General features: G+C 44.9%; 1 protein-coding gene across 1 annotated transcript; it reads right to left on the bottom strand.

Moving 5' to 3' along the window:
* Positions 1-48,464: 48,464 nt before the first annotated feature.
* LOC140475952 (intelectin-1a-like) lies at positions 48,465-70,787 on the bottom strand. Its single transcript, XM_072567866.1, has 8 exons — positions 70,637-70,787; positions 63,850-63,952; positions 62,667-62,819; positions 54,417-54,664; positions 52,400-52,558; positions 50,951-51,071; positions 49,533-49,636; positions 48,465-48,894 (listed from the first exon to the last, which is right to left on the bottom strand). The coding sequence occupies exons 2-8, from the start codon at positions 63,914-63,916 to the stop codon at positions 48,742-48,744; spliced, it is 1,005 nt and encodes a 334-aa protein (XP_072423967.1). The 5' UTR covers positions 63,917-63,952; positions 70,637-70,787; the 3' UTR covers positions 48,465-48,741.
* Positions 70,788-72,089: the final 1,302 nt, after the last annotated feature.

Raw genomic sequence — 72,089 nt, 5'->3', positions numbered from 1 at the left:
CTCTGTTCTTTTACCCTAAGTAACTTTGTATGGTATGATCTGCCTGTACTATTCACAAAATGAAGCTTTTCAATGTACCTAGGTACATGTGACAATAATAAACAAATCAAAGTACAAGTGTGTGTTTGTGTGATTGTGTGCATCTCTATTCAATGGGCTGTCTGTTGCTTTGGGGTCTATTGAAATTGGGTTAAACCATCTCCCTCTCTTTCTCTATATCTTTCTTCTTGTTGTGTTTAACGTGTTACAACACCATCATCTGGTGGCCTCCAATGCCACTGCACAAGGAGGAGGTTTGTTTTCTTTGCAGAGAGCACCAACTCTTGTGAGTCCCTCAGGTTGCACAGTTGTTTCTTCGAAGAATGACTTTGGAGAAACAGAGCAGGTCTGTCTGATTCCTTGTGACGTTGCCCCTGAGGTATAAGCAGAAAGAGATGAACATATGGTCTTACCCCCTTGACTTTGTGCACGTGTGTGTGTGTGTTGATGGTGCTGTGAGCTTCTACCTCCCTCTCTTTGACTAATCCCTGATGGGGTTTTTTCACCCACCACCACCCTGTGCAGTGGAGTGGGGAGGCCAGCAGAAGGTGCTTTAAACAGCAAGGAGCAAATAGGAGAGACCCTGGGCCTTTCCTTCTCTTTCCCTCTCTCTCTCTCTCTCTCTCACACACACACACACACATGCACACTTTCTGTCCCCATCTCTCTCTCTCTCCCTATTTCCCTCTCCCTCTCTCTTCCTCCCGCTCTTTCGTTTTATTGCTCTATTTCTACATCTCTCTTTCCATCTCATTTCCTGTTGCCCTTCAGTCGCCCCCTGCCCCTTCAAATCAGGCTCCTGTTTCTCCCCCAACACCCTCTGCCCACATTCTTAAAGACTGATCTTACTTCTATCTCAAAACTCTCTTTTAAAACTTTCTGTTTGTAATTTTATTAACTTTATAATTCTTACTGAAAGAACTTGCAGCAACGATTGTGCAAAAAACTAATCGTTATCTTGTTTAAAAATTAAGTTTTGTTGCCGATTATTTTTAAATTAAACACTCAAAAACTAAAAAGGGGCAAAATGAGCAATACACATTCATTATTCATAAATCACTGTGAGGACTCAGAGGGCCCTATTCAATGAGAATTCCCATGTGATATCTCACCTTATGATGCAGAAGGCAACAGTTAATTATACCTCCCTCCCAACAAGTCAGTTTTCCTATGACTATACTTGTTTCTTCAATTGAATGTAATGAGTATTAATAATGATATAACTGACATCTCACCATAGAATTCCCTCCTGTATAAATACAAGGCTCCTCTCAATTATAACCCCCTATTCTGAGATTATACCCTCTGGCTCTAAATTGACATAATATTCTGCAACTGATGAAACTTGGGAGAGGGAAAGCACTAATTTATAAACATATATAAATATATTAACATATAAATACAGATAAATACATTCGTTGTCAGGATGTTAGTAAAGTCAATGCTTCTGGTCAGAGTGAACACCACAAACAATTTCAGCCAGAGAGAGCCAGGACAAATCTGAAAACTTTGATTGAATGAGATCGTGGTCACAGAAATGTATTGGGTATTATTTCTGCAAACTCCAGGAGGGCACCTGAGAGACAATTAATTCGAATTTAAGCTCTTGGGAACTGAGGGAAAATTACTGACCGCATTAGGAAATTGACTGAATGGGATAATGACAAGGATCTTTCTAACAGTGGCTCAGTGGTTAACACTGCTCCCTCACAACAGCAGGGACATGGTTCGATTCCATCCTCGGGTGACTGTCTGTGTGGAGTTTGCACATTCTCCCTGTGTCTGCATGGGTTTCCTTTGGGTGCTCCAGTCTCCTCCCACAATCCCTCGGTGTGCAGGTTCGGTGATTTGGCCATAGGAAGTTGCCTGTAGTGTTCTGGGATGGAAAGGTTGTGCATTAGTCAGGATAAGTGGAGTGTAAAACAGTAGGGGAATGGGTCGGTGTGGACTTTTTGTTGCAAATGGCTTGTTTCCACACTGTAGGGATTTCTATTTCATTTTTCTTCAAACATATGCCAAACCTCATGTCTGGTGTATAACAGGGATAGTTGATTTCCAGGTCCAAAATTGGCCAGCAGCAAACCCTCCCTCAGTGCCTTTATAGTGATGTATCCAACCTATTCAGACATGTTATGAAACACATCCTGTTCAGGTAGAACTTGAATCCAGACCTTCTTCCCCAGAGGCAGGAGCTGATCATCCATTAATGCCGTGGTGTCCTTTTACAATGTGGAGACCACAATTATACAAAACCCACCAATTGTGATCTCTACCTTCTCCAAGAGTTGTATCCTTGTTCTTCTTTTTCTGTCTCTATTTACATAAATCTGAGTCAAATGATTCACAGATTACAGATAATACAACAGAGTGAATCTTAACATGGAAATGGAGAAACTGAAATCTCAAGACATTTGAAGTTCTGCTGCTTTCAATCAGAAGTGGAAGACCTCAAGGCATTGGAGAGGGACCAAGAGCTGTCTCTGAGCCTGTACCCTTATACCAAGAAGAAAGATCCAGCGTGTACCCAGAAGGTCACTGGCCTCCTTTAATAGCTGTTATTTATGACCTCAGTAAGGTTTTCTGAGTCACTGCACTAGACTGTCTCTTGTTACTTTATTGAGTAAAGCCCCAAATTAGGAAATTAATTTTGGGATTTTGAGTTTAAGTTATACAAGACTCCTGGAACCTCCAGTACAATTCTAAAGTAATAGCTGCAGAAACATCAGCACGTTGAATGCCTGGAAATGATAACAAAGAAACAAACCATTCAGACTAACTGGTGAATGCTTCACAAGTGTCTCCTGCCTTGCAGCCTCATCTGACACAGCCATTCCTTTTCTCACTCTTGTGTTGCTGCTTTTGGTGATCAATAAGGAACTGCTTCAAAAATCCCCACGCATCACAATCAGCAACTACTCAATATAAACAGGGGAAAAACAAACAGGAAATAAAGCAATTGTCTCTCAATTTAGTCCAGTCTACAATGTCTTTATTTCACTTCAACCTCCATTATGTATTGACCTTGATAGACTGTGTACTAGCAATAATATTTCACCATCTAAATCTATTTGGTGCTTTTCTTTATATTGCATCCAGTTAGAGATTGAATTGACAACATCTCTTAACATTCCTGGATTACATCATCTACAAAGCCATCACGTGACCTGGAGTCACGTCACTGTGCTGTTTCCACTGGAATAGAAAAGAAATTAAAGTTAACAAACTCATTTTAACTGCAGCGATAAAAGCTGGTCAGTGAGCAAAAGAGCTGAACTCCAGAGGTGAGGTGAGAGTGACAGCCCTTAACAACCAGGTAAAATTCAACGAGTGTGGCATCAAGGAGCCCTAGCAAAACAGGAGCCAATGGGAATCGGGGAAAACTTGTTGCTGGTTGGAGTCATGCCTGGAACATAGGAAGATGGTTGTGATTGTTGGTGGTCAGTTAACTCAGCTTCAGGACATGTCTGCAGGACAGTGTTCTAGGCCCAACTATGTTCAGCTGCTTCATCAATGACCTTCCCTTCATCATAAGGTCAGACGTGGGGCAGATCATTGCACAGTGTTCAGCACCATTCGTGACTTGTCAAATATCGAAGTAGTCCGTGCTCAAATACAAAAGATCTAGACAATGTCTGGGTTTAGATTGACAAGTGACAAATAACATTCGTCGCGAGTGTGAAGCTGGAAAAGCGCAGCAGGTCAGGCAGCATCCGAGGAGCAGGAGAATTGATGTTTCGGAAATAAGCCCTTCATCAGGATTCAGGGTTTATGCCCAAAGCTTTCATTCTCCTGCTCTTCAGATGCTGCCTGCCCTGCTGTGCTTTTCCAGCTCCACATTCTCGACTCTGATGTACAGCATTTGTAATCCTCACTTTTTCCTCAATAACATTCGTGCCATACAAGTGCAAAGCTATAAAAATCTCAAAAACGGAGAATCTAACCAACTGTCCCTGACACTCAATGCATGATTATTCCTAAACACATACTATCAGTAGCCTGAGGGCAACCAGAGACTAGATCAGCTATGTAAACTCTGTGAGTGCTTTTACAGGAAAGGTTATGAACCGCGGTGATTCTCCAATATTTGTATTGGGCCTTTGCTGATACACAAGTCAAGCATGCCTTTTATACTGGCAGAAAGCAGACTTACATGGGATATTTTCTGCTTTTCCTGAAACTGGCAAGCTCTGTGATTCCATGCATGAGAAGTAAGTGCAATTATGGTTCACCTTTTAGTTGATTCTTAAAGCTTACTTCCAAAGCAATCAATGTTCGGCATGGCTCCATTTTTATTGCCCTAACTAGTGGGTCTAAGTCAGGTGGATCGTAAAAATGTTGAAGACCTGATAGAGTTTGGTTCTAATTTTAATGGAAAGTGTCAAGACAGGCACACAATGTGTTCACAGGAGGCAGGTTGATGATTTAAATGTCATTGTGTTATAATGAAGTGGGATATCTCAGAATTATGTCACGATTTCAAACTCAACCTTATCCAAAGTTGATTCCCAGACTCCGGCGTTATCGGAGAACTACCTGTGGACCCATTCGGTCACAAACTCAATTTCACTCTGGAGGATTTTCTGCCTTAAAGGCCAAAGTGTTGCTAAATGTGGCCAGCGGACAAAAAAATAGATCAACAGACAGAAATGCAAATGGACAGGTCACATAAAAGTAAACAGACTTTTAAAACAAAGCAATATTTACCCTGTCAAATGCAGTGTAAAGGTGACCTTCAGTGTGATCAGGTTGGTGCATACTGTAGGGCTTCATCAATGTTTAATACAAGAGCATGTAGCATTGATTCTCGGAGTACAGGAGGCCATTCTGCCCACACGTCCTGAGCCAGCTGCTTACAAAGCTATCCCAATTAGTTAGAGTGTTGGTCTCTGCCTGATGTTATGATTACAATCTTAACCTTCTTGATATTTTCACCAATCTCTCAGAATCCACTACCTCTGACTCATGGACTGGAAACTGTGCTACTTCTGGCTTGTGTCTTTTTCACTGGTGTGGGAGATCCCAGCTCCTGGGAACAATAATGAAGGTGATCATTACAAAGTCCATGTTTGTCTTTTACTGAAATGCAGTTTGATCCAACAGCCCCAGTTTGAGGTGATAATATTTAACTCATGTAATCTTGGACATTAGAATAATGTGAATAGTTCAAAGCTAGAATTCATGTGAACTGAGGAATCGAAATTGAGGAATCTTAATTTGAAATATCTCAGCTGGACTTCTAGCATCTTCAGCATGTGGAGACATCAGCAGGATTTAATGTTGTTGCAATTGTTTTCTTGCGTTACCGTGTCTGGGATGGATAACATTGTAAAACATTATTGAGTAGCGACTGGTTATAGTGTGGAAGTATCTAGGACAATGAAGGAAGCTGATTCAATGATAACCATCAAACTGAAATGAGTATAGACGTGAAAAGGACAGGGCATCTGAGGATAGAGCCGAGAACTAAGACAACTGTAATAGAATTGCTCTTTCAAAGAGCGAGCACAGATATAAGGGGCTTGATGGCCTTTTACTGAGCTGTCTCACTTTCTAAGACATAAATCTGAATACTAAGATTAATCTCTAGACCTGCTTTCATATAGAAATAAAAAACATAGTGTAAATGTAAGACGTAAACTCCACCTGTTGCATGGCATCAGCAACCAGTTAATGCAGTTCGCATATCCAGTCCTTTTCTAACTTTCCGACTAAATGCTCTTCGACAAGACAGTGGTCAATTATTCCCAGATGTAGCCTCTCAAGAAACATAGAGTCATGGAGATGTACAGCACGGAAACAGACTCCTTGGTCCAACTCGTTCATGCTGACCAGATATCCTAATCTAATCCAGTCCCACTAGCCAGCATTTGGCCCATATCCCTCTAAACATTCCTATTCTTGTACACATCCAGATGCCTTTTTAATGTTGCAATTGTACCAACCTTCAACAATTTCTCGGCAAGAAAATGTTGCCCCTTAGGTCCTTTTTAAATTTTTCCCCTCTCACCCTAAATTTATGCCCCATAGTTTTAGATCCTCCATCCTAGGAAAAAGACCTTAGCTACTCACTCTGTTCATGACCCTCACAGTTTAAGAAACCTCTAAAAGGTCATCCTTAGCCTCCAAAGCTGTAGGGAAAATAGCCCAAGCTGATCCAGCGTCTCTCTACTGCTCAATCACTCTAAACCCTTGTAAATCTTTCCTGCCCCTTTCAAGTTTAACAACAACTTTGAGATTAAATGTTAAGGGAAAGTACACAATTAAATGGCAGGACCATTGATGCACACAGGGAACTTTGGGTCCCAGTCGATAGCTCCCTGAAAGTGGCCACACAAGTAGACAGGGTGGGAAAGAAGGATAATGATAGATACACTTGATTCAGTTGGTCAGGGCATTGAGTGCAATCGTCAGAAAGTCATATTTCAGCTTTATAAGACTTTGGTTAGGCCGCATTAGAGTATTAGGTTCAATTCTGTTCACCACATTACAGGAAGGTTGTGGAGGCTTTGGATAGGGTGCAGAAGAGGTTTACCAGGACGCTGCCTGGATTAGACGGTATGAGCTATGAGGAGAGGCTGGACAAACTAGGATTATTTTCCCTGGAGCGGCAGAGGCTGAGGGGAGACTTGACAGAGGTCTATAAAATTATGAGATGCATAGATAGGGTTTGCAGTCAGAACCTTTCTCACAGAGTTGAAATGTTAATACTCCGGTCAGTGCACTTAAGGTAAGAGGGGGACTGCTCAAAAGAGATGTGAGAGGCAAGAGTGGGAGGTGCCTGGAATGCATTGCTGGGGCGGGTGGTGAGACAGATGCGACGGGGCATTTAAGGGGCTTTAAGATAAGCACATGAATAAGCACAGAATGGAAGGACATGGACTATGGGCAGGCAGAAGGAATTGTTTTAATATGCTGTCATGTTCGTCACAACATGGTAGGCTGAAGAGACTGAGCTGTACCGTACTGTTCTATGTTCTATCTTTCCTATAACAGGGAGACCAGAACTGAATCCAGTATTTCAAAAGTGTCCTAACCATTGTCCTGTAGAGCCCATAATATGACCTCCCACTCCCATACTCGACTCACTGACCAATAAGGGCAAGCGTACCAAATGCCTTCTTCACTATTCTGTCTACCTGCGACTCCATCTTTTAAGGAACTATGAACCTGAATCCCAAGGTCTCTTTGATTGGCAACACTCACCAGGACCCAACCATTCAGTGTATAAGTCCTTCCCTGCTTTACCTTACCAAAATGCAACACCTCACATTTATCTAAATTAAACTCCATCTGCCAATCCTTGGCCCATCTGATTAATGTCCCATTGTACTCTGAGATAACCTTGTTCACTTTCCACGACACTATCAATTATGATGTCTTCTGCAAACTTACTAACCATTCCTCGTAAATAAATCATTTATATAAATGGCAAAAAACTGTGGACACAGCATTGAGCCTTGCTTCACACCACTGGTCACAGGCCTCCAGTCTGAAAAACAATCTCCCACCATCACCTCTGTGTCCTATCTTCAAACCAATTTTGTCTCCAAATGGCTAGCTGTCCCTGGATTCCACATGATCTAACTTGCTAAACAGTCTATCATGTGGAACCTTGTTGAGCTCCTTGCTGAAGTCCATTTAAACAACATCCACTGCTCTGCCTTCATTAATCCTCTTTGTCATTTCTTCAAAATGTGAAGACTTTCGAACACGCGTGAATAGAATTGGCTGACGAACTCAGGCACCTCGTTGTTTTGATTTACTTCATTGTTTCAATTTAAGAATGGCTCATTCTCTGAAAATAGTCAGCTTCAGGTGGAAATACTTTCAGAACAGTCTTATGTGGAAATTTGAATTACAGAGAATCTAACCATCCCTTGAGTTTCTGCAATCTTTATGCACTGATTCAGCCAAATTCACCTGGCTTATACAAATGAAATTAATACAAATCTAATCCTGTGATAGCCCTTAAATATTTTAGGAGTTTCTTTGGACAGAGAGTTTTAGGATTGTGCTACATGTTGCTCTCAGAAAGGAGTGAGGTCAATCACATTTAAATAGGGAGACATGATGCACAGAGAAGAGTATGCAGGGATAAGGTGTAAAGAGCTGATCAGTAAGATAGAAGGTACACCTGGTGTGTAAACATTGGTCTAGGCCTGTAGGCAGGATGATATGGAGCTCTGCTACAGATTCTCAGTCCATTATGTTCACCCACAGTATGTATCTCCCAATAAACACACTTTGAAATCTCGCAACTGCTTGGGAGAACAGAGTTACAACTTACTTTGGAATGCAGTTGCCTGGAGGAATCCACAGTAAACTAACCTACTGTGCATACTGTCCTTTCTCACCCCTAGTTGCAACCATAAAGCCACATTGTCAACCATTGCTCTGATTCCCAACCTAACAAGTCAAACTCGTAGTGAGGTGGACCTAACATATCAGCAGATTAGCACAACGAGTGCCAACAGTGGTTTTAGACATAATTGTTTGTGATATATTTAGTTCAATGACCATAATCCATTTAATTGGCTAATGACAGTTCTGCATGGATTCAGATTTGGCTTGCCTATAGAAGACAGAGGATAGCAGTGGAAGGGTGTTTTTCAGGCTGGAGGTCTGTGACTAGTGATGTTCCAGAGGGATCCATACTGGGGCCTCTGCTGTTTGTTGTAAATGACTTGGATGAAATTGTAAATGGGTGGGTTAGCAAGTTTTGTAGACAATACGAAGATAGGTGGGATTGTGGATAGTGTAGAAGGTTGTCAAATTATACAATGGGACGTAGATTACTTGTAGATATGGGCAGAGAAATGGCAGACAGAGTTTAACCTGGGTAAGTATGAGGTGCTGCACTTTGGGAGAGCAAATGTTAAAGAAAAGTATAACAGGGCCCTTAACAGCATTGATGTCCAGAGGGATCTTGGGGTTCAAGTCCATCGCTCCCTGAAATTGGCCATAAAAGTAGATTGGATGGTCAAGAAGGTGTAAGGCATGTTTGTCTTTCTGGGTCGGGGAACTGTATACAAGAGTCAGGATGTCATTTTGCAGCTTTATAAGACTTTGATGAGGCCACACTTAGAGTATTGCATTCAGTTCTGGTCAGCACAATACAGGAAGGATGGTGAGGCTTTGGAGAGGGTGCAGAAGAGATTTACTAGGATGCTGCCTGGATGAGACAGGATGAGCTTTAAGGAGAGGCAAGAAAACTTGGGTTGTTTTCTCTGGAGGAACAGAGGTTGAAGAGAGACTTGATGGAAGTCTATAAAATTATGAGATGCATTAGATAGAGTTGATGGTCAGAATCCTTTTTTCCAGAGGTGAAGTGTCTAATACAAGGGGCATATATTTAAGGTGAGATGGGCTACGTTCAAAGGAGATGGGAGGGGCATTCCTTTTTTACACAGAGCACAGTAGGTGCCTGGAACGCATTGCCAGGGCTGGTGGTTAGGGCAGACACGGTAAAGAATCATAGACTCATAGAATCACTGCAGTGTGAAATCAGGCCCTTTGGTCCAACAATGACCGTCTGAACAGTAATCCAGCCAGACCCATTCCCCTACCCTAGTATCCTATATTTACTCCTGACTAATGCATCTAACCTACACATCTCAGAACGCTGTGGGCAATTTAGCATGGCCAGTTCACCTAACCTGCATATCTTTGAATTTATGGGACTTTTGGTTAAGCATATGAATGTGCAAGGAATGGAGGGATTTGGACTAATGATAGGCAGAAAGGATTTGTTTCATTTGGCGTCACATTTGTTCCAATACTATGGGCCGAAGGGCCTGTTCCTGTGCTGTACTGTTCCATGTTCTGTGTTCACAATATGACACTGTTAACAAGTGTACCTTGAGGGTTGTACTTATAGCCCATTATTTATTTCAGCATCATGTGATAAACCATGGTTATGAAATAAATGCCCACTGCATGTAGGATCCTGATGATTATGTGGGACGCTGCAGTCGTTTAAAATATAATTTTCTTCATCAGGAGTTCCAGACAATTTCCGATTCATTTTTGAACACAGTAACAACATTGAAGATTCAAACGGCTGGTGGAAGAACAAAAGTGAGTAGTCAACAGTATTTGCATCTTGCACAACCTGGTTTCAAATCCATTCCCACACATAATAGAAAGAATTTTGGCAAGTTGGCTGATCTATCGAACAAAGCAGGGGTATGTATGTGCATGCATCCTTACCTGCCCAGGATGGAGATAAGTGACAGTGAGAGTATGGGCCAGTGCTCATGTTATTATGGTTGAATGTCAGTCACAGAGTCATACAGCAGAGAAACAGAAAGATCGGCCCAACTCATCTGTGCCGACCAGATATCCTAAACTGATCTCGTCCCATTTGCCAGCATTTGGTCCATATCTCTCTAAACCCTTCCAATTCATATAGCCATCCAAACAGCTTTTTGAAGTTGTAATGGTAACAGCCTCCTCCACTTCTTCTGGCAGCACATTCCATGCAGAACTCACCCTCTGCATGTAAAAATTGCCACTCAGGTCCTTTAAGTTCTTTCCCCTCTCACCTTAAGCTGTGCCCCCTAGATTTGGACTCCTCTATCCTGGAGCAAAGACCTTGGCTATTCACCTTATCTATGCTCCTGATGATTTTATAAATCTCTATGAGATTACCCCTCAGCCTCCAGACGCTCTGTGGAAAGCGTCACAGTTGCATTGAGATGATTGGAGGAATTTCACACCACCCCTTGACCTACCCTCAATCCTGCAGTGTCCCTCTCACCCAAACATGGCCCCATCTTATCACTTGATATTCCCAGAAGAACTTGCCACTCATCAGGTGCCCGTTCCAATGGTTGACATTCCGGCAGCTAAGGTCACTGTGTTCCTGGACGGGCACTGGCATTCCGAAGATGCCCAGCATGTCAAAGGACAGTTTTCCTGAAGATGTCTAAGAAGAGGAAGATGGGATTGTGATTCTCTGACAGGGACCTGAATTCAGCCTGGTCTAAGTTCATCATCCCACCAAGGCTTATACTATCCTACACTCAATGCTGCATGCAGCATCTTCCGCAACTCACCTCTGGTTTGACCCCTCAAATACCCAACATCACTGACCCCATGTGGTCCCTGTGATGCCTACTTAGTTGCTAGGGACACCTCACCAGCAGCACTATTAGTGGTTTTCCTCAGCCATTTACAGCTTTCATCTCAGTTGGCCCCATCCCTCTCTCCCCACTGCACATAGCTATAGAAACGATGTTGTGAAATGTGAAAGGGTTCAGCAATGATTTACAAGGATGTTGCCAGGCTTGGAGGGTTTGAGCTATAGGGAGAGGCTAAATAGGCTGGGGTTGTTTTCCCTGGAGCATCAAAGGCTGAGGGGTGATTTTATCAAGGTTTATAAAGGGAGGCATGGATAGGGTAAATCGCCAAGGTCTTTTCCACAGGGCTGGGGAGCCCAGAACTAGAAGGCATTGGTTGAATGTGGGAGGGGAAAGATTTAAAAGAGACCTAAAAAGACCTAAAAGAGACCTTTTTCATGCAAAGGATGTGGAGGAAGTGGAGGAGACTGGTACAATTACATTTAAAAGGCATCTGGATGAGTATATGAATAGGAAGGGTTTAGAGGGATAATGACCAAATGCTGGCAATGCTGAACTGTAATTTATTTTGAATATCTGGTCAGCATGGATAAGTTAGAACAAAGGTTCTGTTTCTGTGCTGTACATCTCTATGACTCCCTGAGAACGTGCTTTGAGGTCCTTTTTGCCTGCCCAAAGCTATTCTCCCCAACTCCCCCACACCCCCCCCTCCCCCAAAAAGGTTATATTCCCCGTTCAACCCTCCCCAAACCCTGGTCTCTCAAGATTGGTCCTACACCTCCCTGGTGACCAGGAAGATGGTTCCCTCTTTTTACAGCTCCAGTTGGTGTATTGAGATCAATAATTAAAGGTATTAGTGGTGTCAGTGGGTAGGTGCAGAGATTTTTCCTCATCTCACTCCTAAATACAAGGTCCATCCTGTCTCCTTAGTGACTTATCAACCCCCAACCCCCACCCCACTCCCAACCACCCATTCAGGACCCTTCTGTCATTGGGAACATCCTTTCTACATCCACGCTGTCTAGTCCTTTTAGAATTTTATAGGTTTCTATCAGGTCCCTCTTCATCTTCTGAACTCCAGTGAATATAATCCTAACTCATTCAATCTCTTTTCATATGTCAGTTCCACCATCCCAAGAACCAGTTTTGAAAAGTGTGGTGCTGGAAATTCTCCTTGGATGCTGCCTGACTGGCTGTGCTTTTCCAGGGCCACACTTTTCAACTCTAATCTCCAGCATCTGCAATCCTCACTTCCTCCATCTCGGGAACCAGTCTTGTAAAACTTTGCTGCACTGCTTCTTCGCCAAGGACACCTGAGAGGGAGACCAAGACAGCACAACATATTCCAGGTCTTGTCCTTACTAAGGCCCTGTGTAATTTCAGCAAGGCTTTCCTCCTATACTCAAACCCCCTTACAATGAAGAACAACTTACCATTTGCCTTCTTCACTGCCTGCTGCACCTGAACGTTTACCTTCCCTGAAGGGTGTATGAGAACACCCAGGTCCAATTACATATGCCCCTCTCTCCATTTATAGCCAGTTAAATAATAATCCACCATCCTGATTTTGTTCCCAAAGTGAATAACCTCATATTTGTCCACATTATACTGCAGTTGCTGCCCATTTGCCCACTCACTCAACTTGTCCAAATCACACTGAAGCATCTCTGTATCCTCCTCAAAGCTCACCCTCTCACCTAGTTTGGAGATTTGGAGATAATACATTTATTTCCCTGATCTAAATCATCAATATATATTGTGAAGTCTGGGATTCCAGTGCTGATCCCTGCGGTACCCCACTAGTCACTGTCTGCCATTCAGAAAAAGAACCATTTACTCCTTCTCTTCACTTCCTCTTTGCCAATCAGTTTTCTTTCCATCTCGACACACCACCGCAAAACCAATTTTACGTACTAATCTCTTACGTGGGATTTTGTCTAAAGCCTTCAGAAAACTCAAATAAGTGCACATCCATTGGCACCCCCTCTTCAACTTTACTAGTTACATCCTCAAAGAATTCCAGTCGACTTGTCAAGCATGACTTCCCTTTCATAAATCTATGCTGATTCTGTATGTATGTCAGTGTGCATTTTGTCATCAAAATTGGGATAATGAATAGGAAGGTTTTAGAGGGATATGGTCTGAACACAGGCAAGTGCAGAGACTAGTTCAATTGAGGATATCTGGTCAGCATAGATGAGTTGGATCGCAGGGTGTGTTTCTGTGCTGTATGACTCTATGTGGAGTGAATTGCCATGGCTGTATGACAAAATAAAGAACTGCAGATGCTGGAAATCTGAAACAAAAACAGAAACTGCTGGAGAAACTCAGCAAGTCTAGCAGCATTGGTGCTTTCTCTCCACTGATGTCATTGGATTACTATACCCTGCGGAGATTTCACAGCAACGCATTTGAAACATTCCATTATTAAATACATTGCTGGCTATTTTCTTTAATCGCATGGACCATCTACCAAGTGCAGTATGCAACACAAATGAGAACATATGAGAACGAATTCGGCGTGCTCAAGGCATGAGCTGTTTAACTTGGGTAACACTATTGATGAGAATAAAATTGAATATGCACCCATCAATTGAGTTAGAATAACTAAGTTGAGATACGTACTGGTGTATATGTTGTACAGAAGACCACAAAAGCTAGTGTTCAATCCGCATGTTTGTGCTCAGTGATAAAGCTATTAATTAAAATGATTTTCATATAATGAAACATAGACAGAAATATTTTTTTTTAATCTAACTTGCCATTTTTCTTAATAGGAGCCAAGTGTTTGATTCATGGAGACAATCTGTTGAACTCAGTCACTCTTGGTGAATTCTCCAAGCCTTTTTCATCTATCTTTTCCATTTCACACTATATTAATATTGTTGATATTTAATGCACAGACTATGAAAGTTATTTTGTTTACTGCGATTCAGAGAACAGAACAGAAGCTACCTGAAATGGTATCCTGTCATGTGGCTCCCTATCCAAATATATTAGGGCCGAAATGCTTCAATACAGATAAAGGAGTCAACAAATCCATTGAATCCCAAACATTGAGGGATATACAGATTGGTAAAAAGGGAGGCTTATGGCAACTACCAAAGATTCAAAACAATAGAAGCAACAGAAGAGAAAATAATGTGATAGGGGAAATTTAAAAAGGAAATCCGGAGAGCAAAAATGGGAGAATGAAAGAATATAGGAAAAATATAGGAAAATCCTAAATTATTTCACACATTGACCAAGCGCATAGATTTTACAGAAGGGGAAGGAAGTTTAGAGTAGATGTGAGGAAAAGTCTTTTCTCATCCAGAGGGTGGTGGGAATCTGGAACACAATGCTTTCACAGGATGGTCGAATCAAAAACCTTCACAATATAAAAAAAAGCATTTCAACATACGCTTGCAATGCCAAGTACTGGAAAATGGGATTAGAACAGTTAGATGGTTATATATGGTCGGCATATACTTGATGGGCCAAAAGGCCTGTTTACTGTGCTAGAGGTCTCTATGATTTTGTACTGAATGGCGTGAGGATTGCTGTTGCTCCTCGTAGACCTGAATGAATCGCAATAGCGAAAAATAGGGATTGTCTGTTCCAGTCTAAGTACCTTGTTATGGACCAGGCTGACCCCCCCCCCCCCCTCAAAGCACGTCAAGAAGATAGCCCAGAGTCTAACTTTTCTGGTTGCTATAAGCAGGTGTGAAGTGGATGTATCTGTATGTGCGTGAGTGCGTGTGTGAGAGTGTGTAGTGTAGTGGGTCACCTTTAATGTAACATGAACCCAGGGTCCCAGTTGAGGCTATGCTCATGGGTACCAAACTTGGCTATTAGCATCTGCTCAAACATTTAACATCAACATCACGGAATCTATCATATCAGTTGCATGCATGACACTATGACCTTGTGCTATATACATTCTGTATCTTATGATCCTGCTCCACAGTTACCTGATGAAAAAGCAGCGCTCCAAAACCTAGTACTTCCAGATAAACCTGTTGGACTATAACTTGGTGTTGTGTGATTTTTAATCCTTTTCATTTTACAAGTTTTTTTTTACTTGAAAGCATTTTGGCTGAGGCCGTATCTGTTAGCTTTAATCAACTTGCCCCTACACCCCAAGAAAACCAGACACATCAGGATCTATGTATTTATGACTCCTCTGAGAAAAAAACCAAGGACAGCTTAACCTTGCGAAAGGAGCAGCATCGTCACACGCTCCCCTTTTTAAACAAAATGAACCATCAATATCCAAAGATGGCTTTGTTTCCCACAATCCAAAGATGTGCAGGTTAGGTGAATTGCCCATGCTAAATTGACCACAGTGGTCAGGGATATCTAGTCTAAGGGCATTAGTCAGGGGTAACTGTTGAGTAAGAAGGTAGGGGAATGGGTCTGGGAGGGTTACTCTTCAGAGGGTCAGTGTGGATTTTTTGGGCCATTGGCCTGTTTCCACACTTTAGGGATTCCATGACTCTACACTGTCAGTAGCCTGCAAAACCCCATATACATTACATTGACCATAAATATGTAAACATGTAAACGGACTGAAACATTCTATTTCAGTCCGTTTAGTCCTACCACCAAACGCCTCCGTTTCTCATCTGAGTCTCGACAACACATCGGCAGTCACGTTTTCCCATCCTGCCACATGCACAATTTTCACAATGAATGGCTATAACAACAAGCTCCATCTAAACAGGCTAGAATTTTGTCGTTAAATTTCTCCACAAGCTTCAATGGGTTATGGTCAGTGCATATGATTACCTCAGATACATTACTGATAACATAAACATTGAAATCTTGTAAAGCCAACACCAAGCTTACAGTTTTCTGTCAAATATTTCTGTTGATGAATGTTCAATTTCCTGGAGAAATATCTGATAGGTCTTTCTATCTTTTCATCATCTTCCTGTAAGAGCACAGCACCGACACCAACATCACTTGTATCGGTAGCCACTTTGAATGGCTTTCCGTAATTAGATGTGGCTAATACAGGGGCAGTGGTTAACATGGTTTTCAGTCTATCAAATGCCTTCTGACAGTCCAATATCTACTGAAACCTCTTACCTTTCTTTAGCAATTCAATGAGTGGAGCAACTACACTGCTAAAATTTGGTGTGGATTTCCAATAAAATCCATCCAATCCCAGGAATCTTTTCGGTGATGGAATGGGAAACTCCCCAGTTACCTTTGTTTTTGCAATCCATGGGGCCATTTGTTCATAACCAATAACATGGCCCAGGAAGGTGACTTGGACTTTGGCAAATTCACTTTTAGCCAGGTTTAACACCAAGCCTGCCTCCCATAGTTGATCGAACAATTCTGATAAGTGTTGCAAATGTTCCTTCCATGTGTGAGTAAAAATCACCAGGTTAACTATGTTTACAACAAAATTCGGTAATCCGGAACTGACCTTATTGGTTAGTCTTTGAAATGTGGTTGACACGTTTTCCATTTCAAACAGCATGACTTTAAACTGATACAGTCTATTTGGCGTTATGAAAGCTGAAATTGTCTTCACTCTTTCGGACAAAGGTACCTGCTGGTATTCTCTGAGCAAGTCCAATTTAGAAATATAAATTGCTTTCCCACCTTTTCAACACAGTCTTCCAAACATGGAATTGGATATGTAATAGTCTTTGTAACTGCATCGATTTTGTGATAGCCCACACATAACCATTGGCTTCCATGTGGTTTTGGTTTAGTATGTGTCAGCTCCAGTCATGGGAACTCACTTTGTTTATGTCATTTTGGAGCATGCGTTCAATCTCCTTATGAACCTGTACCAACTTTAGGGGATATACCGATAAGAATGTTGCTTAATCTGAACAGCAACTCCTATATCTGCATCATACTTAATCAGGTTAGTACTTCCCAGCTTATTTTCACATATCTCCCCATGAAATGACAATAACTTTTTCAGTCATTTTGATTTTCCTCTGGAAGGTAGCTCAATAATTTATCCCAATTTCTGAAAACTTCCTCATTGTCCAATTCAATTTGAGGAATGTCCAATTCAGAATCCTCTGAATTTGGTTCTTCTTTCTGTGTTGTAACTAGTAACACAGTTTCCTTTTGCTTTATTTCCCTGTCAAAATGTTGTTTGAGCATATACACATGACACATTCAATCAGATTTCTTTCTGTCTGGAGTCTTTATTAAATAGTTGACCTAACCCATCCTCGTTTCAACTTGATAAGGTGCACTAAGCCTTGCTCTTAAAGGTTCATCTATCACTGGAAGTAACACAAACTCCTTATCTCTGACACCAAAATTGCAAGTTTTTGATTTTTTTGTCTGCTTCCTGTTTTATTGAATACCGTGATATTTTTAATGCTGTCTTGCCAATTCTCTCATCCTATTTAATGATTCCCTCAAATTTGACACAAAGTCCAAATATATGGTCTCTGAATTATGACTTACCAATTTCTCCTTAATCAATTTTAGTGGTCCCCTCACTTCATGCCCAAAAACTAATTCAACTGGACTGAATTGAGTAGATTCAGTGGGTGGCATGGTGGCACAGTGGTTAGCAGTGCTGCCTCATAGCACTAGAGACCCGCGTTCAATTCCTAACTCAGGCAACTGTCTGTGTGGAGTTTGCACATTCTCCCCATGTCTGTGTGGGTTTCCTCTGGGTGCTCTGGCTTCCTCCCACAATCCAAAGATGTGTAGGTGAGGTGAATTGGCCATGGTAAATTGCCTGTAGTGTTAGGTGTAGGGGTATAAGTGGATTGCAGGTCGGTGTGGACTTGTTGGGCCGAAGGGCCTGTTTCCACACTGTAAGTAATCTAATCTAATCTAGATTCAGTTGGTGGCAAAAAGTACAAACGGAATTCCTTTATCCCTATCATCTGGATAATCTTGACTATAAGCCCTCAACATGATCTTTAATATCTGATGCTCCCTTTCTAACACTCCCTGTGACTCTGGATGGTGTACAGTAGATTTGAATTGTTTTATTCCTAAACTGTCCATAACTTCCTTGAATAATGTTGATGTGAAGTTTGATCCTTGATCTGATTGTATCTCTATGGATAGGCTGCAATGAGTGAAAAAATTGAGTAACTCCTCGACAGTTCTTTCAGCTGTGAGATTGTATAATGGCCTCTGGAAATCAAGTGGACACATCCATTATTGCTAACAAATACTGATTCCCACTTTTTGTTTTAGGTAGGGTTCCTACGCAATCAATTAGGACTCTTGTAAAAGCTTGGTAAAATGCAGGAATAGGGTTTCAAAGATGTAGATTTTATTACTGCCTGTGGTTTTCCAATTACCTGACATGTATGACATGCCTGGCACAATGTGCAGTCCAGGCCAATAAAAATGTTTTTGCATTTTAGCTTGAGTTTTTCTTACCCCTAAATGATCGCCTGCAGATAGTTCATCTGCTACCCACAACACCTCCTTTATATGACCCACTGGCAATACAACTTGATGAAAGTCTGCCCATTTCTCATCTGCCTGAATATCTGATGGTCTCCATTTCCTCATTAAGAATTCATTTTTAAGATGGTAGTACACCAAGATACATCAAGATTCATCTTCCATGTATGCCTTTTGATACAATTGGTTTAGTTTCTCATCTTTCTGCTGTAACTCAGTTGATTTCTCTGAACTAAAGATGTCAGTTTTGTCATCAATCTGCTCCTGGTTTGTCTGCACCATCTGATCAAGCTGGGTCTCTGTTAATTCCTCTTTCGCATTCTTATCTATTCTCTTTGATCTTTCCTGTTTCAGTGCAAGGGGCCTAACAGGGAAGGCAGATGAACTTAGGGCATGGTTAGGAACATGGGACTGGGGTATCATAGCAATTACAGAAACATGGCTCAGGGAGGGGCAGGACTGGCAGCTTCATGTTCTACAATACAAATGCTACAGGAAGGATAGAAAGGGAGGAAAGAGAGGAGGAGGAGTGGCATTTTTGACAAGGGATAGCATTACAGATGTTCTGAGGGAGGATATTCCTGGAAATACATCCTGGAAAGTTATTTGGGTGGAACTGAGAAATAAGAAAAGGATGATCACCTTATTGGGATTGTATTATAGACCCCCAAAGAGTCAGAGGGAAATTGAGAAACAAACTTGTAAGGCAACCTCAGCTATCTGTAAGAATAATGATACAAATATTCGGGAGATTTTAACTTTCCAAACATCGACTGGGACTGCCATAGTGTTAAAGGTTTAGATGGAGAGGAATTTCTGACGTGTGCACAAGACGACTTTCTGATTCAGTATGTGGATGTACCTACTAACAGAGGTGCAAAACTTGACCTACTCTTGGGAAATAAGACAGAGCAGGTGACTGAGGTGTCAGTGGGGGAGCACTTTGGGGCCAGCGACCACAGTTCTATTAGATTTTAAATAGTCATGGAAAAGGATAGACCAGATCTAAGAGTTGAAGTTCTAAATTGAAGAAAGGCCAATTTTGACGGTATTAAGCAAGAACTTTCAAAAGCTGATTGGGGGCAGATATTTGCAGGTAAAGGGATGACTGGAAAATGGAAATCCTTCAGAAATGAGATTTTAAAAATTCAGAGAAAGTATATTCCTGTCAGGGTAAAAGGGAAGGCTGGTAGGTAGAGGGAATAATGGATGACTAAAGAAACTGAGGGTTTGGTTTAGAAAAAGAAGGAAGCATATGTCTGGTATAGACAGGATAGATCGAGTGAATCCTTAGAAGAGGATAAAGAAAGTAGGAGTATACTTAAGAGGGAAATCAGGAAGGCAAAAAGGGGACATGAGATAGCTTTGGAAAATAGAATTAAGGAGAATCCAAAGGTTTTTACAAATACATTAAGGACAAAAGGGTAACTGGGGAGAGAATAGGGCCCCTCAAATATCAGCAAGGCAGCCTTTGTGTGGAGCCGCAGAAAATGTGGGAGATACTAAATGAGCATTTTGTATCAGTATTTACTGTGGAAAAGGATATGGAAGATATAGATTGTAGGGAAATAGATGGTGACATCTTGCAAAATGTCCAGATTACAGAGGTGGAAGTGCTGGATGTCTTGAAAGGGGTAAAGATGGATAAATCCCCAGGACCTGATCAGGTGTACCCAAGAACTCTGTGGGAAGCTAGGGAAGTGATTGCTGGGACTCTGAGATATTTGTATCATCGATAGTCACAGATGAGGTGCCGGAAGACTGGAGGTTGGCAAACATGCTGCCACTGTTTAAGAAGGGGGGGTAAGGACAAGCCAGGGAACTATAGACCAGTGAGCCTGATGTCGGTGGTGGGCAAGTTGTTGGAGGGAATCCTGAGGGATAGGATATCCATGTATTTTGAAAGGCAAGGTGTGATTAGGGATAGTCAACATGGCTTTGTGCGTGGGAAATCATGTCTCACAAACTTGATTGAGTTTTCTGAAGAAGTAACAAAGAGGATTGATGAGAGCAGAGCAGTAGATATGATCTATATGGTCTTCAGTAAGGCATTCGACAAGGTTCCCCATTAGAGACGGGTTAGCAAGGTTATATCTCATGGAATGCAGGGAGAACTAGCCATTTGGATACAGAACTGGCTCAAAGGTAGAAGAGGGTGGTGGTGGAGAGTTGTTTTTCAGACTGAAGGCCTGTGACCAGTGGAGTGCAACAAGGATCGGTGCTGGGTCCTCTATTTTTTGTCATTTACATAAATGATTTGGATGCGAGCATAAGAGGTACAGTTAGTAAGTTTGCAGATGACACCAAAATTGGAGGTGTAGTGGACAGCGAAGAGGGTTACCTCAGATTACAACAGGATCTTGACCAGATGTGCCAATGGGCTGAGAAGTGGCAGATGGAGTTTAATTCAGATAAATGCGAGGTGCTGCACTTTAGGAAAGCAAACCTTAGCAGGACTTAAACATTTAATGGTAAAGTCCGAGGGAGTGTTGCTGAACCAGGAGACCTTGGAGTGCAGCTTCATAGCTCCTTGAAAGTGGAGTCGCAGGTCGATAGGATAATGAAGAAGGCATTTGGTATGCTTTCCTTTATTGGTCAGAGTATTGAGTACAGGGGTTGGGAGGTCATGTTGCGGCTGTACAGGACATTGGTTAGGCCACTGTTGAAATTTTACGTGCAATTCTGGTCTCCTTCCTATTGGAAAGATGTTGTGAAACTTGAAAGGGCTCAGAAAAGATTTACAAGAATGTTGCCAGGGTTGGAGGATTTGAGCTATGGGGAGAGGCTGAACAGGCTGGGGCTGTTTTCCCTGGAGCGTCGGAGGCTGAGGGGTGACCTGATAGAGGTTTACAAAATTATGAGGGGCATGGATAGGATAAATAGGCAAAGTCTTTTCTCTCATTTCGGGGAGTCCAGGACTAGAACTTTAGAGTGAGAGGGGAAAGATATAAAAGAGACAACTTTATCACACAGAGGGTGGTACAGGTATGGAATGAGCTGCCAGAGGATGTGGTGGAGGTTAGTACAATTGCAACATTTAAGAGGCATTTGGATGGGTATATGAACAGGAAGCATTTGGAGGGATATGGGCCAGGCGCTGGCAGGTGGGACTAGATTGGTTTGGGATATCTGGTCAGCATGGACGGGTTGGTTCGAAGGGTCTGTTTCCATGCTGTACATCTCTATGACTCTATAACTGGTGACTTTGTGACCTCCTTACCACACAGCCAGGAGAAATCCCTGGATATGTGCCCTGCAATAGTTCAGTTGACTGATTCCTACTGGCTTTTCAACCACCATAGGCAGCACTCCTATCTGTGAACCAGCTATAGAACATAGAACATAGAACAATACAGCACAGAACAGGCCCTTCGGCCCACGATGTTGTGCCGAACTTCTAACCTAAATTAAGCACCCATCCATGTACCTATCCAAATGCCGCTTAAAGGTCGCCAATGATTCTGAATCTACCACTCCCACGGGAAGCGCATTGCATGCCCCCACCACTCTCTGGGTAAAGAACCCACGCCTGACATCTCCCCTATACCTTCCACCCTTCACCTTAAATTTATGTCCCCTTGTAACACTCTGTTGTACCCAGCCCATTAGCACAACACTGATACTCTATCATTCAATCTGCTCTCATGTTCAGAGAGGAAGGATATATTAAGACCCTAATTTGAAACACACACACAGACATGGTCATTCTTGAAGTGTGTAAACATAGCTCACGTGATTTGGAAATCATTATTATTGGAAATCATTTGATCATTTATTGAATCAATTCTGAAGAATTGAAACTTTGCCAACACAATGGTCACCTTATTCAACTGCAGACACATCCTTGATGTAGAGATAAAATGGAAGTTGTCAGTGGAGTGGATCTACTTTGCTTATATAAAATCAGAAATGCTATAAAACGATTTGAAAAATTCTTTCCATCAGGAGGCTTTGGGACACAAACACAACAAAGACACAGATAGATACAGACTAAGAGAGACCCTCCACAGTTTCCTAAACAGCCATTCCCCAGAGCCAGGCAAACACCAAACAGCAGGAGATCCTCCCACATGCTGCTCCCCTCAATTCATTGATCAGACTTCATTTGGATTGTGTGTGTGTGTGTGTATATAGGGGGAGAAAGGGGGGGGGGAAGGACTTGGATGACATGATGCCAGTGCCAGCTGAGGTAAAACACAGACTGGAAGTTAGCTACTCCATTCAATACACTGTTAGGTCATTTACACTCTAGATTATTCCATAGACTCTCCCTATTTGTTTGTATACCCCGACCCCCAACTCCAGGTAAACAACAACAATTTCCAGGAAGTTGGAGAAGAGATCGATGGCTCCTTCCCAGACGGTAAGGATCACACAGTGATCCTCAGGATGGAATCTGATCAGATTGTGCAAGATGCAGCCGATTGGATCTACAACAAACCGAAAATCCAGGCCGGGGAATACAGGACCCTGCTAGAGTGGAACAGACGAGGCTTCACTTATCTGAAATCGACATCCCAGGGGAGTGTCCCCGAGGTGACCAGCCGCTCAAAGCTGGTGGTCGTTGGCCATGGCTCAAGCCAAGAGGCCACCTTGGGAGAGCTGACCACCCAGCAGCTCTCTGAGGCAATCCTCGCTCTCCGTGGAGCTGAATCACCGCTCTCCTTCCCCAGCAAATCGGTGCAGTCTCTCAGCCTGGTGGCCTGCAATGTTGGAGCGGGCTCTGAAGGTGAGCTCTTCGTCCGGGATCTTCTGATTGACCTACGGAACCATGGACTGGAGGTGGGCTCCCTGTCGGCCTGGACCACCAAGGTCAGCGTCCTCCCAGACGGCACCAAAGTCACAAGAGATTTCGGTGAAGATTGGCTCTGGCATGAAGCCAGTCACTGACGTCGGGTGAGGCTGGGTGAAGATAACCAGCTTGAAGACCTTGGTGATGAGGATCTGTACTGGGCACACACACTCGACCCAGATGAAGAGATCCACCCTCTGGGAGGCAAACAGAAATATTTAATTTGGTCCCATGATGGGGAACGATACCTGATGCCGGACACAAAATTGGATGAGGTCATTCAGGAGAAAAACATTGAAATATTTGAAATGGCCAAGGATGTGGAGGTGGAGCAAGTTGCGAAGACAAGAGGGTCTGGTCAGAATGAAGAAACTGTTGAAGTGAGAGTATTCCGGAACTTTCCACAGTATCTGGCCAATGTGAAAAAACTGATCGAGGAAAGTCAAGACCTGAGATTTAGGCTTCTCGAATCAGAATGGAATAAGGTGGAAGTGAGGAGGGCATGGGAAAGGCTAGGGATCCCTCACCTGGACAAAAACAATATGATTGAAATATGGGGCAAGATTTTCGAAAACAGTGTTCCAAAACCTACGGAGGCACTGAAGAAAATAATACACAGGGCATACTGGAATGTTATGACCAGAATGAGGAATGAAAACCGATTCATACAGTTTGGTGAATTCACTTTGAAGATCAATCTCGAGAACTTTTACATTGAGCCGTACATCCTCCCGGGAGGTGAATTCCCGAGGGGAGAATTTGACCCAACCTACAGGGGTCTTTTACAGAACATGAATGCAGCCAAGAGTTTCAAGCAGAATGCCATAGCCTGGGTGACTGGAGAGATGGATAAGATCAGTCAGAATGTCAATGAACATGATGCAGTGATAGTGGCGGCAACTCACTTAGCGGAGGTGGTGAGGGATCCCAGGATGGTGCTGATGAACTCTCTGCTTGGTGATCTGCTCCGAAATGGCCGTGTTTTCCGCAACCCCATGGCCGTTGGCGACACCTGGGGGCACAACCATACCAACATCGGCCTGGAGGCAGTCCTATTGGACATGGTGAGGGATCGATCCCGGGGAGTCTTGAGAAAGTGGATGGTGGGAAAGTCAGCACATTTCAGTCTGACACAGGACAGCCACAACCTGCCACCAGAGTCTGATCAGAATATTTTGGACAACTTCCTCGGGGACCAGGTTTCCGACCACCTACCGAAAACTCCAACAATGCAGAGTCAACTCCGGCAAAGTCTGAGCCGGGATATGATCAACGACATGAGCCAATTGGAAGACTCGGTGCTGGGGAAGAGCCTCCGACCAAGACTGGCTTTGAAAATGGCTGAGGATAGACGGTATTTAGAGAGGGAGGTAATGCAGAGCGTGAAATCGCAAGAGGAGCTGGACAGGGTGGAGTATGAGGTTGTGCAAGACTCGGCCCACTTCGAAAAGGGCAGTTTAACTGTCGAAATCCAGAGCAAAAGTGACCCTTCTATCATGAAGGAGCTTCAAATCCCAACCAAGGTGGAGAAGCTGGCATCGGAGGAGCTGCTGGATGACCATTTCCGGAAGCTGGACCAGGTCTCAGAGGGTGAGAGTCAGGCCATGGAGAGAGTTAACCATGCCCTGGGCATCTATGGCATCCTCATGGGTTTCCAGGGAGCCCGAGCATTCCTGGAGCAAGGCCGTGATGTGGAGGGTGGCATCATGCTGGCACAGGGGGTCCACGGACTGGGCGAATTGGCGGGCATCAACCAGGCCGTTCGGGACATCTCGAGGACTCTGCCTGCCGTGCCCTGACCAGTATCGCTGCCCGGATGGAGGGCAAAGCAGCCGAGAGCCTCCTGGGACAAATGTCCAAGCTGGGGAAGATCACTGAGGCACCAGTGCTCTCCACCGCTTTTTCCGCCTTCAACATTTACGAGGACGTGGCGAGGGAGAGCCCGCTCGGATATGCTGACGCAGCACTGGACACTGCCATCTTACTGACATGGGGCTGGCCGGGCCAGAAATGGCCCCTGTCACCATGGCTCTGACCATCATCAGACTCGGCCTGGACCCTCTCTACTCAGAGATTAAGGGCAGCCTGGACTCCTTACCCCCCGGGGGGCATCGACTGGTCAGCGCTGCCTCGCAGTTCTCAAGGGCATCGCCCTCGCTTTCCGAGATATTGCCCAGAGTCTTTTGGATGTGGTGGGTGAGTTCTCCCCGTTGTCTCTGATTTACAGAATCCCGGAGCTGAACGAGCAACATCGCAAAGATATGAAATTCATCGAGGAGCTGAAGAGTGCTGAGAGTTATTTTACAGTCACCGATGACACCCAAGCCGATGGGTGCCATGGGATGGTTAATTTCTTATCCGGGAAGGATTCTGCCTTTGGGGGGGGCACTGGACATTGAGCTGGACGATGCCAATTGTATGACAGTCCGGATGCCGGATCCAGTAGGTTCCGGAACCATTGAGAGAAAGCACTGTTTCCCCACTCACTGCTCCGTGAACGACCTGGTCGCCGGCGTGGGAGAGACCCAACGAGTTCATTTGATCGAGAAATTGGTCACTCTGCTGTTCTTCATCCACGTGCACACCCAGGAGGTCATCGGATCCCTGACCGAGGACCGCAGCACACTACACGGCTCTTACACCGGCAATTCCCGGCCGAACCGCTTCTACACCGTCCAGGAACTCCCCAAGGGAGCCAAGCTCACATACTCCCTCTCCGACTATTACTACAATCTCTGGGGATGGGACGGTGGGGATGCCTTCTACCTCGGGCCTCAGAGGAGCAGCGTGCAGGGGGGCAATGGTCAAGATCTGTACTTCATTCCCGAGTGGGGAGGAGTGACTGATATCGATAATCGCGCAGTGGACGGTGTGACAGATTGGCTCCTCTTCAATGTCTCCTTTGGTCAGATCTCCGCCAAGAAATCCCAGCACCACCTGAGGCTGTTCTTCGGCAATCAGCATCAAGTGTGGGTCAAGAACTGGTTCCTGGGAGACGAGTACCATCATATGAAGTTCAGGAGCAACGATTACGTCATCTTTACCATTGGTGATGCCACCTTGAACAACTGGATTGAACTCCAAGCGATCTCTCTCGACTTCTCACCCATTGATGACAAACCAGAGACTGTAGTCCTGAGTGAAGTGAGTTGGAGCTCTGTTATCTCAGTGATTGGTACTAAACATGGGGATACCATCCGCGGCAATGATTTGGGTAACGTATTGCGGGGTGGCCAGGGTGCCAACTACCTGGAGGGGCATGACAGGAGGGACACCTACGTGATCGAGGCAGACAAGGCCTGCGACACCATCAATAACTGGTCGAGCGATGAGGAATGGGACACAGTCCATCTGCCTTCCGATCACCAGAACCTCGCTGTGACCGTTAGGGACAACGGCGACCTCGAGATCCGTGACACGGTTTCCCAAGCGGGGGCCTGTGTGATTCTCCAGAACTGGCGAGGAGGTTGGGCCTGGCAGCACGTCACCTTCATCAGCGGCGACTTTGTCATGTTCCAAGTGTCAAACACCTCATCAAGGCCGGAGATCAAACCAATGATTGTAGGCTTCAGCGGCCGAGAGTCCGGTGTGGAATTTCACCTGGCCACATTTCCTGGGAACCAGCAGATCATGACAATGTTGGGATCTCGCCACAATAACCGGTTGTACAGGAATGAGAGAAACAACGTGCTGAGTGGGATGGGGGGAGCGGATTTTCTGAAAGGGGGAGGTGGCAGCGACACCTACATTATCGATTGCCAATGGACCTGGTTGTTCCCAATCACCATTGACAACGAGGACACAAAGGAGACAGTGGATTTCCTTTTGCTACCTGAAGACTTTGAGGATTTAGTGTTTGAACCGAATCTACCCAATGCTTACCTTTGGAACCGAAAGCAGTCCCCCTGTTTAATCATCCTGATGGACTGGTTCAAGGATGGGGCACATCGCCACTTGATGTTGCGCAGTCAGGATGGTGTAGTTTTTACGCTCCCGGATCAATACATCCAGGAAACCGTCCCTTCCCTGTCACTGCCTAATATTTCCTTGCCAATGTTACTTATTTACATCCCACTGCCTCGTATCTCCTACCACAAACTCATCCCTCAGGTCTTTGCGGTGGACAAGTCCAACTCCAAGCTGCACACCGTTCTTATAGATGCCCGGAGCCAAGCGTTGGCTCACGCTGTCAAACTGATTGGCTCCTCCCAACAGAACTGGATCTCCGGCAACCAGAGAAACAATTATATTGACTGTGGTCCAACATACTGCCATGCAGAGGGGGGCAATGGTAGTGACACGTACGTCCTGACTAAGGGCACGTGCACCATCAACAATTACGCCGAGGACCTGCACATGGATCAGATTCTGGTTCCGGCGAAATTCACCCAAATCCGGGTGTGGAGCATGTGGACACACATCCACCTGAAAACCCCGGGTCTCTCCTGTACCCTGTTCAAATATCTGCAGGGGGAGGCATACCAGCACCTGGTGGGACGGAGCAGTGACGGGGTCTGGTTCACTTTCACCAAGGACGGGCTGCAGACTCTCTATGTGGACATGGCACTGCAAGGCAGCCAGCACCTGAACCTCTCGTCCGTGCCCTCCCTGGATAAGGTCGTCTCAGTCCATGGTCAGCGCCAGCAGCGCAATTTCATCATCGGCAATGCGCTGCCAAACGCCATCATCGGAGGCTCCGACACCGACGTGCTGGAGGGACGTGGAGGAGACGATACCCTCCAGGGATCAGCTGGGGAGGACTATCTGTCCGGGGGTCAGGGAGCCGATGAAATCCACGGCGGTGAAGGCACAGACTGGATCCTGGGCGGTGCCGGCAACGATATCCTTTACCCGGGACCGGGGGCAGACCGAGTTCACAGTGGAAGTGGTTCGGACACCATCTTGTTTGCGGGAGATCCCGAGAAGGGCCGGGGGGTGCTGGTGAACCTGGAGGTTGGCTTCAGCCTCAGGGTGGATGCCGACGGCGATTTGTACTACGCAGTGGACAACGCCATCGGCACCGGTTACGCCGACGTGCTGATCGGATCAGGAGGGGACAACGTCCTCAGTGAGGAAGGGGGCGATGACCTCTTCCTCCCTTTGGATGGTCGGGACACCCTGAAGGGTGGAGAAGGAGCCGGTGTGTACCACCTGGATGGCACGAGAGGCCTCAAGGTGATTGACAACTACGCAAAAGATCGGAAATACGATACCATCGTCCTGGGCAGTCGGCGCACGAAGGACAACCTCTTCCTGGACAGACAGGGAATGCAGCTCATGGTGACGCTCTTAAACATTCAGGAAGGTGACTTTTCCGGCTCACTCCTCATCAGAGATTGGTTTATGCGGCCGGAGAACCGGCACATCATCGTGCAACTTGACAAATCCTATAACATGGAGGATCTGGTCTCAGAAAAGGTTCATCCCCCGCCAGCAAATCGGTTTGTCCTCAATTTCAAAACCTTCTATGAAGAAAGGAAGTAGCCCCACCCGTTAAAGCCCCATGTAAGGCCGACTGAATTAACTGCCCTCGATCTTCACGATCCAGAACAAACTTAATTCAAGCGTTAAACCGAGACAGAAAATCACAACCCGAGTCATGTTTTGAAATGTTTTTGAATGTTGCCTGAGGTTGGCTGGACAAAAGTATCTAGCTCCAAAGGATCATGACCAGTTATACTGAAGGAGAAAGACACTGGCTGTTCGCATGTCAATCGATCCCAATTGGCCTTGGACGCTGTGGGGATCTATTGGGCCTGGTTCAATCCTGCTTCTAATTCCTCAAAGCCGCACACTTTCAACATTTCCCCTTTGTAGTCAGCTGGTACCTGTGCATAGAAGCAAATCACTGTCTGCAAGTGTAACTAGCTCAGCTCCTATGTATAATATTTCCAGTTAAGACTGTAGTGAGTGAGCTTGAGCTTACAGAAATCACAGCAGTATGTTGATCAATGGATGTGGATGTGATTGGACAGCTCTTACTAAACAACACTGTGTGTGTTCACAAATACACTGAAACTATGTCCTCGATTACCTGCAGTGTTCACTACATGACTCTCTCATGCTTGACTGTCCAGGCTTTGCATCATCCCTGTATTAGATAAAGCTTGGGTGACAACAGTTCCCTCAAGCATTCTCTGTGGTAACACCTTGATCAGTCAAGCTGACTTACTAACAGTTCAGCGCCATTTTCTCACGCAGCATTAACTATTTCTCCTTTCGATATGTCGTATTCTGAGATCAGTCCTGAATACAAGCAAGATGCAAATCATTAACAGCGTCTTTTTCTTTAGCTACATTCAATTTCTGTACAAACAAATAATTATTCGTTGACCAAAGACAAAGTTACAGGGAAGATCAAATCTGGATTGTCAATAGCACAGTTTTACTCAAAAGGAATGTGTTCAAGTCTTCAGCACTTTTTTCCATTAATGCTGAAGCATGGACAGCAGCTAGATCCCTGGTCCTTTATCCATGGCAGTGGCTTGGTCAAAGGGTTGACTTGCCAATTGATCTGCACCTGCATTTCTCCTCCGGTGTAAATTGCTACAATCATCTGAAATGTTGCACTCTTGGTTTATCCTGGTGAGTGAAGAACAAAAATGTTCAGCAACATGTCTCTCCTTGCAGCACTAAAACAAAATCCATAAACCTTCAAAACTGCTTCTGTGAAATGTTTGGTTACTTTAAGTTGTTACTCTCCTAGCCATGTTGGCTTATGTTACAATAACGCCAGGATATGATAATAATAGCAGTTTAGGATACTTTGATATGTCTGCTTTTGCAAAGGTAAAGGACACTGTCAAGACAAGCAGAAGTACATTGATGCAACAGTTAATGAAGTTGATAGAATATATATGCCACATATATTGTCCCCGCATTTACAGAAACCTGACACATGGAGGAAAATGAGTAAAATGAGAAATGGTTTTTCTCTAATAAACATGGCACTGCTTGTGAGGTTCAATTGTGCATGTGCTGAAAAATGTGTTGCTGGAAAAGCGCAGCAGGTCAGGCAGCATCAAAGGAGCAGGAGAATCGACGTTTCGGGCAGAAGTCAATTATGCATGACTAAGACAATTTATGATAAACACATTTCTTTTGTCAGTTACTGAATTGAGATTCAGATTGCGGTAACCATATAAACCTCTTTTAAAATTAGCTTGAAATCAAGTGTAATTCAGTGACTACCTCCAGCATGATACTGTGGCAGCCTGCTTAAGTAACATAAAAATCAGTGAGAAAGGTAAACCCGAAACACTGGCAAAATTGGAAAGGTTATCGAAAATTACAAAGAGATCTTGATCAATTAAGGTCAATACGCTGAGGGATGCCTGAAGTTTAATTTTGACAAATGCGAGGCATTGCGTTTTGGTAAAACACACAAGACATATACAATTAATGGTAGGGCCCTGGATACTGTTGTTGAACATAACAACATAATTCTTTGAAACTTGCATCACAAGTAGACAAGGAGGTTTAAAAAAGTGTTTAGCACACTTGCCTTCAGTTTTCAGACTTTTTAATATAGGATATGGGACTTACGTTTTCAGGTTGTACAGGACGTCGGTGAGGTCTCTTCTGGAGTTACTGTGTACAGCTTTGGTCACCCCAGTATTCAAAGGATATTTGTCAGCTGGATAAAGTTGAGAAGAAATTTGCCAGGAATGGAGGGTTTGAGTTATCGAAGTAGGCTGGGACTTTTCTCACTGGAGTGCTGGAGGTTCGGGACGAACCTCACAGAGATTTATAAAATCATGAGGGGAGTAGAAAAAGCAAATAGCAAGGATCTTCTCCCTAGGGTAAGGGAGTTCAAAGCTAGAGGGGGATATTAAGATTTAAAAAGGATGTGAGGAGCAACTTTATTTTTACACAGAGTGTTTCATATGTGGGATGAACTGCCAGAGGAAGTGGTGGATGCATGCACAGTTACAATGTTAAAAAGACATTTGGATAAGTATATGAATAGGAAAGCTTTGAAGAGATATGAGTTAAATGTGAACAAATGGAACGAATTTAGTTTGGGAACATGGTCAGTGTGGACTGGTTGGACTGAAGGGTCTGTTTCCATGCTGTATGATTCTGTGACTCCATAAACAGGTCACAGAAATTGGCTGAAAAGCAAGCTATGCTAGGAATACATCAGAAAAACACACAAACACACACAGAGATCATTCCGCCTGGAGACAGGCCTTCCTAGGATTTAAGGCCAGACAACTGAAAACCAGACAGCCACCAGAAGACACCTTTGTGTGGAGCCACAGGAGATGGGGGAGGTACTAAACGAGTATTTTGAATCAGGGTTTCCTGTGGAGAAGGACACAGAAGATATAGAATATAGGGAAATCGATGGTGACAACTTGAAAAATGTCCATATTACAGAGGAGGAGGTGCTGGATGAAATGAAATGCATTTGGTGGATAAATCCCCAGGACCTGATCAGATGTACTCTAGAAGTCTGTGGGAAGCTAGGGAAGTGATTGCTTGGCCTCCTGCTGAGATATTTGTATCATCAATGGTCACAGGTGAGGTGTCGGAAGATTGGAGGTTGGCTAATGTTTTGCCACTGTTTACAAAAGATGGTAAGGACAAGCCAGGGAACTATAGACTGGTGAGCCAGCCATGAGTGGTGGACAAATTATTGGAGGGAATCCTAAGAAACAGGATTTAGGGCTGATTAGGGATAGTCAGTATGGCTTTCTGTGCAGGAAATCATGTCTCACAGACTTGTTAGAGATTTTTGAAGAAATAACAAACAGAATTGATGAGAACAAAGCAGTAGACGCGATCTATATGGACTTCAGTAAGGCGTTCGACAAGGTTCCCCATGGGAGACTGGTTAGCAAGGTTGGAACTCATGGAATACAGGGAAAACTAGCCATTTAGGTACTGAACTGGCTCAAAAGTATAAGACAGTGGGTAGTAGTGGAGGGTTATTTTTCAGACTGGAGGCCTGTGACCAGTGGAGTGCAACAAGGATCGGTGCTGGGTCCTCTATTTTTTGTCATTTACATAAATGATTTGGATGCGAGCATAAGAGGTACAGTTAGTAAATTTGCAGATGACACCAACATTAGAGGTGTAGTGGACAGTGAAGAGGGTTACCTCAGATTACAACTGGATCTTAATCAGATGGGGCACTGGGCTGAAAAGTGGCAGAAGGAGTTTAATTTGGATAAATGCGAGGTGCTGCACTTTGGGAAAGCAAATCTTAGCAGGACTTCTACATTTAATGGTAAGGTCCGAGGGAGTGTTGCTGAACCAAGAGACCTTGGAGTGCAGCTTCATACCTCCTTAAAAGTAGTCTCAGGTAGATAGGATAGTAAAGAAGACATTTGATCTGCTTTCCTTTATTGGTCAGAGTATTGAGTACAGGAGTTGGGAGGTCATGTTGCGGTTGTACAGGACATTGGTTAGGCCACTGTTGGAATATTGCGTGCAATTCTGGTCTTCTTCCTATTGGAAAGATGTTGTGAAACTTGAAAGGGTTCAGAAAAGATTTACAAGGATGTTGCCAGGGTTGGAGAATTTGTGCTATAGGGAGAGGCTGAACAGGCTGGGGCTGTTTTCCCTGGATCATCAGAGACTGAGAGGTGACCTTATAGAGGTTTATAAAATCATGAGGGGCATGGATAGGGTAAGTAGACCAAATATTTTCCCTGGGGTGAGGGAGTCCAGAACTAGAGGGCATAGGTTTAGGGTGAGAGGGGAAAGATATAAAAGACACTTAAGGGGAAAATTTTTCACACAGATGGTGTATGCGTGGAATGAACTGCCAGAGGAAGTGGTGGACGCTGGTACAATTGCAACGTTTAAAAGGCATCTGGATGGGTATATGAATAGGAAGGGTTTAGAGGGATATGGGACAAGTGCTGGCAAATGGGACTAGATTAGGTTGGGCTATCTGGTCAGCATGGAAAAGTTGGACCGAAGGGACTGTTTCCATGCTGTACAGCTCTATGACTCAATAACCCATGAGCAAGTGTCAAAGGGAATGTCAACATGTCCTGACCCAAACAGATCACCATCAGATACATGGGGCAGACATGCCTTAGTAAAACAAAGCCATTCTCGGTCCAAAAACCAGACTTCCAGGCCCCAGGGCAGACACATAAAAGGGTTCACCGTGAACAAGTCATTGAGAATGACATTTCAGAGTGGTAAAACCTGATCAACTTGATCCTCCATAACTGGTCAAGTCCTTGGGAAATTCGGGAAGGTAGCCAGGTAGCTATAAGAACAGGGCCCTGGCAGGGCTTGACCTGACCCCACTCTCTCTCTCTCTCTCCCATCTAGAGGCAGTTCTGGACAGGGCAGAGACATGCGCAGCTCAGCCCCTCCCCTTGACCAGAGAGAACCAATCATTGAAGAGAACACCGAACAAAGACCTGTCCAGCTCACAATGTTGTGCCAAGGATGACACCAATTTAAACCATCCCTTCTGCCTGGCCTTGATCCATATCCCTCCATTCCTTTCATATTCATATGCTTATCTAAAAGACCCTTAATTGCCCCTATCCTATCTGTCTCCACCACCATCCCTGGCAGTGTGTTCTACAGTCCTACCACTCTTTGTGTAAAAAACTTGGCCCTCTCATCTCCTTTGAACTTTCTCCCTCTCACTTTAAATGCACGTCCCCTGACTTTAGACATTTCAACTCTGGGAAAAAGGTTCTGACCCTCAACACCGTCCACACATCTCATAATTTTATAGACTTCCATCAAGTCTCCCCTCAGCCTCCGCAGCTCCAGAGAAAACAAACTGAGTTTTTGTAGCCTTTTCTTCTAGCTCATACCCTCTAATCCAGGCAGCATCCTGGTAAACCTCTCCAAAGCCTCCACATCCTGTCCTTAATGTGACCAGAACTGAACTCAGTACTCTAAATGTGGCCTTACTAAAGTCTTTTAAAGCTGCAACATAACATCCTGACTCTTGTACTCAATTCCCTAACCAATAATGGCAAGAATGCCATTTGCTTTTTTTTTTACACGTTATCTACTTGCACAGCCACTTTCAGGGAGCTATGGATTTGAACCCTCAACATCAATGCTGTTCAGAGTCCTCCCATTAACTGTATACTTTTGCGTAGCATTTGATCTCCCAAACTTACAGGGATCAAACTCCATCTGCCATTTTTCTGCCATTATCTGAAACTGATCTATATTCTGCTGTACCCTTTGATAACCTTCTACACTATCCACAACTTCACTGTAATGTAATATCATTTAATACAATACTCTTCGTAATGTCTGCAAACTTACTAACCTGCCCATACACATTTTCATCTAGGTCATTTGTATATGTCACAAACAGCAGAGGTCCCAGTACAGATCCCTGTGGAACACCACTAGTCACAGACCTCCAGACCGAAAAATACTCTTCCACCTCTACCCTCTGAATATGGGCAAGCCAATCTAGAATCCATGCAACCAAGTCATTGTGGATCCCATGCATCCTATTCTTCTGGATGAGCCTACCATGAGGGACCTTGTTGAAAGCCTTACTAAAATCCATGTTGACAACATCCACAGCTCTACCCTCAACGGTCACCTTTTCCAACTCCTGCAAAAATGTAATCAAGTTAATAAGCCATGACCTACCCTGCACAAAGCCATGCTAACTGTCCCGAATTAGGTCATGCTTTTCCAAATATGCATAAATCCTATCCCTAAGGATTCTTTCCAATAGCTTTCCAATCACCAATATAAGCCTCACCGGTATAAAGTTTCCTGGATTATCCATATTGCCCTTCTTGAATAGAGGAACAATATTAGCTACACAATATTAGATACAAAGATCTTGATATAGGTCGCAGCAATCTCCGCTTCTGCCTCTCTCAAAAACCTGGGGTAGATACCATTGGGCTCTGGGGACTTATCCACATTAATGCTCTTCAAGTGACCCAACACCACTTCTTTCTTGATCTCAAAATGCCCGAGCATATTAGCATTCTCCTCACAATCTCACTATCCTTCCACTTCCTTCTCTTGGATGAATACTGATACAAAGTACTCAATTAGGATCTCACCCATATCTTCTGCCTCCAAGCACAAGTTCCCTCTTCTATCCTTGAGTGACCCTTACCTCACACATCCTACAGGAGTAGCATGCAACTGCCCTAACATCCATTCCTACTGTTTTGTGTTCTGAAAGAGACTATCGAAAAAAAAATGTTTTCAATGTATGTATGCAATGCCTTAGGATTCTCCTTAACGCTAATTGCCAAAGTCATTTCATGGCACCTTCTTGCTTTCCGAATTCCCTGCTTGAGTTCCTTCCTGTTTTCTTTATATTCCTCACAGGCCCTTTCCAATTTTACCTTCCTAAACCTTACATATGCTTCTTGTTTACATTTTAACAAAATTCCTAAACTCCCTCGTTATCCAAAGATCCCAGAGAGAGAAAAACAACCAAACTGATTGAATGTGTCCACAGAGTCCTAGAGACACCCAGTCCCCTTATGCCGACAATGGCGACTACAACAACAACAACAACGCATTCACTGGCTTCCATTTTTGCAGTAGCAGGGGGACCGGTCAGAGCGAGGACCAAGGAGCTGCCGAGAAGGTAATTTCCTCCTTTAAAAACTTACCTCATGGGATCAGTGGCCTCCATTTTTGCAGCAGCATTGGGAGCAGTGACAATGAGGAGCAGGGGCTGCTGGGAAGTTACATTAATCTTTTACAAATTTACCTTATGAATAGGTGAAGCGCAACCCGTACCATTACTTAGGTAGTGTGTGCCGATTCAGCAAGGTCACTAGTTTTTTTTTGATAGTCTCTTTGGGAATTCAGTACAGTGGGAATGGATGTTAGGGCAATTGCATGCTCCTCCTGTAGAATGTGGGGGGTAAGGGTCAACAGTGTCCCCACTGACTTCATCCTTTGGAAGTGCACCCAACTCCAGCTCCTCAGAAACCATGTTAGGGAACTGGAGCTGGAGCTGGATGAACTTTGGTTCATTCGGGAGGCGGAGAGGGTAATAGACCAATTCACCTGACCTGCACATCTTTGGACTGTGGGAGGAAACCGGAGCACCCGGAGGAAACCCACGCAGACACGGGGAGAATGTTGCAAACTCCACACAGACAGTCACCTGAGGCAGGAATTGAACCCAGGTCTCTGGCGCTGTGAGGCAGCAGTGCTAACCACTGTGCCACCGTGCCGCCATATTAGGTTGGAAGCTAAGAAACAGGATGAGCAGGGAAGTAATCTCAGGATTACTACCAGTGTCACATGCTAGTGAGGCAAGGAACAGGGAGCGAGGGCAGCTAAACATCTGGCTCCAGGGCTGGTGCAGGAAGGAGGTGTTAGATACATAGATCATTGCAGTATCTTCTGGGGCTGGTGCAACATGTACATGAAGAATGGGTTGCACTTAAACTGGAGGGACACCAATGTCCTGGGCAGGAGACCATTTTGTGAGGGTTTAAGTTAGTTTGGCAGGGGGGTGGAAACCAGAGTTACAGATCAGAAGAGAGGGTAGTTGTTGAATGGGCAGAAATAGAATGCAGAGAGTCTGTCAGGAAGGATACACAGTTGATAGGACAAAGGGATGGGTTAAAGTGTGTCTGTTTCAATGTAAGGAATGTTAGGAGTAAGAGTGATGAACTTAGAGCATGGATCTGTACTTGGGACTACAGTGTTGTTGCCATAAAAGAGGCATGAATTTCACAGGGGCAGGAAAAGTTGCTGGATGTTCCAGGGTTTAGACCTTTTAAAAAGAACAGGGAAGGGGATAAAAGAGGAGGGGAAGTAGCATTGTTAATTACAGAGTGTATCACAGCTGCAGAAGAGCAGGTTGTTGAGAAGCTTGTTTACTACTGAGTCAGTGCAGTTGGAAGTTAGTAACAGGAAAGAGCAGTCACCTTATAAGGTGTTGTCTATAGACCCCTCAATAGCAACAGAGAGATGGAAGAACAGATTGAACAGCAGATCTTGGAAAGTTGCAGATGTAACAGAGTTGTTGTTATGGGTGACTTCAACCTCCCCAGTAATGATTGGATATCCATCGTGCTGATAGTCTGGATGGAGCTGATTTTGTCAGGTGTGTCTACAAGGATTCCTGACTCAAAATGCAGATAGGCCAACTGGGGGTGGGGGTGGGGGGGGGGAGGCCATATTAGATTTGGTGTTCGGCAATGAGCCAGGTCAGGTGTCAGATCTCTTGGTGGAAGAGCAGTTTGGTGACAGTGATCACAAGTGCCTCACCTTTACCTTAGCCATGGAGAGGGATAGAAATAGACAGTATGGAAGACATCACCAACCCAAGGAAACCGAAACACATAAATAGAAAGTGGGCCATGCTACCAGTGCTTCGTCCAGAGGCTCATTGATGATGTTACCTAGTATGGTGATGAAACGTCTGAAAACAAACCTTACAGCTCAGCGAGCTAACTTACATCCAGAACCTCAACCAGAGCTACAAATCTTCTTGAAACTCATTAACACCTATGGGCACAATACCCTAAAACTGGCCCCAAAATGGGAAACCAATGCCCTTCAGAAGAGAGCCACCCATGAACAGCTCTACTTCCTACATGAATGCCTAAGGGAAATGTCTGAAATACAAACCTCCCCTAAACACCCCACTAGCCAAAAGAATAGCAGAGCAAAACAGCGGCAGAATACTTCATAAAATGATTAATGATGCGCACAACAGACTGCGTAAATACAACTGGGAAAATTCACGCCAAAAATCTTTACTCACTAATGCAACAGACCATGAATGGACAGACACAGTACAACAAGCCATAGACTTTAGACAATGACAAACACAGAAAATGAAAAAAACTAGACCTGCAGAAAAATACTAGATAAACTTACATGAAGTAACAACACAGACAACACAGAAGCATGGATAAAAAAACTTATCTGATCGACCCTTAACAGACGCGGAAAAAGCATTCTTAGTAAGAGGATTAATTACAATGTCCAGGATGCAGACAAGAAAGATTTCTTAGCGGCATTAGATTCAACATTGAAAGACAACCAACTCACAGAGGAAACCTGGCAAACCATCAGACAGATAGTCGCACCAACGCTAAGCAGGAAAAAGGAAGGAAACACGCTCAATATACAAGAAAGGAAAGCACTAAAAATAATTTAAAAAGATAAAAATATCGTTATCCTACCAGCAGACAAAGGATGCTTGACAGTCATTTTAAATCAAAGAAACTAAATTGAGAAAGCAAACACACTACTTGCAGATACCAACACTTACCAACAAGTGGCGATAGACCTGACCCCACAACTACAGATCCAAATCACAGTCCTCCTCAAAACACTTCAGAAATCTGGAGAAATAAATAAGACCGCCTTCCAAAAAATGAAACCAAACAGATCCAACACACCACGCTTCTACGGATTACCCAAAATTCACAAACCAGGAGCCCTCCTCAAACCCATAGCCTTGTTCCCTGGAACACCAGCTCACAGACTGGCCAAGGAGCTACACCAAAGACTAAAATACCTAGTAGAAGACTCACACCACTCCATCCACTCCATCCATGAATTCCTGAAAACCAAAGACACTAAGATAGAAGCTTTGACGTAACAACCTTGTTCACATCCATCAACATCAACCTGGCCAAGGAGACACTGACTACATTACTGGAAGAACCAAAGGCACATACACCAAACACCATTAACTTCATCAACAAGGACAATATCATCAAGCTAGTGGACCTATACCTTACCACCCACTTCACCTTCAACAACAAAAGCAACAGAACACCCATGGGATCTCCAATATCAGGGTTCTTAGCAGAGGCAGTAATACAGAGACTCGAACAAACAGCTCTGCCAACCATCCAACCCAATCTTTGGATCCACAACGTGGATGACACCTTTGTCATCACTAAATGAAACAAATTACAGGAAACCTGCAAGACCATCAATAATACCCTCACTGACATAGAATTCACTAAACAGGAGGAAAACAACAACAAACTGCCATCCCTAGATGTTGAAATAGAGCGAACTTCAAACGAGAGCCTACAGGAAAGCAACACATACGGACCAAATAATGAACTACAGAAGCAATCATCCCAACACCCACAAACGGGGCTGCATTAGAACATTATTTCAATGAGCCACCACACACTGCAGCACAGAGGGACTACCCAGAGCAGAGGAAAATCACCTATACAGTGTATTCAATAAGAACGGGTTCCCAACGAACACAGTCCACCGATTTCTCAGCAACAAACTACAACAAACAGACAAAACACGGCCAGAAACTCTAGCCACTCTCTCCCTTACAATAAAGGCATCTCAGAAATGACTGTCAGACTACTCAGACCCTTTGGCAATATGGTAGCCCACAAACCCACCAACACACTAAAACAGCAGCTAATGACCCACTACCACTAATATCCTAACATACAGATGAGGAAGGACACCACTTCAACCAGGAGAACACACCCATCCTAGGACATGCCAAACAGACACACGCACAAGAATTCCTGGAGGCATGGCATTCCAACTGGAACTCTATCAACAAACACATTGACTTGGATCCCATTTACCACCCCCTGAATAAAGAACGGGGAAATGACATCACCACAGGAAATGACATCACCACAAGAAATGACATCACCATCCCAAGGAAACCTAAACACATAAATAGAAAGCAGGCCATGCCACCAGTGCTTCATCCGGAAGCTCCCTGATGACGTTACCTAGTATAGTGATGAAATGTCTGATCACTAACCTTCCAGCAAACCTGCATCCAAGGGAAGGTATTTAATTTGGTGGGGGTGGAATTATACTGCTATACAACAGGAGCTGTGGGGTATAAATTGGGAACAACTGTTCTGCGGGAAATGCACAACAGATGTGTGGAGGCTGTTTAAGGAGCACTTGTTGCAAATGTTGGATAACTTTGTCTCACTGAGACAGGCACGAAGTGGTAAGGTGAAGGAGCCTTGGATGACAAGAGGAGCTTCTCATCGCTAGGAAGAAGGAAGCTTACTTAAGGCTGAGGAAGCAAGGATCTGGCACAGCTTTAGAGGATTACAGGGCAGCTAGGAAAGAACTCAAAAATGGACTGAGGAGAGCTAGGAGGGAACACAATAAAGCCTTGGCAGGAAGGATTAGGGGAAGTCCAAAGATGTTCTACACTTATGGAAAGAATAAGAGAGAGTACAGCCAATCAGGGATAGTGGAGGAACTTGTGCCTGGAGTCTGAAGAAGTAGGGGAGGCCCTAAATGAGTTGCTTGCTTCAGTATTCACTAGAGGGAGTGACCTTGTTGATAGTGAGAACACCGTGGACCAGGTTTATAGGCTTGAACAGATTGATGCTGAAAATGTGTTGCTGGAAAAGCGCAGCAGGTCAGGCAGCATCCAAGGAGCAGGAGAATCGATGTTTCGGGCATAAGCCCTTCTTCAGGAATGAGGAACGTGTGTCCAGCAGTCTAAGATAAAAGGTAGGGAGGAGGGACTTGAGAGAGGGGAGTTGGAAATGCGATAGGTGGAAGGAGGTCAAGGTGAGGATGATAGGCCGCAGTGGGGGTGGGGGCGGAGAGGTCAGGAAGAAGATTGCAGGTTATGAAGGCAGTGCTGAGTTCAAGAGATTTGACTGAGACAAGGTGGGGGGAGGGGAAATGAGGAAACTGGAGAAATCTGAGTTCATCCCTTGTGGTTGAAGGGTTCCTAGGCAGAAGATGAGGTGCTCTTCCTCCAACCGTCGTGTTGCTATGGTCTGGCGATGGAGGAGTCCAAGGACCTGCATGTCCTTGGTGGAGTGGGAGGGGGAGTTGAAGTGTTGAGCCACGGGGTGGTTGGGTTGGTTGGTCCGGGTGTCCCAGAGGTGTTCTCTGAAACGTTCCGCAAGTAGGCGGCATGTCTCCCCAATATAGAGGAGGCCACATTGGGTGCAGCGGATGCAATAAATGATGTGGGAGGAGGTGCAGGTGAATTTGTGGTGGATATGGAAAGATTCCTTGGGGCCTTGGAGGGAAGTAAATTTTACATTTCTTGCGGTTGCAGGGGAAGGTGCCGGGAGTGGAGGTTGGGTTGGTGGGGGGTGTGGACCTGATGAGGGAGTCACAGAGGGAGTGGTCTTTTTGGAACACTGATAGGGGAGGGGAGGGAAATATATCCCTGGTGGTGGGGTCCGTTTGGAGGTGGCGGAAATGACGGCGGATGATACGCTGTATATGGAGGTTGGTGGGGTGGTAGGTGAGGACCAGTGGGGTTCTGTCCTGGTGGTGATTGGAGGGGTGGAGGAGCGGGAAGTGGAGGAGATGCGGTGGAGGGCATCATCGATCACGTCTGGGGGGAAATTGCAGTCTTTGAAGAAAGAAGCCATCTGGGTTGTACGGTATTGGAACTGGTCCTCCTGGAAGCAGATGCGGTGGAGACGAAGGAATTGGGAATATGGGATGGCGTTTTTACAGGGGGCAGGGTGGGAGGAGGTGTAGTCTAGGTAGCTGTGGGAGTCGGTCGGTTTATAGTAAATGTTTATAGCCTGCTGGACACACTTTCCTCATTCCTGAAGAAGGGCTTATACCCAACATGTCAATTCTCCTGCTCCTTGGATGCTGCCTGACCTGCTGCGCTTTTCCAGCAGCACATTTTCAGCTCTGATCTCCAGCATCTGCAGTCCTCGCTTTGATATTAAGAAAGTGGATATGCTGGAAATTCTGGGCAGCATCAAGATAGATAAGTCCCCAGGGCTGGACCAGATATATCCAAGGTTACTAAAGGAAGTGAGGAATGATCTTTGCATCCTCACTCTCCACAGGAGTGGTCCCAGCTGATCGGAGGGAGGTGAATGTTGTTCTTCTTTTCAAAATAGGGACTAAGGAAATCCCTAGGAATTACAGAACAATCAGTCAAAATACCAAAAAGGATTCTGAGAGATAGGATTTATGACTATTTGGAAAAACATAATATGATTAAAGAGAGTCAGCGTGGTTTTGTGAGGGACAGATCATGCCTCACAAACCTTATTGAGTTCTTTGAGGATCTGACGAGGCAAGTTGATGAAGGTTGAGCAATGGATGTGGTGTATATGGATTTCAGTAAGGCATTTGATAAGGTTCCCCACAGTAAGCTCATTCAGAACATTAGAAGGTATGAGATACAGGGAAATTTGGCCGTCTAGATACAGAATTGGCTGGCCAAAAGAAGACAGCAAGTGGTAGTGAATGGAAAATATTCTGCCTGGAGGTCAGTAACCAGTGGTGTCTCACAGGGATCTGTTCTTGGGCCTCTGCTCTTTGTCGTTTTTAAAATTGACCTGGATGAAGGTTGGAAGGATGGGTTAGTAAGTTTGCTGATGACACGGAGGTCAGTGATGCTGATGCTGTTGCAGGCTACAACAAGACATTGACAAGATGTAGAGTCGGGCTGAGAAGTGGAAGATGGAGTTCAACCTGGATAAATGCAAAGTGATTCATTTTGGAAAGTCGAATTTGAATGTCGAATGCAGGGTTAAAGACTGGCAGTGTGGAGGAACCGTAGGATCTTGGGGTCCTTGTACATAGATCCCTCCAAGTTGCCACCCAAGTTGATAGGGTTGTTAAGAAGGCGAATGGTGTTTTGGCTTTCATTAACAGGGGAATTGAGTTTAAGAGGCGCACGGTTTCGCTGCAGCTCTATAAAACTCTGGTTAGACCACACTGAGAATATTGTGTCCAGTTCTGGTCCCCTTATTATAGGAAGAATGTAGATGCTTTAGAGAGAGTGCAGAAGAAACTTACCAGGATGCTGCCTGGACTGAAAGGCTTGTGGTATGAAGTGGTGTTGAGTGAGCTAGGGCTTTTCACACTGGAGAGGAGGAGGGAGAGAGGTGACTCAATAGAGGTGCACAAGGTAAAGAGAGGCATAGATCGAGTGGATAGCCAGAGACCTTTCCTCAGACAGAAATGGTTGCTGCCAGCGTTCATAATTTTAGGGTGATTGGAGGAAGGTATAGGACAAATGTCAGGGGTAAATTCTTTACGCAGAGAGTTAAGGGTGCATGGAATGTACTGCCAGAGGTGGTAGTACAGGAAGACAATCCTTTATCTGAAATTCCAAAATCCAAAAAGCTCCGAAATCAGAATTTTTTTTCCTGAAGGTTTTTTCATGTTAACAAGGTTGTCTGGCCTGCAAACAGTTAATGCAACTGCACACCCACTCGACCCACGTCACTCAGATGTGGCCCAGTACTGGCAGGCATCAATTCTGTCTCTGTGTTCATAATAATCACAGGTGGATCTGCTGTTCAGTTTTTTAAAAATTTATTTTACTATGAAAATGTCATTTAATTCTTTATCCAAAAAAATTCTAAAATCTGAAAGACAGCGAGGTCCAGAGAGTTTCAAATAAAGGTTTGTCTACCTGCAGAGTCAGACATTAACTGACAAGCACAGGGATGGAAGTGAATTGAGGGGCGTGTAAATTAGGTTGATCTTAGATTAAGATAAACGTTCAGCACAACACCGTGGGTCGAAGGGCCTGTACTGTGCTACACTGTTCTATGTTCTATGGTGAAGCCAGATTGAATCATACTTTTGTAATTCACCATAACTCAAGACATTGGTGGTTGGCAAATTTCACATGGGGGGGGGCCGTCCAGCTGCAGCACAACATCTGTATCTCAGCACACAGTAAATTCGGGGAAACTTTGGTCCACAGCCAACATCACAGCGTTTTAATGGGCCTTGGTCCCATTGTTATCCGGGGGAACTTACTGCGCACAGATGTCTTGCCAGGTTTAGCCTCACACTTATTCCTGACGAAGGGCTTTTGCCCGAAACGTCGATTTCGCTGCTCGTTGGATTGCTGCCTGAACTGCTGTGCTCTTCCAGCACCACTAATCCAGAATCATACTCAATGGTGCCTGCCATAAATATAATTGCCTTTGTTGTGAAGCATCAACGTTGTTGTATCGATGTGATTATTTCCTGTCAGCCTAACTCTTGTTTATTTCCACCCTTCCACTGTTTACTCGTTGGTAATTTTATTTTTAACTCCGCCCACTTTGTCACCTATTATTCTGCTGTTCCATTTTTTTTCCATCTGGCCATAAACTCGTCAGGTCTTTCAAATATTTGGGTCACTGTATTCACATGTAACAGCTGAGTTGGCTTCTCTCTGCAATAACTGAGTTCGCTGGCAAACATTTACAGTGAATTGAGACCGATAATGGACACGATCAGAGTGTTTCTGTTGCCTATGTTTCTAAACTAGTTTGTCCTTTAAGTCAAGAGTTTGGTCACTACTTCGCAAACTGGATTAACAGTCAAAGAATTCCCATTTACACAGAATTCCCGATGTGGGATTCGGGGCATCAAGCACTCTGATTCCATGTTGCACTATTTCCCCACTGGTAAAATCAGTCCGCTACGAAAATACATTACAACACTATAGGGGGTCATGTTTTTAAACTAGAAGCCTGAACTAATAAATCCAAAAAGCTGAGTTCAATTCAGATCACGCGACTGTTCGCTGTATATTTAATGTGAACTTTAGTACACTGAAATTGGAATAATCTAAAGATTAGCCTGGTCTCTGCAAAAGAATATTTGCACATTTCATAAAGTGTTCCATCATTAACAGCCTGGCTCCTTGAACTACATTGATCGTCTGTTTCGTGCACTGTTCAAACACAAACAAGAGGGAAACAAATGTGGTATTCTGCCGGGCAGGCAGTTTGAAATGAATAATGTAGTGGTGCACGTATTTTAACTCAGCAAAGTCGGTGATTGTCACTTGTTTGCTCATTTCTCGAATGTGTGTGTAACATTTACTGTCCCCAGCAGAGAGGGATCAAGCTGTCAGCGTGTCTGTGTGTTTGAGAGAGAGAAAGATTGTAATATTTACAGTCCCCAGTAGAGGGGGATCAAGCTCTGACTATTCAGTGTGTGTGTGTGTGTGTGTGTGAGAGAGAGAGAGACAGAAAGAGAGAGATAAAGATTATAATATTTACAGTTCCCAGTAGAGGGGGATGATGCTGGATGCTGTGATATTCACAGGGTCCAGCAGAGGGAGATTGCTGTTAGTGGGGTGTGTGCAGTAATTGACATTGCCCTGATTAATACTCTTAAAGTCATATTATAGTGCAGCGTGGAGAAGATCAAGTATTCCAAAGAGGCTGTGGCTCTCTATGTAGCTCTTTATGTCTCGCTCTGTCTGTAGTTTTCTCTCTTTCTCTGTTAATCATAGCTAACCTGAAAGCGCACAATCACTGGTGACTCACTTTCCAGGAAAGAATAGCAAGAATAATTCTACATTTCTTTCTTTTCACACCATCGCAATGTTAATGTCTAATGCTCTGGCTTTAGGACTCACTTTTGTCTGTCATATTGCAAGGTGTGTTGGAAACGTCCTGATTGGGTTCCTATTTAAGTATATCAAATCATGAGAAATTGTTTTTCTCACCTTGTGACATGAATTAAGATCATTGCAAAAGGTTAGGTGTTATCTATTCCAGTATCAAGACTCTGGAACATGATGCAATCACTGTCAAATCTTTGTCTTTGTCACTTGTTTGCTCATTTCTCGAATGTGTGCGTAACATTTACTGTCCCCAGCAGAGGGATCAAGCTGACTGTCAGCGTGTCTGTGTGTTTGAGAGAGAGAAAGATTGTAATATTTACAGTCCCCAGTAGAGGGGAATCAAGCTCTGACTGTCAGCGTGTCTGTGTGTTTGAGAGAGAGAAAGATTGTAATATTTACAGTCCCCAGTAGAGGGGGATCAAGCTCTGACTGTTCAGCGTGTCTGTGTGTATGATTGATTAACCTTTCCAAGTATGGAATCGACTTCATTCAGGTATTATTTATTGCTGGAGATTTTGAAAAGTAAAACCAAAGGAATATTTTACTTCTTACTTTCAATGTCTTTAATCTCTTAATAATCCATTGCCTTTTTTATTTCAGTTTCTGAAGCTGATTTGATGACAACTTGAGGGTGAATTATGCAAACTAACGATTTCTTCTTCAGACATTTTTGCTCGATAATAATTTGCCACATGACTGCTTCAGCACAGTTTCTTGCCCTGTTCAAATGGTCTCTGGACTCTTTACAGAGGGTACAGTTCTGTGATCTCCTCGAACATTGGAGCAGCCCATTCAAACACATCCCTCCAGAAAGTCTATGGGCAAGTACAAATGTAATATTTCTGTGCCTTCAGAGCAATAACAAGCCCAATACATATTTGCTGTCACACAAAAAAACTGTTGGCGAGTTCACCCTACCTCGTGCAAGGGGAGGCGTTGAGAAGGTGGGACCTTCATAGCAACTTCAGCCAGTGTTGGAATCAAACCCACACTTCTGACATCATTCTGCATTTCAAAATCAACCATTCAGTCAACTAACCTAACCTCACAAGCACATAGCATGTATGTACAGGCAGTGATAATACAAACAAGCAGATGTAACATCCACATCACAGCATTTTGTTGCAGATATAAGAGGATGCACTAGATGGGAAAATCTCAGATCTTGGAAGTCTTACATCTGCTTTCCATTAGATTTTGTGTACGCTAGTTATTAATTGTAGCAGAGGACAGATTACTCACTCGAAATGATACATCTGTAACAAACCTCCACCCAAGAAGCCTAGCTGTGATAATATGCTGAGGGCAGCTTTAATTTGATCCATGTGGAATGTCTAACCCTCCACTTGTATGGAGATTCCATCCCACTGACTGAATGGAGTTGCTACCACCTGCTGGGACTACAGACAATCCCTACAAATGCACTTCTGGAATGCAGCCTTCAGATAGGTCAAGGATTCTGGTTCAGGCAGTCTGGGAGGATGAATGATGCAATCCAAAGGGGTAACCCCCATTATTCTGCCCAACAGCAGCCATTACAGAGAAAGCTATTGGGTTCCCCCCCCCCCCCCCCCACCTTGTCTCAGACTTCCGCAGCGACCCCTTAAATTCTGGAGATTAAGGGCCACGTGACCTTTCATCAGCCCCTTAATTAGCCAAAAGGCAAACAGGCAGCCTAATGTACACCTACTACACTGTATTTTTAAAAATACTCAACTTCAAATACATTAGTTGGAGATAGGAATAGCGAATGTTACAATCTCTTAAACGTTGGGTATAGTGTTGGTGGAGCAGAGATAAATCACCAAATGTTCCACCTTTTGCATACATTTTTATGTCGTATGTTTATATGTTTTGAAAATCCCTAATGTGAAGACTGATACAAAATCAGTATTACAAAGTCTGTTGTTTTCAAATTTTTACAATTAAATTTACTTCAGTTTCTTTAAATGGTCCACATTTTCTTTAATCTGTAATTCTCCTTTCCCTCGTATTAGTTTTGTTATCCCAATTTCCGAACTGCACTCTGTCTTTGCAGCTCTTAGCACATTTTATGTTTATTTTACTGTCCCTCATCTCGGTCATAACCACCCTGGATTAGCAGTATGAGTGGCTTTGTGTTTTGTTCTACGTTACACTTCACCCATTTTAATGCTGTTTTATAAGTAATGACCCTGCCTCTGAGTGATATGTGCTAGAACTGAACTGAATTATGATCTGTACAACTCCCATTGTTCATCTATAGGTTTATCCAATCACAATAATACAATTGGAACCGTTTGTTATCATTAGTCTCTGTCTCACCCAACAAAGGTTTCCTTTTGAAAAATCCAGAATCTTAATGACCAAATTATGCTTCTTCCTTTCAAACCTAACATTGAATTTGATCATATTATGATCATAGTGAGATGAATCTTCTTTTGCCATTACGCCATTAATTAAGTCTGTCCCACTATACATTCCAACATCTATGATCATTTGCCACTTTGTTGGTTCTGGACAAAAAAGTGCTCCCCAAAATTTATCTGGACTTCATGCAAGAAAGTCACACTTCACCTGAGTTATGATCTTCATCCCCAAAAGTAGAGATTGCAATCACCAAATAAAACATCTTTGCAGGAGGTCTTAAGATGTTAGAGGAGATTCAGGGTAAAGTCTTAAGCAGCTGAAGCATGAGATAAAATGGGAAAAAGTGTGAGCTTTTCAATTTTGAAAGAAAAAAATGAAATCTGTGCAGGGTGCATCCTGTCTTTTATTATTTAAAATTTACTTTTCAATGCAGTCAATCTCCTGAAAATCTTCTTAAAAGTTCTTCTTTCATTAAGTCATAAAATCGTAAGGTTTGAGTCATACAGTAAGTTATGGAAATAAATACAGGCAGCTAAAAGTTACAATTCCAGTTTATTCAGAACCCTACAAGACTCTGATGGGATTGACTTCAGTACTAAGAAATGACGATTGCCAGAAACCGCTGTTATGATCAAATATTAATAATATTTCTGCAATGCCAAACATTATAAGCAGCACTTTCTTTGGAATAATGTATTTTCCTAAAAAGCAGAAGACTTCACCACAACAAACAAATTTTGAGAATATTTAAACTGCGTAGCAGTCAGATGTCAGCGGACTAACAAAAGACTGCAATGAGGACGAAGCCTGCATTAACGGTAAAAGATCAACACTGCAGCCTCTGTCACCTCCTTCGATGCACTCCATGACTGGTGTGTGCCAACACCATTCCAGTCAAAGGCTGTGAAATCTCCACACTGCCTTGGCGATGTCTCAGGGAAGTATCCTCCACCCCCAATACAGACCTAGACATAAACAATTTGAAAGATTATATTTATATTTATTAGCATTTATATTTATTAGCAATTATATTTATTAACAATTATATTTATTAGCATTTCGATAGGCAGAAACATCAGGAAATGCATTATTGAGACACAGGCTGAACTGCACTGATTCGGAAATGATTTCCCCAAAACCCCAGCACAAGCACCGGAAGCGACTGAATCTCATTTGGGGCAGTGTTAGACCTCAGTGCGGAAATGTAATCTGAAACAAAATCAGAATTTGCTGGAGAAACCCAGGAGGTCTGACAGCATCTGTGAAAGCAAATTGATTGTTTCGGGTCCAGCCATGGCAATTAGCTCTGACAAAGGACCTGACACATGAATTCTGCTTTCTCTCTTCGCGCATGTTGCCGAACCTGCTGAGTTTCTCCAGCAATTTACGCTTTCGGTTCAAATTTCCGATGTCCCCAGTTCCTTGTTTTGCTAAAGAAACATAAACTCAGTTGCTCCTCATTCCCATGTAATGCGTTTTGCTGGTAGGTCTGTCCAAAGTTTCTGTTTGCTCACTCGTAAATCACAGCACTTCCCCCCCCCCCCTCCCGTCCCCCACCTGCCACTCCTCCAACATCCCTCTTTCCCGCAGTTCCCTTACTTACATGTTCTGCATTGCATCCTTTGTATTTCACTCCAGAACACATCGCCATTGCTGCCTTTTCATTGTTAAAAACCCTGAATTGGACAAATCCTGGTTCAAACTCAGCTGCAAACACATAACAAATTACACGATTATTTAGATATAAAACAATTATACATCTGGAACTTCTGACAAAGTTCTGTACTTATTGAAAATGTGCAATTGTCAATGAGTAAAAGATTAGATTACTTACAGTGTGGAAACAGTCCCTTCGGCCCAACAAGTCCACGCCGCCCCGCCGAAGCACAACCCACCCATACATCTACCCCTTATCTAACACTACGGGCAATTTACCATGGCCAATTCACCAGACCTGCACATCTTTGGACTGTGGGAGGAAATCAGAGCACCAGGAGGAAACCCACACAGACACGGGGAGAATGTGCAAACTCCACACAGACAGTTGCCTGAGGCGGGAATTGAACCCGGGTCTCTGGCACTGTGAGGCAGCAGTGCTAACCACTGTGCCACTGTGCCACCATGCCACCCACAAAGGGAACTGTTTATAGCACCAATGGTACATGTATTCCGGTACAGCCTCTATGGATTTGAAAATTTTATTTGTGTTTATTGCTGTTTCAAAATGATGGCAAATACTGCAGTGTGGGATCCCTTAATCATTTCACAGTTTGAGATTAGATTCCCACAACCAGTCCACACTGACCCTCCAAAGAGTAACCCACCCAGACCCATTCCCCTCTGAATGATGCAGCTAACACTATGGGCAATTTAGCCTGGCCAATTCACCTGACCTGCACATCTTTGGACTGTGGGAGGAAACTGGAGCAAACCCACACAGACACGGGGAGAATGTGCAAACACCAGACTGACAGTTGCCCAACGTTGGGATGGAAGCTGGAACCCTGATGCTGTGAGACAACGATGCTAACCACTGAGCCACTGTGCTGCACTACTAGCCGAATGTCTCCAGCCTTTTCCACGATTATTATCCTGAATGCACTGAAAGTTTGTTGGCACCATGTTCATCGGCAACTTCCAAAAAGGAATGTGATGCAAACTGGGAAAGGGGGGAAAGTAAAGCAAGACAATAAGATAAAAGCAGGAGATGAGGAAACTGGATAGGTCGCTCTGTGCTGTAAGATACTAGTTATGATTGTTTACTCTTCCATAACAGGACTGCATTTTCCACCAGTTTTCCCAAATGTAAATTGTGTTAAACTCTCTTTGATAAATGTGGTTCAGGGGCAGCTGAAAGACATTTACTCAAAATAACCTTCCACTAGCCCTTTATGGGTAAACCAGATCACAAACTGGAAATTCTTGGGTCTTTGCAGATGTTGTACAAACCTTTAAGTTATCGGTTGAAGGCAAAAGCCTTTTTAGCCAAAAAAAAAAGTAAACAGAGCATTTTGCACTAACCTTGAGAATTAGGCCCATACAAACTTTTGACCTTCGCATCATTGCCAAGATCATAAAGAATTGGAGAGAAAGGTCCATTATTTTCTTGGCATATCCCTTTGTTGTATTCGACAGGGAATTGCTGAAATTGAGCACATTGGTCACAAAGATCACTCACTTGATGTCTTGCTCTCATATTAAAAAATCTCCCTGTGCCCATTTCTCCCACACTTCTTAATTTCTCAGTTATCTCCTCACTGAACAATATCGCCCTCCCCAAAGCTTTTCAATTTCATTTCATCCATGAAGGCATTACTGCTTTCTCTGTTGAAGCTCCCAATACCTTCTGATTCTCAGCCTGTTCCAATGACAACATTGGTGTCTGCCTGTCAGAGGTGATTGGTCCAAGTTTCACAGTAGGACCTTGGCAACACAACCTAGACCGCCATTTCAGTGCAGCACAGAGGGTCTGTTGTATCGGGAGAGGATGTTGCATTATTGGAAGATTCTTTGCATGATAAATTCCAAAAACAACCCACAACACAAAGGGACAGAGATGATTTCATGACTCGATTCAAATAAAAGCAGGATAATTCCCCTAGTGTCCTCATCTACATTTGTCCCTTAATTGCTCTCTCTGAACTCTTCCTGCCAATGCAGCTTTTAGCTATAGAGCAAATAACTAAAATCAATTCATTGCCTTTGAAGAAATTAATGACAAAATATAGATGTAAAATTATAATAGTAACTACATTTCAATAAATTATTGCACTGGCTGTAAAATATTTTGAGATAGCTTTACAAAGTACAAAATACAAATTTTGTTTTGTTTTTCATTAAATTCATCAATATTCCTATGCAAAAACCCAGCACTTTCCTATTGTAGGTGTCAACTTCAACAGGTAGACTCTAACCATGTACTAAACCACAACAGCAGAACTGGATGCATCTTTTAGAATGCTTAAATTTTGCATTTTAAGCTGTAGTTTTAAAATTGTCCTAGCTTACGACTGTCAAATGCATCAAGGAAGAAGGTAAAGGTAATTTCACCATTGTCCAATTGGATCACAGGGCTGCTCTCTCATTAGAGAGACTGCTAATGGTGGCTTAACCTCAGGGTCACTGTGCCCCAGGTAGGGGGAAGAGGTTAAGAAAGAGAATCCTTTATGGTAACCTCAGCTTATGTAGGAACTGAACCCAGACTGCTGACATCACTACAAACTGTAAACCACCTTCCAGCCAACTGAGCTAACTGACCCCACATAAATGCAGCAAAAACAATTATGTTTGATTGCAATGTGCACCTGAGTTGGAAGAATTTTAAGTTAATGTTGATACAAGGCCATAGTGTGCCAAAACAGCTACATTATGAGCTCTTTTTCAGGTGCAATTTCTCGATTGCAAGCCACTGTGGCTCATTCTGTGCTTTTATTTTCCATGTGTTGCGAGAGGCAATGCTGAGACACTCACATGGAACAGCTGATGCAAGTTTCCTCCATATTCTTCCAGGAAGTTGGTTTCGGTGTGATAGCGGAGAATTGCTGCATCTTTCCAGCTGCTCAGTGGTGTGTTATTGGGCACGTGCCAGATCGCTATGTCTGAGGCCTTTATATCATAGTAACCTGGGTTCTGTTCAGAAATAGACACAGATCGTCAGAGCAACAGCGAATAGAGATCACGAGCATCACAGAGCTACTGAAGACAACCTGGGTAGTAGTCACATGCTGCTGTGCAAAGTGAAATTGAGAACACTTTCGTTGGCAAGGGAAGACCAATCTTCCATAAAATCCCATGTCAGCTTACTTTTTAGTAATTTGGTTCTCAGAATGTGAACATTGCTGCTTCGCTAGGCCAGCTTTTGTATCCCTTCCCAATGCCCTTGAGAAATTGGTGACTTGCTTGTTGAACTGCTGCAGTCCTTGGGGTGGATGTACAACCACAGGGCTGTGCCAAAGAGTTTCCAGGCTTTTGAGTTCCAAAATAGTGAGGAAATGACATTATCACTCCAAGTCAGAATGGTGAGTGTCTTGGAAAGGTACTTGCAGCTGATGGTGGACCTATGCATCTTCTCCTATTGTCTTTCTAAATGGTTGAGGTTACAGGTTCAGAAGCTGTCGAGTTATTGCAGTGCGTCTTATAGATGGTACACACTGCTGCTGCTCTGTTTGTGGGTGAAGGGGGCCATCTGCAAGAGTATTTCAGTTAGTACTCTTCACCTGCTTTTTCCTTAAAGACTCGTGCTTTTCCTCTTGGCAGATGCTTATTCGATTCCTTTTGCAAAGCCAACATTTACCTACCTACACAACACACTCAGACATCAGACCACAGTTCTTCACCACTTGCTGTGTCAAAAAAAGTTATTCCTCATGTCACCATTGGTGTGCTTTGGGTCTCGACCATTGGAAACACTGCACGGACCATGAAGGCAGAACCTGCTGGATCACGGTTGACTGGATCATAGAGTGGTGGATTAGGGAGGATCAGAATGTGTATTGGCTTTCGTCTATCCTGAAGCACTATGTTATTAGTAGCATCTCAAAGTATTTTCAGTCTCACGTGTCTCCTAATGTTACCCAGGTCATGTCCCCAGAATTCAAATTAACATCTAATTGTTACATTCTCCAAAAATCTTTAAAAATATTAATCATTTCTCCATCCTCTTTTGTGCACTGAAAACAAATACAATTCAGTGGCTCTCTTGTTGCTGAATCCAAAATTAAGGAATCATATCAGACATACTTACTTACTTAGTGCCCTTGATTAGTTTCCCTACAGTGTGGAAACAGGCCCTTCAGCCTAATGAGTCCACACTGGACCTCCGAAGAGTAACCCACTCCCCTCTCTGACTAATGCACCTAACACTACGGGCAATTTAGCATGGCCAATTCACCTGACCTGCACATCTTTGGATTGTGGGAGGAAACCAGAGCACCCAGAAGAAATCCACACAGACACGGGGAGAATGTGCATACTCCACATAGACAGTTGCCCGAGCCCAGAATCGAACCTGGGTCCCCGGTGCTGTGAGGTAGCAGTGCTAACCTCTGAGCCACCGTGCCGCCCCCCCCAATAAAGAAGTGTCCTCTGAACTCCACAAAAGTGAGTACTGCAGATGCGGGAGATTAGAGTCAAGAGTATGGTGCTGGAAAAGCACAGCAGGTCAGGCAGCATTGGAGTTTCCAGCATCACACTCTTGACTCTTCCTCTGAACTCCTCCTGTCTAGCCACATGGTACAGAAAGAATATTAATTATTTTATAACTTTACAGTTAAACCCAACTGATTCATGCATGATTTTTCAATCGATGTATGTCCACGTATTCTTTGATAATTCGCTTCCCTTAATACTACTTTACTGTTCTAGTTGTTTGAAATTTATACCCACATTTCAATTTCTCTTCCTTGCTTCAATTCTGGTCAGCGGCCCCACTTACACCAGTCATGACAAGCATTGTTTTAAACAAAGAGATTTCACAGAAACTGATCACCTTCAGGTCATCACTTGTCGCTCCTTCTGGCGAACCAAATGTCGCGTAGTTGGACCATGACCCATCTCCTGCTGGAAAATTGATATTACTCCCTTGCTGACTGGACCAGCGGTCCCCAGTGGTGCACTTCCCAAGTATATTGTTCTCATGGACACTTGCAACCAGAGTCCAACCCCCTCTGTCGGTAGTCATGTCACAGAAAGCCTGGTAGCTTTCACCATTACTGGTTATCAAGCGATGAATGCCATCTGCGGTGAAGAAGGTAATATTCAGCAAATCAGAGCAATCATGAGCAACACTAGCTCTGAACCCTGTGCACCAACTTGAGGGAAGTACCATCACAAGGGGAAGGCAAATGGGAAAAGAATCTCTTCTGATTACACTTCTTACGTGTTGAATCATTGAAAGGAAAATCAAGTAGGATAACTTGACAAGCTCATTTGGTCTTAAAATAAGAAGTAATGTGATTAGAGATATGCAATTTTTGACTCTGTATGTATGTAATATATATTGTATAGTGAAGGGGGTGTGGGTTCGGTTGCGTGGAAAAATACAAAATCAAAATGAAAGGAGAAAGTAAGATTGCAGGTTAGTGATGGGGCTGATTATTACTAGAAAATAAAAGGGACAAAATATGCGAGTGTCATTTTGTATCAGGGAACCATAAAAGTGCAGGGAAACTGGATAATAGAACAAATAAAGCGTGGCACCATGGCTCAGTGGTTAGCACTGCTGACTCACAGCACCAGGGACCCAGGTTCGATTCCAGCCTCGGGCGACTGTCTGTGTGGAGTTTGCACATTCTCCCTGTTCTACGTGGGTGTGCTCCGGTTTCCTCCCATGGTCCAAAGACATGCAGATCAGGTGAATTGGCCATGCTAAATTGCCCATAGTGTTAGGCGTATTAGTCAGAGGGAAATGGGTCCGGCTGGGTTACTCGTCGGAGGGTCGGTATGGACTTGTTGGGCCAAAGGGCCTGTTTCCACACTGTAGGGAATCTAGCCTTAAAGGCTTTGTACCTTAATGCATGAAGCATTCTGAATAAGGTCGATGAAATAAGACCATAAGACGTAGGAGTGGAAGTAAGGCCATTCGGCCCATCGAGTCCACTCCGCCATTCAATCATGGCTGATGGGCATTTCAACTCCACTTACCCGCATTCTCCCCATAGCCCTTAATTCCTTGTGACATCAAGAATTTATCAATTTCTGCCTTGAAGACATTTAGCGTCCCAGCCTCCACTGCACTCTGCGGCAATGAATTCCACAGGCCCACCACTCTCTGGCTGAAGAAATGTCTCCACATTTCTGTTCTGAATTTACCCCCTCTAATTCTAAGGCTGTGTCCACGGGTCCTAGTCTCCTCACTTAACGGAAACAATTTCCTAGCGTCCACCCTCTCCAAGCCATGTATTATCTTGTAAGTTTCTATTAGATCTCCCCTTAACCTTCTAAACTTCCTACAGTGTGGAAACAGGCCCTTTGGCCCAACAAGTCCATACCGACCCTCCGACGAGTAACCCAGCCAGACCCATTTCCCTCTGACTAATACGCCAATGAATACAATCCCAGGATCCTCAGCCGTTCCTCATATGTTAGACCTACCATTCCAGGGATCATCTGTGTGAATCTCCGCTGGACACGCTCCAGTGCCAGTATGTCCTTCCTGAGGTGTGGGGACCAAAACTGGACACAGTACTCCAAATGGGGCCTAACCAGAGCTTTATAAAGTTTCAGTAGCACAACGGTGCTTTTATATTCCAAACCTCTTGAGATAAGTGAGAACATCGCATTCACTTTCTTAATCACAGACTCAACCTACATGTTTACCTTTAGAGAATCCTCGACTAGCACTCCCAGATCCCTCTGTACTTTGGATTTACAAATTTTCTCACCGTTTAGAAAGTAGTCCATGCTTGTATTCTTTTTTCCAAAGTGCAAGACCTCGCATTTGCTCACATTGAATTCCATCAGCCATTTCCTGGACCACTCTTCCAAACTGTCTAGATCCTTCTGCAGCTTCCCCACTTCCTCAGTACTACCTGCCTGTCCACCTAACTTTGTATCATCGGCAAACTTTACTAGAATGCCCCCAGTCCCTTCATCCAGATCATTAATATATAATGCGAACAGCTGTGGCCCTAACACTGAACCCTGCGGGACACCGCTCGTCACCAGCTGCCATTCCGAAAAAGAACCTTTTATCCGAACTCTCTGCCTTCTGTCAGACAGCCAATGATGGCGTAAATCAGGGTAAATTGCGGTCACAAAGACTTAAAACTAGGTAAAGTGAAGGGGGGCTCAGGAGAAGTGATTAAAGGTTCCAGAACAAGAAATAGGACAGTAAATGAGAGGATAACCATGAGTAGAAAGACAGTCAATACAGGGCCGAAGGTGTTGTACTTATATGCACACAGTATACAAAACAAGGTACATAAGCTTGTAGTGCAGATTGAAATTGGTGGGTATGATGTTGTGGGTGTCACGGCAACATGACTGCAGGGGAGTCGCATGAGATCAGGACAAGGAACGAAATATCCAAGGATATATGTCTTATTGAAAGAACAGGCAAAGGGGGCAGGGTTTCCTTGTTAGTAAGAAATGACATTAAATCAATAGCAAGAAGTGATGGAGTCAGAGGATATAGAATCTGTGTGGTTGGAGTTGAGGAACTGCAAAGGAGAAATGATCCTGATCAGGATGTGGGGAAGAAAATAAATCAGAAGATGTTAGAAAGGCACTCTTACAATAATCCTGGGGGACTTCAATATACTGAGAAAATCCAGTTGATATCAGAGTCCAAGAAAACGAATTCGGTGAATGTCTGCAAGATGTTTTTAATGGAGCAGCTTGTGGAGGCGAGAGAGAGGCGGGGAAAACTGTCCCAGCTCCAGGAAAGTATGCAGAACCTGCTCCTGCTACAGACGATGGGGGTCGATGTCACGGAGGACCTCAAGGAGGTGAAGGGCCAGCAAGCCTCGCTCTTTGCCTCGGAGGCCTCCAGGATAATCTTCCGGTCCAGGGTCCGCTCGGTGGAGCAGGACGAGACGTGCTCACGTTTCTTCTTCCAGAAGGTGCACAAAGAGAGCTCCGTGCTCAGCAGCCTGAAGAAAGAAGATGGCTCGGTAACGTCATCTCAGGCTGACGTCATGAGGATCAGCAAATCCTTCTACGCCAGCCTGTATGACTCGAAGCCGACCGACAGCGCGGCCTCCCAGTCGTTCCTGTCCTCTATCACGGAGGTCCAAGATGACGGAACACGAGAGAGGCTGGACCAGCCGCTATCTCTGGATGAACTGACCAAGGCCCTCGAGTCCTTCGAAAAGAATAAAACTCCCGGAAGCGACGGCTTACCGGTCGAGGTTTATTCCGCTCTTTGGGACTTGATCGGCCAGGACCTGCTGGAGGTGTATGTCAGTATGCTTCGGGCAGGTACCATGAGTGAATCCATGAGGAAAGGCATCATCACCCTCGTCTACAAGCGGAAGGGGGAGAGGGAGGAAATTAGAAATTGGAGACCGATCTCACTGCTAAATGCAGACTACAAAATCTTGTCAAAGGTCATCGTCAACCGGGTCAGGTCTGTTCTGGGATCGGTGATCCACCCGGACCAAACCTGTGCTGTACCGGGCAGGAAGATCTCTGAGAGTCTCGCACTCCTCAGGGATACGATCGCCTACGTGCAGGACAGGGGGGTGGACACCTGCCTCATCAGCCTGGACCAGGAGAAAGCCTTTGACAGGATATCGCATACATATATGAGGGATGTCCTCTCCAAAATGGGCTTTGGGGAGGGAATCGGAAATTGGATCAGACTGCTCTACACCAACATTGTCAGTGCAGTCTCAATCAATGGGTGGGAATCAGATAGCTTCCCTGTAAGATCTGGAGTCAGGCAGGGATGCCCCCTCTCACCCGCCTTGTTTGTGTGTTGCATAGAGCCATTTGCTGAATCCATCAGGAAGGATGCGAGCCTGAGAGGGGTGACTATTCCTGGCAGCGGGGGCCTGCAGGTTAAGGCCTCCCTGTACATGGATGACGTCGCTGTTTTCTGCTCGGATCCGCTGTCCATGCACAGACTCGTGTGCATCTGCGACCAGTTCGAACGGGCCTCGGGGGCCAAGGTAAACCGAGGCAAGAGCGAGGCCATGCTCTTCGGGAACTGGGCCGACCAATCCTCTATCCCCTTCACCGTCAGGACTGACCACCTGAAGGTGCTGGGTATTTGGTTCGGGGGGGCTGGGGCGTGCGCCAAGACCTGGGAGGAGCGGATCAGGAAGATGAGACAGAAACTAGGCAGATGGGGGCAACGGTCGCTCTCCATCGCGGGAAAAAACCTGGTCATCAGGTGTGAGGTACTCTCAGTATTGCTATATGTGGCACAGGTCTGGCCTATCCCCAGGACCTGTGCTGCCGCAGTCACCCGAGCCATCTTCCAATTCATTTGGAGATCAAAGATGGACCGGGTCCGAAGAGACTCTATGTACAAAGACCGGTGCAATGGGGGAAAAAACACGCCCAATGCCACCCTCACCCTGATGGCCACCTTTGTGTGTGGCTGCATCAAGCTGTGCGTGGATCCCCGGTACGCAAACACCAAGTGTCACTACGTACTGAGGTTCTACCTGTCCCCGGTGTTGCGAAGGATGGGCCTGGCCTCGCTGCCGCGGAACGCTCCGAGTAGTTGGACCGTTCCATATCACCTGTCCTTCGTGGAGAAATTTATAAGGAAAAACACCTTTGACCACAAGTCCATCAGGAAGTGGTCAGCACGTAGCGTCCTTGAGACCCTTCGGGAAAAGGAGAGGGCGGATCCTGTCGAGCGGTTCCCTGAGCAGACTGTCAAAGCCATTTGGCAGAATGCCTCATCGCCAGAACTTTCCAACAAGCACCAAGACGTGGCTTGGCTGGTGGTGAGAAGGGCTCTGCCTGTGAGATCCTTTATGCACGCCCGGACTCTCTGCCGCATCGCACGCTGCCCTCGAAGTGGCTGCGGGGGGGACGAGACTGTCACACACCTCCTTCTGGAATGTGCCTATGCAGAGGAAGTCTGGAGAGGAATGCAGTGGTGCTTGTCGAGGTTCGTCCCGAGCAGCGCCGTGACGCGGGACTCCGTGCTCTACGGCCTGTTCCCTGGGACTCACACCGAGACGAACATTAACTGCGCCTGGAGGATCATCAACTCGGTGAAGGACGCTCTCTGGGCGGTCCGAAACCTGTTGATCTTCCAGCTGAAGGAGTTGACCCCGACCGAGTGTTGCAGACTGGCACATTCCAAGATCCAAGACTACGTGTTGAGGGACGCGCTGAAGCTTGGGGCAGCTGCCGCCAAGGCGCGGTGGGGAAAGACCACCGTGTAAGATCGGCCTGCCGAAAGAGGAACAGGGGGCCCATACAGAAGTTTTTTTTTTTTTTTTGGGCTCTGCTGATGCCTCAGCCAAATATATGTATATGAACAAGATTAAAAAATGCACAGGATTGTAAATGCGAATGACAAGGATAAAGTCGAATCTGTGTTTGTAAATATGGACATATGTATGGCATGATCCAATGTACAGACCATCAAATCATTCTATGAATAAAGTATATTTTTGAAATAAAAAAAAAGTTTTTAATGGAGCAGCTTGTGGTACAGCCACCACAAAACTGACAATTTTGGAATTGGTGATCTGTATTGAGCAAACTTGATTCGGGAGTTGGGTCCATCTAGCGATAAGTGACCAAAATAGGACTTGGAGGAGCTGGGGTGTTGGACTGGGGTGGAAGAAGTTAAAAATCACACAACACCAGGTTATAAAGTCCAACTGGTTTATTTGGAAGCACTACCTTTCAAAGCGTCGCTCCTTCTCCTACATCAGGTGGTTGTGAAGCAGGACCATAAAAGAGAGAATTTACAGCAAAGGATTACAATGATACATTGAACAAACCTAAGTCTTTCATATGTTAGAATGGATTTGCTAGTTTTGATTCTTTAATACAGAAATCCCAGAACTTCTTTTAAGTCACATTCTCAAGATAATTCAAGATTTTATATCAAAAGGTGACATCTCAGCTCAGACAATGCCTTAAATGTGCAAGGTTAGAGTCTGTTTCTATCCCAATCTTGAGTCAGACTGGTTCTAAAACTCGGGCTAATTGTCTATCTCATACGCTGCAGGCAAGGATGCCCTGAGGCATGGTACATTGGTGAGACCAAGCAGATGTTACAGCAACGGATGAATGGACATTGCACAACAATCAATAGGCAGGGGTGTTCCCTCCCAGTCAGGGAAAACGTCAGCGGTCTGGGACATTTGGCCTCGGACCTTCAGGTGACCGTCCTCCAAGTCAAACTTCGGGACTGGCAACCATGCAAAGTGGCCAAACAGAGGCTGATAGCCAAGTTCAGCACCCATAAGGATGGCTTCAACCGGTATCTTGGATTCGTGTCGCACAACAGGCACCTCACCGCTCTATACACTGTCTCTCACACACAAGTACGCACTCTTACATAAACACACCCTCTCTCATATGCACACAGATACACCCACACACACACACACACACATATACAAGTCTTTGGGGTGAATTCGGATTTGCAGATACATTCTATTTAAATTAGAATGCTGTGTGATCCATTAAACATTTCACTATTTGAGATTAGATTCCCTACAGTGTGGAAACAGGCCCTCTGGCCCAACAAATCCACACCAACCCTCCAAAGAGTAACCCACCCAGACCCATTTCCCCTCTGACTAATACACTAACACTATAGGCAATTTAGCATGGCCAATTCACATCTGTGGACTGTGGGAGGAAACCAGAGCACCCGGAGGAAACTCACACAGACACAGGAAGAACGTGCAAGCTCCACACAGACAGTTGCCCGAGGCTGGAATTGAACCTGGGACCCTGGTGCTGTGAGTCAGCAGTGCTAACCACTGAGCTGCCATGCCAGCCCTCTATTCTGTTCAAACAATACAGAACCTGCAAGCAGTCAATGCAGGCAGTCAATTCAAGTAATATTTATAAATTCCATTTTGGAAATAGAACCAGTCTCTCTCAAGATCAGGATAGAGACAGACTCTAACCTCACACCTTTAAGGCATTATCTGCACTGAGATGTCAAATTTTATGATTAAACCTTAAATTATTTTGAGAATGTGACTTAAAAGAAGTTCTGGAATTTCCATATTGAAGAACTGAAACCAGCAAATCCATTCTAAAAGATGAAAGACTTATCAATCCTTCACTGTAAATTCTGTTTCTTATGGTCCTGCTTCACAACCACCTGATGAAGGAGCAGCGCTTCGAAAGCTAGTGCTTCCAAATAAACTTGTTGGAATATAACCTGGTGTTGTGTGATTTTTAACTTTGATCAAAATATGACAGAATTCATCCTGCAGTTTGAGAGGGAGAAGCTGGAATCACATGTAACAGTATTAGAGTTGAGTAAACATAACTACAAAGACATGAGGGAGGGACTGTCCAGGGGGGGCGGCTAGCAGGGAAGATGGTGGAGCAGCAAAGGTGGGAGTTTCTGGGGGTAGTTTGCGGAGGCACAGCAGAAATTCATCCCAAGGAGGAAGAAACATACTAGGGGAAGAATGAGGAAGTCAGGGACGGTATAAAAACAAAGCAAAAGGTTACAGTGTCATGAATGAAGATTAGTAGGAAGCTAGAGAATTGGGAAGTCTTTTAAAAATTGTACAGGTTAACCTAAACAGCAATTGGGAGTAAGGGTTGGAGAAGGTGAAATATGAGGTGAGCTAGCTAGTAATCTAATAGAAGCTTGGAAGAGTTGCTTATCAGGTATGTATATAAAAGGATAGAGAGAGACAAAAGTGGACATTGTACCTCTGGAAAATGAGGTTGGAGAAGTAGTAACAAGGAGCAAATAAATGGCAGAGGAAGTGAATAGGTACTTTGCATCAGTTTTCACAGTGGAAAACACCAGCAGCAGGTCAGAACTTCAAATGGGTCAGGGAGCAGAAGTGAGGGTAGTTGCCGTCACAAAGGAGATGATGCTGGAGAGCTGAAAGGTCTGAAGGGTGGTCAAATCATCTGGATTAGATGGACTATACCCCAGAGTTCTGAAGGAGAGAGCTGAGGGGATTATAGAGGTGCTGGTGGTGATCGTTTAGGAATTACTGGTGTCGGGGAGGGCTTGACTAATTTTTGCCCTTTCCCCAAGGCACCGAAGGGAATTGTAAGCACACTGGCTACATCGTAGCTGCATGAGCCAATCACACTTGATGTCAAAAACATTTACCTTGGGTGATGTCATGTTTTTCTTTGAGTTCCCGACAGCTCCTTGAGAAATCGTGTCGGGGCTTCGATTTACCATTACAGCCGTCATATTTCAACTCGAAGTTACCAACTACCTGGAAATTTCCCTTGTCCACTTTTGAACCATGAGTTTCATCTTAAAATAAGAAAAAGACTTTGCGTCATTGGACATGACAAGACACAGGCAAGAAAAGACAGGAATGTAGCAGCATATAAGGTAGCAGTGCAGAGAAAGGAAGAGAAAAAGGGAAGGGAGTGAGGGGGGGAGGGACACAGAAACACAGCGATTCAGACAAGGAAACAAAGAGAAAGAGAAAGAAACTGAGGGAGCCATGAAAAGAGACATGGGATTGAGGGATGATGACATACTCAGACAGAAAGCTGGATAAGTGACAAGGAAAACAAGAGGGGAGGGAAATACATCTGGGACAGGAATGCCAGGATCACAGAGATGGGAAAGGAAGCATATAGAGAGATGAAGTGACAAAATGGACAGTGAGGCAGTAAGGAAAACAGGCACATAAAGGGTGAAGGAGTTAACAGAGCTTAAAAATGTGTTGCTGGAAAAGCGCAGCAGGTCAGGCAGCATCAAAGGAACAGGAGAATCGACGTTTCGGGCATAAGCCCTTCTTCAGGAATCCTTTGAGCTCTGATTTTTTAAGCTCTGATCTCCAGCATCTGCAGTCCTCACTTTTTCCAAGAAGGAGTTAACAGAGTCTGAGTTAAAATTAGAACGAGAACCTTGAGAGGGGGCTGACAAAATTGCCCACGTTTACACGATCAGGAAGAGTAGGACCATGAAAAATAAAGCCACAGGCAGAAGGACAATAAGGAAGAGGGAATAGATGGAGAGATTTATGTTGTGTTGCCGGTCAGAGGCATTGTGTGTCCTCTGGCACATTGCAGAATTGATTACAGTCCTGATGGGAACACCGCACTGACCATCTGTGGGTAGTCAGTATCCTCTTCATCAAGCAACAAAGTGATGTAGCTCCAGGAATGTCTGGGGGAGGGGATATGAATCATGGGGAATGAGGGAACCCCTGAGAAAGGATGCAATGGTACAGCCCAGGATCCAAGCTGTTCTGTACAGTCCCACCCATTACTTTATGTATCCCAGTTTAAATTCACAAAACAAATGCAATCATGATAAAGTCATCACTTACCTTCATGTTGAATAGGGGATTGCTCAGTGCTGGCAATAACAAGGAATAGAAGAAGGATGACCTTCATTTCTTCACAACAGCTTTTCTGTGAGGGGCTGTAATTCTGGGATCATCATTAACAAAATAAGAGAGGAGAGAAAGTACATTACCTCAGCTGGCATTTTGAATGTTGCATTAACGCATTAACTCTACGCATTGGGATGGATGAAGTCAGTTCCTGCCTTATTGTCGAAAGTTACTCATGGGTATCACTGGAAATCTAAGTCAGACTACATAGAGTAACTTGGAGATAGTGAGAACTGAAGATGCTGGAGATCAGAGTGGATGGAGAGTGGAGATGGAAAAAGCACAAAATCACCTTCTTGTGGGCACTTGTGGATAGATAAAAATGCCATCTGTGCAAACATCCCTTAACCAAATAATACAACAAAATCATTGTCAAATCAGGTAGAGAATACATATAGAGAGAGCAATAAGAATGGGGTAAAAAGGAGAAATTTTGAAAAATAAGAATTGTTATAGAGGTACAGACATCTTGGTGTGTTGTGGAAAATGGTAAGAATAGTTGACAGGAAGGGGCACATTCTTGTCTTTGTAACAAAGGTCAGAAGTTTAAAGCTGAAAATGTGTTGCTGGAAAAGCGCAGCAGGTCAGGCAGCATCCAAGGAACAGGAGAATCAACGTTTCGGGCATCAGCCCTTCCTCAGGAATGAGATAAGTGTGTCCAGCAGGCTAAGATAAAAGGTAGGGAGGAGGGATTTGGGGGAGGGGCGTTGGAAATGTGATAGGTGGAAGGAGGTCAAGGTGAGGGTGATAGGCCGGAGTGCGGTGGGGGCAGAGAGGTCAGGAAGAAGATTGCAGGTTAGGAAGGCGGTACTGAGTTCGAGGGATTTGACTGAGACAAGGTGGGGGGAGGGGAAATGAGGAAACTGGAGAGAAATCTGAGTTGATCCCTTGTGGTTGGAGGGTTCCCAGGCGGAAGATGAGGCACTCTTCCTCCAACCATCGTGTTGCTATGGTCTGGCGATGGAGGAGTCTAAGGACCTGCATGTGGAGTGGGAGGGGGAGTTGAAGTGTTGGGCCACGGGGTGGTTGGGTTGGTTGGTCCGGGTGTCCCAGAGGTGTTCTCTGAAACGTTCCACAAGTAGGCGGCTTGTCTCCCCAATATAGAGGAGGCCACGTCGGGTGCAGCGGATGCAATAAATGATGTGTGTGGAGGTGCAGATGAATTTGTGGCGGATATGGAAGGATCCCTTGGGGCCTTGGAGGGAAGTAAGGGGGGAGGTGTGGGCGGAAGTTTTACATTTCTTGCGGTTGCAGAGGAAGGTGCCGGGAGTGAAGGTTGGGTTGGTGGGGGGTGTGGACCTGACAAGGGAGTCACGGAGGGAGTGGTCTTTTCAGAATGCTGATAGGAGAGGGGAGGGAAATATATCCCTGGTGGTGGGGTCTGTTTGGAGGTGGCGGAAATGATGACGGATGATACGATGTACATGGAGGTTGGTGGGGTGGTAGGTGAGGACCAGTGGGGTTCTGTCCTGGTGGCGGTTGGAGGGGCGGGGCTCAAGGGCGGAGGAGCGGGAAGTGGAAGAGATGCGGTGGAGGGCATCGTCAACCACGTCTGGGGGGATATTGCGGTCCTTGAAGAAGGAGGCCATCTGGGTTGTACGGTATTGGAACTGATCCTCCTGGAAGCAGATGCGACGGAGACGAAGGAATTGGGAATATGGGATGGCGTTTTTACAGGGGGTAGGGTGAGAGGAGGTGTAGTCTAGGTAGCTGTGGGAGTCGGTCGGTTTATAGTAAATGTCCATGTCGATTCGGTCGCCCGAGATAGAAATGGAAAGGTCTAGGAAGGGGAGGGAGGGGTCTGAGATGGTCCAGGTGAATTTGAGGTCGGGGTGGAAGGTGTTAGTAAAGTGGATGAACTGTTCAACCTCCTCATGGGAACACAAGACAGTGCCGATACAGTCATCGATGTAGCAGAGGAAAAGGTGGGGGGTGGTTGCCAGTGTAGCTGCGGAAGATGCACTGTTCCACATATCCTACAAAGAAGCAGGCAGAGCTGGGGCCCATGCAGGTGCCCATGGCTACTCCTTTGGTTTGGAGGAAATGGGAGGATTGGAAAGAGAAGTTGTTCAGGGTGAGGACCAGTTCAGTCAGTCGACGGAGGGTGTCAGTGGAAGGGTACTGGTTGGTACAGCGGGAAAGGAAGAAGCGGAGGGCTTTGTGATGGGGGATGGAGGTGTACAGGGACTGGATGTCCATGGTGAAGATAAGGCGTTGGGGACTGGGGAAGCGAAAATCATGGAGGAGGTGGAGGGCGTGGGTGGTGTCCCGAACGTAGGTGGGGAGTTCTTGGACTAAGGGGGACAGGACCATGTCGAGGTATGCAGAGATGAGTTCGGTGGGGCAGGAGCAGGCTGAGACAATGGGTCGGCCGGGGCAGTCAGGTTTGTGGATTTTGGGCAGGAGGTAGAAACGGGCGGTGCGAGGTTGTGGAACTATGAGGTTGGAGGCGGTGGATGGGAGATCCCCTGAGGTGATGAGGTTATGGATGGTCTGGGAGATGATGGTTTGGTGGTGGGAGGTGGGGTCATGGTCAAGGGGGCAGTAGGAGGAGGTGTCCGCGAGCTGGCGTTTAGCCTCAGCGGTGTAAAGGTCGGTGCACCAAACTACTACCGCGCGTCCCTTGTCTGCTGGTTTGATAGTGAGGTTGGGGTTGGAACGGAGGGAGTGGAGGGCTGCAGGTTCCGAGGGTGAGAGATTGGAGTGGGTGAGAGGGGTGGAGAAGTTGAGGCAGTTAATGTCGTGGCGGCAGTTGGCTATGAAGAGATCAAGGGCGGGTAAGAGGCCAGCACAGGGTGTCCAGGTGGATGGGGTGTATTGGAGGCAGGAGAAGGGGTCGTCAGAGGGTGGGCGAGAATCCTGGCTGAAGAAGGAGGCGCGGAGGCGAAGGCGGCGGAAGAATTGTTCGATGTCACGCTGCGTGTTGAATTCTTTAATCCGAGAGCGTAGGGGAATGAAGGTGAGGCTTCTGCTGAGAACTGATCTTTCATCCTCAGAGAGGGGTAGTTCTGGAGGGATGGTGAAAACACGGCAGGGTTGGGAGCTAGGACCTGGTGTGGGGCTGGAGCTGGGAGTGGGGGCGGGGTTAGGCGTGGGGGTGGGGACGGAGATCGGCGTGGGGGCGGGGACGGAGATCGGCGTGGGGGCGGAGACGGAGATCGGCGTGGGGGCGGAATTGGGTGTGGTATCGGAGATCGGCGTGGGGGCGGGGTTAGGCGTGGTGACGGAGATCGGCGTGGAGGCGGGGTTAGGCATGGTGACGGAGATCGGCATGGGGGTGGAGACACATGCGGCGTTGTGGTCGTGCAGGTTAGTGATGTCACTGGGGGGCGGAAGTGGCTCCGGCTACAGCAACCCAGGGGGCGGAAGTGGCTGTGGCGACGACAGAGACAGTGTTTTTCCCGAAACCCGCAGAGGCCGCGAATCTGTCGGTGATGGTCTTCCTGGCGATCGTGTAGGCGGTTGTCTGGGCAGTGATCGTGGGGGCGGAAGTGAAGTCATGGTCCGCGGCGGCGGTTGTTGCCGCGGGCGCTGGAGCGGTTTGTCCTTGGACTCCTCCATTGCCATCCCATAGCAACACGACGGTTGGAGGAAGAGCGCTTCATCTTCCGCCTAGGAACCCTCCAACCACAAGGGATGAACTCAGATTTCTCCAGTTTCCTCATTTCCCCTCCCCCCACCTTGTCTCAGTCAGATCCCTCGAACTCAGCACCGCCTTCCTAACCTGCAATCTTCTTCCTGACCTCTCTGCCCCCACCCCATTCCGGCCTATCACCCTCACCTTGACCTCCTTCCACCTATCGCATTTCCAATGCCCCTAGGTCCACACCCTCCACCAACCCAACCTCCCCTCCTGGTACCTTCCCCTGCAACTGCAAGAAATGCAAAACTTGCACCCACACCTCCCCCCTTACTTCCCTCCAAGGCCCCAAGGGATGCTTTCATATCCACCACAAATTCACCTGCACCTTCACACACATCATCTATTGCATCCGTGCATCCGATGTGGCCTCCTCTATATTGGGGAGACAGGCCGCCTACTTGCAGAACGTTTCAGAGAACACCTCTGGGACACCCGGACCAACCAACCCAACCACCCCATAGCTCAACACTTCAACTCCCCCTCCCACTCCACCAAGGACATGCAGGTCCTCAGACTCCTCCATCGCCAGACCATAGCAACACGACGTTTGGAGGAAGAGTGCCTCATCTTCCGCCTAGGAACACTCCAACCACAAGGGATGGACTCAGATTTCTCCAGTTTCTTCATTTCCCCTCCCCCCACCTTGTCTCAGTCAAATCCCTTGAACTCAGCACCGCCTTCCTAACCTGCAATCTTCTTCCTGATCTCTCCGCCCCCACCGCACTCCGGCCTATCACCCTCACCTTGACCTCCTTCCACCTATCGCATTTCCAATGCCCCTCCCCTAAGTCCCTCCTCCCTACCATTTATCTTAGCCTGTTGGACACACTTTCCTCATTCCTGAGGAAGGGCTTATGCCCGAAACGTCGATTCTCCTGTTCCTTGGATGCTGCCTGACCTGCTGCGCTTTTCCAGCAACACATTTTCAGCTCTGATCTCCAGCATCTGCAGTCCTCACTTTCTCCTCGTCAGAAGTTTAAAGTCAAGGCATTCATTAGCTAATGGAAGGTGATGCACAATTAAACAACGAACAGATTTTGCAAATTTTTCTCTTCTCAGTGATTGGGGGAGTACAGCCCATCAGTACAACAATAATATTCAGCCAGGACTGTCAAATGGATGATTCAACTAATCCACCTCCAGATGTGCCCTGAATCACAGCCGATTCAGTTCCTACATACTATATCGAGAAATGGCTAAGGGCTCTGACAATATTCCAGCAATAGCACTGCCAACTTGTGTTGGCAAACTGTTCCAATACAGATACAAATGGGATCTACTGAAAATAGAGTAATTTGCCCAGATATGTCATGTATTTAAAAAGCAGGCCAAATTAACCATCCCATTAGTCTACCCTTGATCATCAGTAAAGTCATGGGAAGAGTCACAAAAAGTGCTACCAAGCAGCAATAACCTGCTCACTGATGCCCAGTTTGGGTTTCTCCAGGGCCTCAAAACTCGTGACCTCATTGTAGCCTTTTTTCAAACGTGAACATCTTCTGAAGGAGACTTCCCACACCTCTCTCTATCCCTGGCACCTCCTCCACCCACACTCACTACCAAGCTAGTCGGGTTTAACTGCAATTGCGAGTGTTCCATGTCCAGGGAGTTCAATCTGTTTTGTGAGTTGCAAGTGTTTGTAGTTTTCCCAGCCAAGATCTAAGAAATTAGATCTTATGAGAGTAGACATCTGTTATGTGCAGCAATAATTCTAAATAAAGCACTTCAGTGCATTCATCAATGCTGAGTTAGAAATGTATCTGGCAGATGCTATCTTGGCACAGCTCAGGCACTGATGAACATGCAACATTTATATTGATTTATGAAGAATTTCTGAACTTGCTGGGTTTGTATAAAGAAGCCTACAACATTTGGATTTTGAGGCTTGAATTAACATTTATGTCAATTAATTAACATTTGAAAACTGCACCCATTGTCATGTGACTGAACCTTCAGGATTAGCTCCAACTGTAGCCATACGCACAGATGACAATGACCACAAATTCAACTGGGGCAACACAACGATCAAAGAACAAGCTAAACATAGAACAGCCAGAGAATTTCTAGAAGCACGGCTCTCAGCCACGGACTTCATCAACAAGCGCATTGACCTAGACCCAATGTAACGGCCACTACACCGAACAACTGGAACTAGCAGGAACAGCACCAAATGAATTCACAAGACACAGTACAGCAGCGCTTCACAGGAGGCTCCAAAGCACTGAAGATGTCACCTAGACAGGGGATAAAATGTCTGAAAATCAACTTCCCAGCTCGGCAAACATACCCACAACCACGACAACTAGCACACAAGCTCCAAATCTTTACACAAACCTTGAACTTGTGTCAATAAGTAAACAAAAGAAAATCAGTTCATCCTTACTTCCGTCGATTTGCATTATGAGTTCATCCATTTTCTTTCGAATGTTGTGCACATTAGGAGGATAGTTTTCATGTAATCCTTAAACGGTTTTTGTAAGTTCTGGCTGATATACTCTTCAAAATGAACTCTCAATCCCTTCCTGTCACGGTCTGTTCATCATTCTCCACATTGTGGAGGTGGCAGTTTTGGGCTGGGGTGGACAAATTTTAAAAATCACACACCAGGTTATAGTCCAACAGGCTTATTAGGAAGTACTAACTTCAGAGTGCTGCACAGTGTCATGCACGACAATCTTTTGCTTATAAATTCTGTTCTTTTATGATCCTGCTGCACAGCAACCTGATCAAGATGCAGCACTCTGAAAGCTGGTACTTCCTAGTAAACCGTTTGGACTATAACCTGGTGTTATGTGATTTTTAACATTCTCCATATTAATAACTTTCTGTAAAACCTTCCAGATCTCCTCACAGAATAAAAACCTACATAGAACACTTTACCAGCACTTGCGTTGACTTTTTGCGTTTTAGCTCATGACATTTTACTTGGTTACTTTCAGCGGTGAAGAACAAAACAAAACTTTTTACCGTACTTAAGAACTAACACTGTGCTATTGATTTTGTTCTAAATAAACTTGAAAGGGAGAAGAAGCCAGCCTCCATAAACCAACATCTCACAGCTCTCAGTGTTCTACTTACGCTGATTTAGGAGAATTCTTCAGGAATTTTCTGGGATAAATGTTGCCAAAACACTGGATATCTGGCCCAGTTGGTCTCCTGGTGTGTTTCAGAGGTTCCTCCTCATGGCTTTAACAGCAATTACCAACAAATGGTGGCTGTCCTTCTGGATGGTGAGTATCCTGTTACGGTGCATTTGAAAGCAACAGGATCATGATGTTCACTCACAAACACCTCAGTATTTCGCCCGAGGCATCGTTTCAAAACACATTAACCTTTACTTATAAATAGTCTGCACTCAGCCTGTTATCCACTTCTCCACTGAAATCATGACACATAGAGTCATAGAGATGTACAGCACAGAACAGAACAGCACAGAAACAGTCCAACTCGTCCATGCCGACCAGATATCTCAACCCAATCTAGTCCCACTTGCCAGCACCGGGCCCATACCGCTCCAAATCCTTCCTATTCATATACCCATCCAGCTGCAATTGTATTCACCCCCACGACTTCCTCTGGCAGCTCATTCCAAACATGTACCACCCTCTTCGTGAAAATGTAACTCCTTAGGCCCTTTTATATCTCTCCCCTCTCACCCTAAACCTATGCCTTCTAGTTCTGGATTCCCCCATCCCAGAGAAAAGACCTTGTCTGTTTATCCTATCCATGTCCCTCATAATTTTGTAAACCTCTATAAGGTTACCCCTCAGCCTCCGACACTCCAGGGAAAACAGCCCCAGTCTGTTCAGCCTCTCCCTGTAGCTCAGATCCTCCAACCCTGGTAACATCTTTGTAAATCTTTTCTGAACCCTTTCAAGTTTCACAACATCTTTCTGATAGGAAGGAGACCAGAATTGCATGCAATATTCCAAAAGTGGCCTAACCAATGTCCTGTACAGCCACAACATGTCCTCCCAACCCCTGTACTCAGTATTCTGACCAATAAAGAAAAGCATACTAAATGCCTTCTTCACTATCCTATCTACCAGTGACTTCACTTTCAAGAAGCTATGAGCCTGTACTCCAAGATCTCTTTGTTCAGCAACACTCCCTAGGACCTTACCATTAAGTATATAAGTCCTGCTAAGATTTGCTTCCCAAAATGCAGCACCTTGCATTTATCTAAATTAAACTCCATCTGCCACTTCTCAGCCCATTGGCCCATCTGGTCAAGATCCTGTTGTAATCTGAAGTAATCTTCTTCGTTGTCCACCATATCTCCAATTTTGGTGTCATCTGCAAACATACTAACTATACCCCTTATGCTCACATCCAAATCATTTATATAAATGATGAAAAGTAGTGGAACCAGCACCGATCCTTGTGGCACTCCACTGGTCACAGGCCTGCAGTCTGAAAAACAACCCTCCACCACCACCCTCTGTCTTCTAGCTTGGATCCAGTTCTGTATCCAAATGGCTAGTTCTCCCTGTATTCCGTGAGATCTAACCTTGCTAACCAGCCTCCCATG

This window comes from Chiloscyllium punctatum, chromosome 4 (assembly GCF_047496795.1).
Source record: "Chiloscyllium punctatum isolate Juve2018m chromosome 4, sChiPun1.3, whole genome shotgun sequence".
NCBI lineage: Eukaryota > Metazoa > Chordata > Chondrichthyes > Orectolobiformes > Hemiscylliidae > Chiloscyllium > Chiloscyllium punctatum.
This window is presented reverse-complemented; position numbering and strand designations above follow the sequence as displayed.

Coding starts and splice junctions, on each gene's coding strand:
- LOC140475952 (XM_072567866.1), bottom strand. CDS start 63,916: ATGAAGGTCATCCTTCTTCTATTCCTTGTTATTGCCAGCACTGAGCAA. Junction 54,665..62,666: donor AAAACATGACATCACCCAAG/GTAAATGTTTTT, acceptor TCTTCACCGCAG/ATGGCATTCATCGCTTGATA. Junction 49,637..50,950: donor GTATGGGCCTAATTCTCAAG/GTTAGTGCAAAA, acceptor ATGTGTTTGCAG/CTGAGTTTGAACCAGGATTT.